Source organism: Prionailurus viverrinus, chromosome B4, assembly GCF_022837055.1.
Source record: "Prionailurus viverrinus isolate Anna chromosome B4, UM_Priviv_1.0, whole genome shotgun sequence".
Lineage (NCBI taxonomy): Eukaryota > Metazoa > Chordata > Mammalia > Carnivora > Felidae > Prionailurus > Prionailurus viverrinus.
The window spans coordinates 132,828,167-132,897,689 of record NC_062567.1 but is presented as its reverse complement, the minus strand read 5'-3'; the positions used below and the strand labels follow the sequence as shown (position 1 = coordinate 132,897,689).

Sequence of the window (69,523 nt, the reverse complement as noted above, 5' to 3'; positions counted from 1 at the left end):
TTGGGATTCCTTTCTAATCTGACTTCATCGTGGCCAACTCTCAGTTCTTTGTATGGGTTGGAAGTGGCTTAGTGACCTGCTACATGCGTGATTTTTTAAAAAGTCCCCTGTGCTCTTTGTAAGGTCTGTTGTCTAATTCCTGGACATAGGGGTCTATTATTGTCCATTCGTCTTTAGGAGAACATCTCTATTTTGGCCTGCTTGATCTATCAGTGACTGAGGGCCGTATGTTATGTAGAGTATGACATTCTACTGTGATGGTGTCTGTGGCAGCCATGGTCGAATGCCGCTCAGATTCAGAGGAACCCGCCACAGGGAGTGGGGTCCACGGAGAGCTTCCAACCACGACACCTTCACACCTACTCTAGCACCGAAGCCCAAACCACATTCCCACCTCCCACCTCCCCGGGCTGCTCCTGGCCAGTGGCTAATCACCAGGGGGTACGAGAGCCTGAGCGGGGACCACTCCCACCCCAGTCTTTGCGTGGGGACAACCCACCTGGCCTGGACAAAGCTTCCTCTCAGTCACCGCGGTCCGCGGCTCCCTCCTTCCCTCTCCCATGTCACACTTGAGTTAAGTGGGCTAAGCCTTGCAAGCCTGCTTCCGTACCTTCTCCCCTTGGTCCTTCACCGATGTTGCCCCCAACAAATCTCTTGCGCAACTGACTCCATCTGGGCATGTTTCTTGGGCGATCCGAACTAGCACAATGGACTTGTCAACCTCTCCGTGTAATTCTGACACTTCGTGACATGCTGTCGGGCGCATAGGGGTTCAGACTGCTTATGTCTTCTTGATGCTCGATTACCATACGCAGCAAGCCCGTTTATTTATAGTACATTTTGTTAGAAGTGTCCGTACCCCTGAACAATATGTAGTGTTGTTTTACACTTTTTAAACTTTAAGTAAAAGTTATCGTTCTGAAGGATCCCTCTGCCATTTACGTTTTTTGAGATGTATCCATGTAGATACATGTAACTGCGGTTTATTGTGACTGCTCTGTGTTGCTTGGTTATATGGAGAAAATGCAATCGATTTATCTTCTCTGCCACCGAAGGACATTTGACTTATTCGCATCTTTTCTCGATTACACATAGTGCTGCTGGGAACGTTCTTACACACAGCCTTGTGCTCCTACATAAGTTTCCTTAAGACACTTGCCTAGAAGTAAAACTTATGGGTCATAGCATGTTACTAGATAATGTCAAAAAAAATTTTTTAAGTAGGCTCCACACCTGCCATGGGGCTTGAACTCACGACCCTGTGATCAGGAGTGGGATTCTCTACTGACTGAGCCAGCCGGGCACCCCGATAATGTCAAATTGCTCTCTAACGTGGCGATCTCTCTTCTGTGTCTTTTAATCTCTCTTGAAGCTTTTCACATATTTACCTCTCTACATTCTGGATATATATTCTTTGAGTTCATTTATTTACTTTGAGAGAGGTGGGGAGGGGCAGAGAGAGGTAGAGAGAGAGAATCCCAAGCAGGCTCCACACTGTCAGTGCAGGGCCCGACATGGGGCTCGAACTCACCAACCATGAGATCATGACCTGAGCTGAAATCAACAGCTGGATGCTCAACCGACTGAGCCACCCAGGTGCCCCGCATTCTGGATAATTTTTTATATCTTCTGGTTCATAAAATCTCTCTCTCTTTTTTTAAGATGGAATACTGATCTTTTTTTAAAATTTTTTTTTAACGTTTATTTACTTTTGAGACAGAGAGAGACAGAGCATGAACGGGGGAGGGGCAGAGAGAGAGAGGGAGACACAGAATCGGAAACAGGCTCCAGGCTCCGAGCCGTCAGCCCAGAGCCCGACGCGGGGCTCGAACTCACGAACCACGAGATCATGACCTGAGCTGAAACCAAGAGTCGGACGCCTAACTGTCTGAGCCCCCCAGGTGCCCTGCAATTCTCTCTTTGTCTGTGTACACTCTGCCTTCCAGACCTGCCCTGAGTTTTACATGTCCTTACTTCTCTTGTTCATTTCTAGAAATTCTACCTGGAGGTTTGCATTTTGTTGTTTTTTTTTTTAATTTTCGTTGCGGACATCTTCAAGTGTATTTAAAATTAGAGACAGTGGAATAAAAAGCCCCTACGTACTTCTTACTATCCACCGTCAACAAGTATCAGCCCGTGGCCGTTCCTGTGGACCTACTCCTCCCCACGGCTCCCCACCAGGAGATTATCGGGGGGCAAATCTCAGACACCGTATCATTCCATCTGTAAATGTTGTTCAACTCTGTTTATTCTTGCCTTCATTTCGTTTCTTGGGAGTTTGACTCTTCCGTTTCGGCCTTCGGTCACTCTACACACGCTCTCGTTTGCCAGCTCTTCCTCTGTCTCCTCGTCTTAGGGCTCTAATCCTCACGTTTGTGGCCCCTGCTGACACGTTCGGGACGACCTCCCTTTCTGCCCACATCGTCCTGCGACTTGATGTTGCGAGCTCATCTTTGGCGGAGCTTGTTTCTTCCGTGGGACTTGGAGACTGCCACCTGAGGTGTAAGAGGGTCCCTCGAAAGCCACTCTACATCTGCTTACCAGGTGCTCTAGGATTATCACCCGCTTGGAATCATTTTTTTTTCTGTCGACCTGAGAATCCCAGACGACGCATGCAATCTAAATCTGGACCTCCAGCCCACTCAAGGCAGACAGGCAGTTTGCAGTTTGCAGAAGATCCTTTTGGAAGGCGCCCGCTGCTCTGTGGTAGACAAGCCTCCTGTTGTCCCCTGTGCCCTGTGATAGGGTTTGCCTAGCCCCCCTTTCACTGGGCGATCGGCCCCTAGAGGATCTCTAAGGAGCCTGATTTCACAAAAAGTCGCGGTTTCAACTCTCTACCTCCGGTCAGCTGGAGATCTTCCTTCCCGTCTCTACGTTCACCTAAACGTGGAGGCCAAAGCCGGGGTCCTGGGTTACTGGCTCTGATACCCTTCCACCCCTCTCTCACATCCCTCCCCGAGGGAGTCGTGGGTCAAATCTCAGGATTACCACTCTGGTAACTTATTCAATTGTCATAGCATTATGCTGGGATCAGACTCACTGTCCCCAAAGCCACTGCAGAGAAGTCCTCATTCTCTCTGGGCCTTGCCTTGCTAAGGACTTCGGGTTTGAATGGGCCACCGGTGCTACCCAGAGGCAGGCCCGTTCATCGCCCTGGTTCACAGTGACCGTGCATTGGTCACCCTACAGGGCCTCTGAGGACAGAGCCCCTGCCCTTTTGTTGGGACAGACTGGCTGTGGGTTTTGCTGCATAAACCATATGGCTCGTGCTCTGTGCTGTTCCCGTGTTGCAGAAACTTCAGAATTCTGGATTTTGCTGCGATATGGCCTCTCTGTCCATTTTTCTTTGTAAATGGGTAACATTTATCTCTAATACTACTGATTTATATCACTGCCACTAAATAGCCAGCCGGCAAAAACTGGCCCGCGTGTTCATAACCCAGTTCTCTTCCTGCCAAGGAATAAGAACCTAAGAGATAGACTGAATTTGCCCCCGTTGCTGTCACAAATCTTTAACCCTTGTACGCAGTTGCTACTGTGCCCATCACTTATGTCCTAGGCTCCACGAAGGGGCCAGGCTTGCCCCTCCAAACCCCTCTCCACTCTGCTGCCAGACTGATGGGTGGCATAATTTGGCCGGGCCAGGCCCCTATCAAAAAATCTGCTCAGGGGGCGCCTGGGTGGCACAGTCGGTTGGGCGTCCGACTTCAGCCAGGTCACGATCTCGCGGTCCGTGAGTTCGAGCCCCGCGTCAGGCTCTGGGCTGATGGCTCAGAGCCTGGAGCCTGTTTCCGATTCTGTGTCTCCCTCTCTCTCTGCCCCTCCCCCGTTCATGCTCTGTCTCTCTCTGTCCCAAAAATAAATAAACGTTGAAAAAAAAAATTAAAAAAAAAAACCTGCTCAGAAGGTTTTTCTTTGGGGGATGACGAAAATATTATAAAATTAGGTTATAGTGACTGGGGGGTGCCTGGGTGGCTCAGTCAGTTAAGCGTCCGACTTCGGCTCAGGTCATGATCTCACGGTTCATGAGTTCGAGCCCCACGTGGGGCTCTGTGTTGACAGCTCAGAGCCTGGAGCCTGCCTCGGATTCTGTGCCTCCTTCTCTCTCTCTCTCTGCCCTCCTCTGCTTGTACTCTGTCTCTCAAAAATACACAAACATTTAGAGACGGAGACAGAGCGTGAGCAGGGTAGGGACAGAGAGAGAGAGGGAGACACAGACTCTGAAGCAGGCTCCGGGCTCTGAGCTGTCAGCACAGAGCCCGACGCAGGGCTCGAACTCATGAGAAGGGCGATATACATATTTTTTTAAGTGCATGAAATTATATGGGGGGAAGACACCTGCTTGGGTACCCAAGCCCTGCTGTGACCTAGTCCTCCACATGACCTTAACCTTCTGCCAAACCAAGCTCCCCACCCCTCCTCCGGTGCACCACCCTACTCCGTGTGCCCGTGACTGCATAGACTGTCCCCTCCACCCGGGACACCCCTCCCGCTGAACGTTATTCTGTATGGTGGGTCTGTGGCCTGGCTTTCTCCAGGGAGTCTCTCTGACCCTCTGTGAGTCTCTGGTGTCCTGGCTCACCTCTGCCACCGCTCTGGTCACATCAAACCGTTGGCCCCAGTACATCAGTTGGTCTCCTGGAACCCCTTAGTCATGCTGGCTTTCTAGGACGTGTGTTGGTGCCTGGCACCTTCCACACGCTCGGCCGAGGCTTCGCCTAGACCCAGCAGGCTTCGCGGGTCTCCCCAGTAAGTCTGAGCCCTCTGTAGTACGAATAAGCTTAGCCTGGGAAGGGAAGAGCCCCTAAGAACTGAGTGCACGGGTAAAACTCCCCCTGTGCAGCCCCGTTTCGCTTCTTCTAAACCTCTGGTTGAGCAGTTTCCAAAGAACCACCTTCCTGGTCTTTCTGGAACGCTCCTCTGCTTGGGGTGGGGACCCGGGGATTGCACGTGCTGACTGAAGGAGAGAGGGGAAAGGCCAATTAACATTCAGCTAAGAGAGAAAATGATTTCTCCCATCAGCAATAAAAACTGACAGCTTTATCAGAAAATGAACCAGGGGAGCCACAGAGCCTGGCGAGGCAGGTGGGGAGGGGAGCCGGGGGCAGGCCTCGCCAGGCGCGGTAAAGAAGGCCGAGGGCTGCTGGGAGTCAGGGAAGGGCTCGGGCATCCAGGGGAGTCGCCTCGGGAGGTGAACCTCGTTCTCGCTCCCTGCCCCTCCTCTCTGATCCAGCCCCCAGGCGTGAGGACTAGCACTGTTCAGGTTTTAAACCGAAACTCAGAGCTCTGACTCTCCTAACGGCTTCTCCCTGTGCACTCGATTCCTCTGACCTTATCATAAAAGGAAGCCACGTGATGTCTATTTATGGTAGCGGTATGGTCCGGGGAGAGGAGGCTCACAGTACGTGAATTCCAAGGGCTGATGAAATTGCTCTGGCCCTCTGGATCTCTCCATGCCACGAATGAATAAACGGGGGTGGGGGCAGGGCGGGGAAATCAAAGTCCCGCGTTATCCGGCAGACAGGTTCCTTCTCGAGCGCACGCAGGTAATTTGTCCTACAAATCAGAGCTTACAAACCAGAGAGGAGTTAATAGAACTCAAATTGCATAGCTTTCGCATGAGAGGAAGTGCAGAGAGAAAAGACGGGGGAACCGCCCTCATTTGGCCTGGTAAGGAAGAGATTTCTCTTTTAAAAATACAACCCTTCCCTTCCTATTTTAAATACAATACACTTGGCTCAAAAAGAGGAGGCCAAGGAGACGGATACAGCAAGTGATACAAAAGAGATCTAAGACCCCAACAGGGTCGCTGTTGTTGTTAAGTTTATTTATTTATTTTGAGAGAGAGCACAAGTGGGGGAGGAGCAGAGAGAGAGAGGGAGAGAGAGAGAGAGAGAGAGAGAGAGAGAGAGAGGATCCCAAGCAGGTTCCACACTGTCAGCTCAGAGAGGGCTCGAACGTGCGAACCGTGAGATCAGGACCTGAGCGGAAGTCGGATGCTTAATCCCCGGAGCCCCCCAGGCGCCCCCAGAGCCGGTTGTTTTAATTGCAAACACACAGAGAGGCCGTTGGGGGGGGGGCGTGTTTTGTATGGGGTTCTGGACCCCGTCTTCTGTGATCTTCAAAAATAGAGCATAAAGACGCGAGAACAGGCTCAGTGCCTAGAAACATTAGCTCCTTCCCCAGGCGTCTCCATGCCCAGTGTGGCGACACGGGAAACAGAAACAATCTAGTGAGACACTTCAGGGATTCTCATTTCTCCAAATGTTTGTCTTTCGCAGACATTAGTGGGGCGGCTGGGGAAGGAGCGGTCCAGGCTGGTGATGTCAGAGATGATAGCTCCGGAGCTGTGCCTTTCCGAATCACTCCCAAATGGTTTTGAACTGGGAGTTCTGATGAGGCCTCGTGTCCAAAATGTTCTTTTTTTTTTTTTTTTTTTTTATGTTCTCAGTATAGTAGCTATAACAAGGCAATAAACTTAAGGCCTTTCATACCCAAGAATTGATTCTGGATAAAATCAGTAAGTTCAAGTACGTTCACAGATGCATGTCCTTAATGTGTTATTAGCAGGCATCTTTCAAGTTACGCTGCTGAATTTTGAGGTTAACGGCAAAGAAATACTAGCTGTCGTTAGCACATACATTCCAAACTACTGGTGGCTTAATTCAAAAGACATGTATCTCACTGACTCAAGAGACCCATATGAGTGTTCACGGTTAGCGGAAGGCTTTTCTCCACAGTAATTCAGGGACCTTCCGTCTTTGGGCTCCACTAACTCTGAAGGCTTTGTCATCATTGCTTGCCTCTGTTAGAGGAAAGGGAGAGGGTGGACAAAGAATATTTACTTCTTGGGGCGCCTGGGTGGCTCATTTGGTTAATTGTCAGACTTGATTTTGTCTCAGGTCGTGATCTCATGTTCAGGAGACTGGGCCCTGTGCAGGGCCTGCTTGGGATTCTCTCTTTCCCTCTCTCTTTCTGCCCTTCCCGGGCTTGTACACGTATGCTCTCTCTCCTTCAAAATAAATCAATAAACATAAAAAAAAAAAAAAAAAAAAAGAATATTGGGCACCTGGGTGGCTCAGTCGGTTAAGCGTCCCAACTTCGGCTCAGGTCACGATCTCGTAGTTCGTGAGTTCGAGCCCCGCGCTGGGCTCTGTGATGAAAGCTCAGAGTCTGAAGCCTGCTTTGGATTCTGTGTGTGTCCCTCTCTGCCCCTCCCCTGCTCGTGCTCTGTCTCTCAAAAAATGAATAAACATTAAAAAAATAATAATTTACTTCTTGTCTACATTGGCTTGGAAGTAACATACAGTACTTCTCAAACTCCATTGGCAAGAGCTGTTCATCTTTTCTCACCAAAGGCAAGGACAACTTGGAAGCATAATTGGACAGCCACTTCCTGGCAACACGTCTATGCCATCGAAGGTTGGAGCATGACTTTTGGTAGATAGCTGTCTTTGTCTCCTCCAAGCATCTCTTGATCACTTTCAAAAATAACCCTCTGCACAGTGCTGAAAATGAAAATATACAGCACCTGGGGGGATGTGGGTAAGGTAGAGCTGATAGGGAAATATCTCACACAAAGTGTTTACGTTTGAAAAGAGGAAAGTCTCAAATCAATAACCTTAAATTCCTACTGCAAGAAACTAGCAAAAAAAAAAAAAAAAGACTAAAATAAATCCAAAGCAAGCACTAGGAAAGAATGATAAAGAGTAGAAATCAATGCAATTGAAAACAGGAAAACAAGGGAGAAACATCAGTGAAACAAAAACTGGTTCTTTAGGAAAAAAAAGAATAACATGTTATAAACCTCCAGAATGACTGACAAGGTAAAAGGACAGAAAGCACAAATCACCAATATCAGGAACAAAACAAAGAGCATCACTACAGATCCTACAGCCGTTAAAAGGATAATAAAAGAATACCGTGAACAACTTTACACTTGTAACTTGATCATTTATTATATGTTTTTTTTTTAATTTTTTTTCTTAATGTTTTTTATTTATTTTTGAGACAGAGAGAGACAGAGCATGAGCGGGGAAGGGGCAGAGAGAGAGGGAGACACAGAGTCCGAAACAGGCTCCAGGCTCTGAGCCATCAGCCCAGAGCCTGACGCGGGGCTCGAACCCACGGACTGCGAGATCATGATCTGAGCCGAAGTCGGACGCTCAACCGAATGAGCCACCCAGGCACCCCTGTTTTTTTATTTTAGAGACAGAGAGAGTGCAAGCGGGGGAGGAGGGCAGAGAGAGAGAGAGAGAGAGAGAGAGAGAGAGAGAGAGAATCTTAAGCAGGCTCCATGCTCAGCACGGAGCCCAACTTGGGGCTTGATCCCAAGACCCTGGGAGCATCACCTGAGCTGAAATCAAGAGTCAGACGCTCAACCGACTGAGCCACCCAGGCGCCCCTGTAACTTGATCATTTAGATGAAATGGACCAATTCCTTATAACCACAGACTACCAAAACTCAACCAAGGAGAAATACATCATCTGAAAAGTCCTATAACCATAAAGGAAATTGAATTCATAATTGTAGATCTTCCTTAAAAAAATCTCTATGTCCAGGTGAGTTCAACAGAGAATTAGACCAAACATTTAATGAAAAATTAGCATGAATATTACACAATCTCTTCCTGAAAATAGGAGAAATAATACCTCTTGACTCATTTTGTGAGGCCAGTATTACCCTGATATCAAAATCAGACAAAGAGAGCATAAAGAAAACTACAGACTAATATTTCTCATGAACTTATGGAAATCCTCAACAAAACGTTAACAAATCAAATTCAGCAATATATAAAAAAAGAATTACATAACACGACCAAGTGGGTCACATTCTACGTGTGCAAGGCTGTCTCAATGATCAAAAATTAATTAAACTACCAGATCAACGGGCTGAAGAAGAAAAATCATATGATCATATTAATTAATACAGAGAAAGCATTCGATAAAATCTAACACCCATTCATAATTTAAGATACTTCCAAACTCTCAGCAAACTGGGAATAGGAGGGAAAATTTGATAAAGAGCATCTGCAAAAAATTGAGAGCTAATACTCCCACGAATTTTGGTATATCATGTTTTCCTTTTCAGTCAGTTCAAGACACTTTGAAATTTCCTTTTGACTCCTTTTTTGACCCATGAGTTATTTAGAAGTGTGCTATTTAGGGGTGCCTGGGTTAAGTGGCTGACTTCGGCTCAGGTCTTGATTTCACATTTTGTGGGTTCGACCCCCACATCGGGCTCTGTGCTGACAGCTCAGAGCCTGGAGCCTGCTTTGGATTCTGTGTCCCCCTCTCTCTCTGCGCCTCCCCTGCTCACGCTCTGTCTCTCAAAAATAAATAAATGTTAAAAAAAGAAAAAGAAGTATGCTATTTAATTTTCAGACATCTTTCCATTTTCAATTTCTAATTTAATTCCATTATGGTTAGAGAGCATACTCTGACTTGAATCCTTTAAAAAATTTTTTTTAACATTTATTCATTTTTGAGAGATAGAGATAGAGCACAAGTCTGACCGTCCCTCGTTCATGCTCTCTTTCTCTCTCTCTCTCTCTCTCTCAAAAAAAGAAATGTATATATATATATATATACACACACACACTGAAAAGTAAATAAATGAAATAAAAACTTGTTAAAAAAAAAAAAGTTGGACACTTAACTGACTGAGCTACCAAGGTGCCCAGGGTGGGGCACTGAGAGAGACACACACAGAATTCGAAGCAGGCTCCAGGCTCTGAGTTGTCAGCACAGAGCCTGACGTGGGGCTCAAACTCACAAACCGTGAGATCATGACCTGAGCCGAAGTCGGACGCTCAACCGACTGAGCCACCCAGGCACCCCTGACTTGAGTGCTTTGAACTGTACTGAGACTTTTTAATGGCCCAGAATAGTGTCTGTCTTGGTAAATGTTCTATGGGTACTTGAGAGGATGTACATGCTGCTGTTGTTGGGTAAAGTTTTTATAAATGTCAATTAGGTCAAGTTCGTTGATAATATCAAAGCTTCTAAATCTTCTAAGTGGTTTTCTGTCCACTTGTTTTATCAGTTATTTAAAAAAGGGTATTGAAATCTTCAACTGTAATTGTCAACTTGTGTATTTCCCTTTGCAGATCTCCCAGGTTTTGCTTTAAGCATTTTGAAGCTGTTATTAGGTGCGTAACCATTTGAAATTGTTATGTCCTCTTGATGGATTGACCCCTTTATCATAATTACATACCCTTTTTATCATTGGTAATATCGTTTGCTAAAAAATCTCCTTTGTCTGATATTAATATAGTCACTCCAGCTTTTTATTTTGATTAATGATAGCATGGTATATCTTTTTCCATTCTCTTACTTTTAACCTATATGTGTCTTTATATTTGAAATGTGTTTCTTATATATTTTTTAAAGTTTATTTATTTGAGAGAGAGAGCACATGCAAGTGAGGAAGGGGCAGAGAGAGAGGGGGCGGGGAGAGAGAGAATCCTAAGCAGACTCCATGCCATTAGCACGAAGCCCAACGCAGGGCCTAAACTCACAAACTGTGAGATCATGACCTGAGCTGAAATCAAGAGCTGGACACTTGAGGGTCACCTGGGTGGCTCAATCGGTTAAGCATCCAACTTCGGCTCAGGTTGTGATCTCGCCATCTGTGAGTTTGAGCCCCGCATTGGGCTCTGTGCTGGCAGCTCAGAGCCTGCTTTGGGTTCTGTGTCTCCCTCTCTCTCTGACCATCCCCCGTTCACGCCCTTTCTCTCTCTGTCTCTCAAAAAAAAAAAAAAAATCTATCTATATATATATATATATAGATAGATAGATAGAGACATAGATATATAGATATACATTGAAAAGTAAATAAATGAAATAAAAACTTGTTTTAAAAAAAAAGAGTTGGACACTTAACTGACTGAGCTACCCAGGTGCCCAGAAGTATGTTTCTTATAGACAGTATACAGCTGAATCTTGCTTTCTTAATCCAGTCTGACAATCTCTGGCTTTAAATTTGAATATTTAAACCATTTATATTTAATATGGCCATCATTATGGTTTGTTTGGGTTTTTTTAGTGTTTATTTATTTTGAAAGAGAGAGAGAGAGAGAGAGAGAGAGAGAGAGTTAGTGAGCAGAGGAGGGGCAGAGAAATGGGGGCACAGAGGATCTGAAGCAGGCTCCATGCTGACAGCAGAGAGCCTGATGGGGCTCAAACTCACAAACCATGAGATCATAACCTGAGCCAAAGTCAGACACTTCACCAACTGAGCCACCCAGGCACCCCTCGTTAGGTTTAAATCTAACATTTTGCTATTAATTTTTTATTTGTCCTATTGTTTTTTGTTTCCTTTTTTCGCTTTTTCTGTCTTCTTTTGGCATAATTGAACGTTTTAATGATTCTATAATATCTCATTTGTTGACTTATTATAACTTTTGTTATTGTCATGGTTGCTTCAAGGTTTATAATACAATTTCAATTAATCAGTCTACCCTGGGGCACCTGGCTGGCTCAGTCAGAGGAGTATGTGACTCTTGGTCTCGGGGTCATGAGTTCTAGCCCCACGATTGGTGTAGAGGTTACTAAAAAATAAATAAACAAAATCACAGTCTACCTTTAAGTGATAGCATACCACTTGGTGGAAAGTATAAGAACCTTGCAATAGTTCCTCCATTTCTCTCCTCCCCTCTGTTAAAAACACTTTTGGTCTCAGCATTACTACTGACAATCCCAGTTCAGGACTACTGAAGTTATTTTAGCTTTTCGTCTTCTCATGTTTGTATCTCCCTTCTCTGACAGATGGAAACTTGGCCCCAATTATTTCAACCCCTCCGTTTGACATTTATCTCCAGACCTTGTGGGCTGCCATTCACCTTGAGTGTGGGACTTCATACACACCCCCAACCTGATTTGGGTTGCCCCCCACAGCCTACCTTGTTCACATCTGCCTACTGGCTTTTTGGTGAAGAAAAAAAGGAAAAAGCCAATGAGTATTTTCTAAAGCAGGGAAGGAAAGAGGGACAGCTGCAGTAGTCTGGAAGAGCTTTCTTGCTTTCTAGAATGACCAGATATTCCAGGCTCAAGCTCTCTGTTTTGCCCAGACTTGGAATCAACCAAGAAGCTCTAACTTCTTTTAGTGGAAAATCGTGTTTAGAGACCACAGTCTGGGAGCTGAGTGCTTTGCTACTGGTAAGTTATTAGTTTCTAGGTGTTTTTAGTGGATAGAGCTGAGAAATACTTTTCATTTTAAAGGGAAAATGCACAATGAATTTATGCTTATGTTTCCAGCTTAAATTTAGGGTTATAGGTTTCTACTTATCTTCTTTGATTTTATATTTTTTTCTCATGAAAAATCTTGGTTCTTAAAAACATTAATCATGTTACTTATTTGTTGTATCCGCATGCATGACTACGTGTAATATACATTATATGATATGTGTTATAAATATAACGTATTTAATTTATACTATATATTTCAGAAAAATACCAAGATTATTGCTGACAATATAATTACTGAAAACACTTTATGATTTATTTGCTCTTTTAAAAATGTTTTATTTATTTTATTTTTAAGTTTATTATTTAGTTTTAGTAATCTCCACAACCAACATGGGCCTCGAACTCGTGACCCCAAGGTTAAGGGTCTCATACTCTACCAACTAGCCAGTCAGATGCCCGTACTGAGCATTTTATATGCTGTATCAGTTACCTACAGCCATATAACACACAACAGCCAACATCTTAGTTTAAAGCAACAGACATTTATTATCTCATGGTTTCTGTGGATGGCAGTCTGGGCATAGTTTAGTTGGTTGGGTCCCCTAGCTCTGGGTGTCCCGTGAGATTGCAATTGAGGAGTCGCCAGCCAAGGCTGTGGTCATCTTCAGGCTTCGCTGGAGAAGGACCCAGGCCAAGCCCACTCGTGTGGTTGTTGGCAGGATTCAGTTCCTGGCAGACTGGTGGCCGGAGGCTGTCCTCAGTTATTTGCTGTGTGGACCTCTCCGGAGAGCCGCTCGCAATATAGACTCAGAGTAACCAAGTGAGCAGGAGAAGGGGAGGGGGAAGGAAGGGAAGATGGAGAGGACCAGCAAGTCTTTTACAGCCTGATCTCGGAAGTAACAACCTATCAGTTCTGCGACGTTCTGTTGGTTAGAAGTAGGCAGTAAATCCAGGGCACCCACAAGGGGAGGAATCACACAAGGCTGTGAACGCAGGAGGAGGGGGGGTTCCGAGAGCCTTTTAGAAGGTGACTACTACCCATGCTTTACGTCTTCAACAATCACAGCAGCCTCATGAGGGAAGCATTACTATCCCCACTTGATGGATGAGAAAAGTGAGGCATGGAGAGCACAGGCAATTTATGCAGCGTCCCAGAGCCAGGAGAGGGCGGAGCGGGGTCTAAGCAGCAGCCTGGCCCCAGGAAAGTATCAGCAAGGATCACACAGACACTCTCAGTGCCGGGTCCGCCATGTGCACCGGCCACTTCAATAAAAGCGTCTTGGAATTTTGACCCAGACCACGTATCTCAGAGCATCTGACTCGGCAGAGCTCCCGCTCAAGTCTCCATTTTTCTGTGATTTACGTGCGGTTCTGGATTTCCATCAGGAATCATCGGTCCCCATCATCCCTGCCAAGGATGCAGAGAATCACAGCGGACGGTGTTTTCTGGTGCTCTCCTTTCTGAGTTAGTCCGAAAAGGCGAAACGCTGCCCTTCCCATGTGCCTGCAGAGATGCATGGCGTTTAAACTTTTTAATCATTTACATGAAATTCTCAAGTGCAATTGTAGTCATTTTTCTTCATCTAGCACATCTTTGCGGGGACTTATTATGTACTAAATACTGTTCTGGTAGTGAACAAAAGAGATTCTGGCACTTTCTAGTAGGGGGGAGACAGACAGACAATCAATCAATCAATCAGTCAATCAAATATATAGTGTAAAAGGTGATGACAGCTTCCATGGAGGAAAAACATCAAGGAGGGGGTGGGAGCAAGCTGTGCAGATACAGGCAGGGGTTGGGGGAGCATTCCAGAAATGGGGAACGGCCCGTGCAAAGGCCCCGAAGCAGCAATGTCTGGCTTGTTCCAACCCAGTGAGGAGGGGGGTGTGGCTGGAAAATGTGGAGGAAAGTGTTCGGCCTGGCCAGAAGGAAGGGCCTGGTCCTTTGTTGACATGGGGTGGTTGGGAGAGGACCATGTTGGTGACGGAGGGACACAGTGATGGGCTTGGAAGTGGAAAGTCTCAGGAGCCCACTGGACCCCAAGTGGAGGTTTTGAGTAGGACACTGGGCAGTCATGTCCGGACTCAGGGCAAGGTCCTGGCCAGAAGTCTGAGGCCGAGAGTCCAAGCCCTCCAGTGAGATTTATCACGGGAGTGAGTGTGGGCAGAGCGCTCTCGGACTTGCCCCCATTTGGAGGTTGGGGTGACCAGAAGGAGCGGCCACCGAGAGGGCAAACAAGGCGGGAGGGGACCCCTGTGCCATGTAGGGTGTGGCCTGGGACAGGGCTGCTGGATCACAGCCCCAAGATCACTGCACCTTGCCAAGGGCGTTTAGGAGAGAGGAGAGGGGGAAAGCCCCTCAGAGAGAGATCTGGAGAGAGAGGAAGGAGGCGGAGCAACACAGACAATGCAGACATTCTTTCAAGGAGTTTTCTAGATCAGAGGAATGGCGCACTTCTTGGAAAGCGATGCTGGGCCGAGAGAGGCTTCTGTGGGGTTTTGGGTTGGTTTTTGTTTTGTTTTTTTAGGCAGGGAGAAATGACAGGACGTCTGCGTGTTGGCATACTGACGGGAAGGAGCGGGTGGTGAGGGGGAAAAGGTGCAGGATCGGAGAGCTGCTGAAGCATCCGGCTGGAGTCAGCAGGAGGGGGTGGGATCTGGACCCAAGCGGAGGTGCGGGGTGGGCAGGGACACCGGAGGAGCACAGAGTCTTACTGGGTTCCCGGCACGTGCCAGACATTGTTGTAGACGGGGTGGGGGGTGGGGGAGCTGGAAACAAACTAATACATTTGTTCGTTAAGTCAATGAAAATAACGAAGTAAATGAATACATGAGTATGAATAAATGAAACGAAAACTGTGTGTTCTCATGGAGCTCGCATGACTGTATGGGGGGACGTTCACAAAGTAAATAAAGATTTAAAACAAGACAGCGCCCTAAATGCCAGGGGGATCCCACAGCGGGGAGGGAGATGCTGGGTTCAGGGAGGGACGCATTTTAGATGCAGCGGCCAGGAAAGGCCTCCCTAGGACGGTAATACTTTCTAAAAGCTGGGCAAACAGGGGCACCTGGGTTTGACGCCTGACGTCAGGTTAGACGCCTGACTTTGGCTCAGGTCATAATCTCTTGGTTCGTGAGTTTGAGGCTCACGTCAGGCTCTCTGCTGTCAGCACAGAGCACCCGCTTCAGATCCTCTGTCTTCCTCTCTCTCTGACCCTCCCCCACTCCCCCTGCCCCCACCTCCTGCCCATGCCATCTCTCTCTCTCTCTCAAAAATAAATTAACATTAAAAAAATTTTTTTTTAAAGCTGCACAAACAGCGACAGGAGGGACACTCTTGAGTTTGAGGTTGGGGCAGGGCTCCAGGCAAAGGAACAGCGAGGCTCAGATGGGAGCGTGTGGCTGGTGAACCAGTAAGCAGGCTGGCTGACCAGCAGGCGACTTGAGAGAGAAAGGGCAGGGGGGAACTGGGGACTGGGCAGAAGGTAATCTGCTCCCAGCATCGGCGGGTGGCCGAGGGAGGTTTGATCCCCAAAGAGAAGAGAAGCCACCGCTAGGGTTGGCAGAGGTGATGTGACCCGGCTTGTGTCTAACTCCATCCCTCTGGCCGCTGTGTTGAACAGGCTGGGGAAGGACACCGAAGCAGAGAGCCTCGCAGGCAGTGGGAGGCAGGGGTGCAGAGGGCCTGTATCCTGGTGACATTTTGCAGGCAGAGGCGGCTATGTGAGAGATGGTTCCGAGGCCCCTCTGGACAGACAGAGAAATGTGGTCAGGAGAGCCTGCGGGGGGCTCTTTGCTGGCGGACCCCTTTTCTTCAGTGCAATGGAAGCAGGCTGGGGCAGGAGAGAAGGGCAGACGGGAATATTCTCCGAGGAGCAGAGCAGGGACTGGGCCAGGAGGCAGTGGGTCCCAGGAAGGAAGGTGGCCTGGGGGTGGGGGGCACCCAGGTGAGCACTTTTGGTTGCGAGTGAGACCGGTCAGCGGGAACGTGTGCGTCTCCAGCCACTTTCAGGAGCACAGGGCGGAGGGTGGGGGGTCCCCCAGGTGGTGGGATGAGAGTAGAGAGAGGGGTCCAGGAGTGAGGACCAGGTGAGGGCACCTTAGGACTGTGGTTCGCAGCTGCTGAGGTGGTCCAGGATTGCTGGGAGGCAGGAATCTAGAAGCAAGAAATGGGTAGTCGGAGATAGTGGCCTGAAAGTGCCAGAAATTGGGGGTCTGAAGGATCTGGGTCCACTTGCCAGGCCTAGTGTGTGCTCAGGAACCAGTTACCGAGCTGTGAGGACGACCAAGCCATTGGAGGAGAGGAGGTGAAGGACGGAGGCCGAAAGACCCTCTGCGAGGATGCTGGCGTCACCAAGAAGTGAGTGGGGCCCAGCACTAAAATCTTCCAGGATTGAGGGGCACCTGGGTGGCTCAGCAGGTTGAGTGTCTGACTTTGGCTCAGGTCATGATCTCACGGTTCATGGGTTCGAGCCCGGCGTCAGGCTCTGTGCTGACAGCTCAGAGCCCGGAGCCTGCTTCGGATTCTGTGTCTCCCCCTCTCTCTGCCCCTCCCCCACTCGTGCTCTGTCTCTCTGTCTCTCAAAAATAGATAAAACATTAAACAAAATTTTTTTTTGTAAAAAATAAAATAAAATCTCCCAGGATTGAGAGTAGGTGGGCTGGAGGTCTGTAGGTGGCCGGGGTGAGGAGAGGTAGCAGGTTAAGAAGATCTGACAACAGGAGGTTCAGACGTCAGCCTTCATGAGGAGGGTGGAGGAGAATATTCCAGAAGCAGCATTGAGGAGCAAGGATGGCACAGACCGTATTTCCAGGCCCAGTAGCAGCACAGGACTAGGAGGAAGCAGGTCTCCTCAAGAAGGCTACAGCAGAACCCTGATGGAGTGACTCTGAAAAACTCGTGTTTATTCCCCGAAGGGACAGGGCTGGATGCAGGGTTTCTGCCGACAGGAGCCGGTCGCCGGCTGCCCACTACCCTTGGCCCCAGCTCGGCCTGCTGTCCAGCAGCAAGACCCAGGCACGGCGCCGGCAGCCAGGCCTGAGAAGGCGGCACCTGGTGGCGCACTGCCTGGGAGGGCTTCGGGCCTACCTAGCAGGTAGGGGGCCCCCGGTTCCTGCGATCGATCGTCCGTTTCACCCGTGACTTGATTGAGCCATGAGCCGGGGCGGGGGCTGGGGGCTCAGGTATTTGAATCAGTTGACTGAGTAAAGCGGATGTGGGCCTCCCTGATGTGGGTGGGCCTCCTCCAATCTATCAGAGGCCTGAATAGAGCAAAAAGGCAAAGGAAGGGGGAATTTGCTCTCTCCGCCTATCTGCAAGTGGGGACGTTGGTTTTTCTTCCGCCTTTGGACGAAGATTCAGGCTGGGACTTACACCATCGGCTCTCCTGGCCTCCAGCTTGCCGCCTGCGGGTCTTAGGGCTTCTCAGCCTCTGTAGTCATGTGGGCCAATTTTGTATTGTCTCTTACACACACACACACACACACACACACACACACACACACACCCTATCGGTTCTATTTCTCTGGAGACTCCAGACTAAGACAGTTTCCAAGACTCTTCTAGCAATAAGAACGGTTTGAAAAATGGCCAGAGCTGTGGAGACAGACAGGGAGGCCAGCTGCCCGCCCCCCCACCTCGAGCCGTGCCAGGGCACGTCTGGGCAGAATCGGGACTCGGGGGCAACGGGGCAGATGGCTGTGACTCCAAGCGGGAGATTTGGAGCGAGCCCAGCAGACCGAGTCTCCTCGTCCGGGAGCCCTGCGCAGGGTCACCCCGACCCAGCCTGCGGGTCCCCTGCTGTCATGACGCTGTGCCTTCATCTGACGTGGGGACACGGCCTCTTCACCACTAGAAAGTCCCTCTGCTGTCATGTTCAGGGCAGGATGGAAGTGCTTACTGTGTTGTGATGGAGAAAAAATCAGGATATAATGACGATTTTCTTTAAGATTTTGTTCCGTTTGTTTGTTTTGGGGTTTTTTTGGCTTTTAAGGTTGATGACCAGTTACTTGGGACTTGACCATCCTGTTCAGGGACTATGGAACCCAACCTCCCCAACCTAACCTTTTAGCCAGCCTGACTTGGAGGTCATTCGAAACCTGACGGGGACCCAGAACCTCACCACCAGGGGTCTACCCCAGAGAAACGAAAACTTAGGTTCACACGAAAACCCAGACATGAATGTTTCTAGCAGTTTTGTTCATAGTCACCAGAATCTGGGGACGTGGCCCACATCCTTCACCTGGTGAAGGGACGAACAGAGTGGGTGGGACGCATGGTTTACTCAGCAAGATGGTGGGATCATATGCGATACGAGGGGGTCCCCACAACAGCACGGAGGAGCCTCGGGAGCATTACGCTTGGCGAAAGAAGCATCCAGACCCCCGAGGCCACATGCCGAGTGATTCCGCCTCTGACACCGTGGAAAAGGCAGGAGGAGAACAGACCGGTGGTCGCCAGGCGCTGGGGGAGGAGCTGACCTTAGGGGACAGAGAAAGGACGTCGGGGGGGGGGGGGGTGACAGAGCGTTCTTTATATCGACCGTGGTAGTGGCTCTGCATTTGTCAAAACCCAGAAAGCTACACCAAAGGAGGTGCACTCCACTGCATGCCAATTCAAAAATAAAATTTCAAAAGTTAAAAAAGAAAAACCATCATTGCTTCCAAATAAAGGAAGAAGAGAGTTGTGATACATCCAAATTTAGGGACTTTAAAACGAACCAAACTTTGTCATTTTGGAGTTTTTTGTTTTTGTTTTGTTTTGTTTTTTAATCAGGGAGGGGAAGGAACTAGGAATCAGTGAGCATCTTAGTATGCTTTGGTGAGTAACCAGGTGCATGCTGGGAACTCGTGTGTGTTTTCTCATTGAATGCTAACAAATTTGGGACGGCAGCTAACTACCCCCATTTTATAGATGAGTAAACCAAGGCTCGGAGAAGTGACTTAGCCCCAAGCCAAAAGGAAGATGACAGAGGAGGGATTTGAACCTGGGTCTTGCAGGGTCCAGAGAGGGTGTTAGGGGATAACGGGTACCTGCTCTCTTCTATTTTCCAGACTTAGCACAAGGTTATGTGGTTTTACAGTGAAAAGTTACTTCTTTCCTTCCTCCAACTCATTGCTTGTAAGAGAGCTGGTCCTGTCGTGGCCTCAGAAGTATTAAAAGTGTTCACCTGCCTCCTGGTAAGGAGATTCGCCATTTTTTCTGCTGGTGGTTGCTTGGTTTCTTTATGCAGTGTATTCATTCCCTGAGGCCACGGTAACAAAGCACCACAGACTGGGTGGTTGAAAACAACAGAGGCGCCTGGGTGGCTCAGTCGGTTAAGCCTCTGACTTTGGCTCAGGTCATAATCTTACAGCTTCTGAGTTCTGAGTTTGAGCCCCGAGTCGGGCTCTGTGCTGACAGCTCGGAGCCTGGAGCCTGCCGTGGATTGTGTCTCCCTCTCTCTGCCCCTCTTCCGCTCGCGTTCTCTCTCTCTCTCTCTCTCTCTCTCTCTCTCTCTCTCTCTCTCCCCCTCTCCCTCTCCCTCAAAAATACATAAACATTAAAAAAAAATTAAAGCAACAGACATTCCTTCTCTCACAGTTCTGGAGGTTGGTTCTGGAGTCTGGGAGCCCAGGATCAAGGAGTCAGCAGGTTTGTGCTCCTGCTGAAGGTTCTAGGGAAGAATCCTGCCCCCAAGGGCTCCTTGGCCTGAGGCTGCATCCCTCCCGCATCTTCACGCGGGGTCTATCTTTCCTGCCTCTCTGTGTGTCCCCCTCTTCTTATAAGGACAGCAGCCATTGGGTTCAGGGCCCACCCTAAACCCAAGATGACTTCATCTCGAGATCTATCTGCACAGACCCTTTCTCCAAATAAGGACACATTCACAGGAACAGGGGTTAGTACTTGAACATATCTTTTGGGGAACTTAACCGTGTTCAATGAGACTTTCTCAATGAGGGCAGAGGCAAGCCGGAGCCCTGATGCTCACTGGGGGGCCTGCAGCCCTTCCTGTCCTCCGCTGTCACCCTGGAATGGGGAGAGGGGGGCTGGGGAGGTGAGCTAGAGTCTCCACTTAGCGGCAGAGAATCACAAATTCCCCTTTCCTAATAAACCCCATTGCTTCTCCCTCCTGCCAGCAATCTCCCCAGTGATGTCTGCGGTGAAACCAGCTGACCCGGAGAAAACGGAGGGAGATGATTATGGATTAGAAAAGTGCCTGACACAACATCCTTTTAGGAGTGGAGTGGTTCTGCCAGTTGTTGCCTGCCTGGCGTCCTCCCCCAACCCCCCAGGAACAGCCTAGATTTTCTGGTGGGGACTCTTGGCCTCCCAAGGTCATTTGGTTGGGCTGGGCCAGCCCCTACCCTCAGCAAATACCTCTGGCTTTTTTCAGCTCCCTGCCCTCTCCTTCCCCACTGCTGGGTTGCTCTCCCATAGCCTTACCTGGCCCTCCCCGCCTGACTAGCCGACCTGCCCAGCGCTGCCCCAAGCAGGATGCATTGAAGTGAATAGAAAAGATTGGCCCCCAACTGTGGCTTTATTTATTTGCAGAGTCAGGAGGGTGAGGAAGGCTGCAGCTGAGTTTGAGGGTGTAGATGCTTTTGGGGAGAGGGACTGGGAGTGGGAGAATGGGGGTGATGAGCTTTTCTTTATAGGTCTTTGTGTACTGCCCTCTCTGAGCTCTGATATCGCTCTGCCCCGCCAGCAACCCTGGCTGGGTCCTCGGTTTCCTTTTCGCTCTGTTCTGCCTCCTTCCTCACCCTTGGGAAATATTTCAGGGCTGTCGTCCTGAGCCCCGGTCCAGAGTCCTGCCGCCCACAGCCCTGCCTTCCAGGACCCCTGGCTCCCTGGCCCTGATGCCCGCAGGCCCCCACCAGGTGCCCCTGACCTTTCCCATCGCTTGACCGACTGACCAAGGCCCTCCTGGATAGTGACTCATGAACTTGGCAGTTTCTCACATCCCCGTTCCCTTCTCTGAAAACACAGGGAGCTGCCACCCCACAGGGTTCTGTGCGCAAGGGAGAAAATGGTTGAAGAAATGCTCCGTGAAACTGGGATTTGCTACCCAATGAGAAAGCTTATTATTAAAGACACAGGACGCACAACACTTAACCAGCACTCAGTCGGTGTCCTTGACTGTCAGGAAGGCTGAGTAGGGCAGCTCTGGGTCCAGGAGGTCAGGACAGGGAGGCCACCTTATCCTTCGTCACCCAACTCCCCCTCCTACCCCTTCCTGTCTGACCTCCAGGGGGGCACCAGATCTCCACCCAGTGAGGGCAGGTCCCCGCCTCTCTAACTCCCTCCTAAAGGCTCAGGCAAAGGTGGAGGGCGGGGAGCACTGGCTGGCACAGAGCAGGGAATCCACCCAATGTCCGATTTGGGGCCACACCGATATGTTCTCAGGGCGCAACATTTGTAGTCCTGCAAGATTCAGAATACCCCTAAATCCCACATTTTCAGAAAATGGATGAAAAGCTGATCAAACAGACTTTGATGCCAGGATGAAGGGCCGAGTCCCCGCGTGATTGAGCTGGAGGTAAAGTGTGGGCTGGAGTTCTCTTTGGCTGGAGGAGGAGTCTCCTGTCATGTGTCAAGCCTGAAAGAGAAAATGAAATGGGGCCTCCCCGTCTCTCCTTGGAGCCTGGCTTGCTAACGTGGCCTAAGCTGGCTGGGTCGAGCACCGCCAGGTTGTGCCAGGGCAGACTCAAGGCCAGCGCGATGGGGATTCTGGGGGCCTAGCTTGCTGGTAAACCACAGTCCAGTTTGGGATTTGGCTCCGAATCCTGCTTCAGAAACACCGTCCCTTCTCCGTACCTGGGGAGGTGGATGAGCTCCGCCCAGCAGAGCCCTACAAGGCCTTATTCCCCCTACAAGGCCTTATTCCCCCTACAAGGCCTTATTCCCCAGAACCGAGCTGGCTGCCTCTCTAGGGAGCATAGCCCCAAACATATCCACGGTCTCTTACTTGTCTGCTCCCTATAGCCTTTCCTCCTCTCATTAGCCTGGCCCGGCAGGGGAATACGAACTGCTCTCAGGAAGTGCCTGGGGAGGAAGAAGGTGAGCCTCAGAGGCCCTCATGACTGGCCCGAGCCCCCTCAGGTAGGAAGTGGCAGGCCCGGGCCTTGACCTCAGATCTCCCGCCTCCAAGTCCAGGCTCGGGTTCCCCTAAGGTGGAGGCCACACCTACCCGCAAGCGTTGAGTCGAAGGCTGGGCCTTAATGAGTGAGACCAAAAACTAGCTGGAGTTTGGCTGCTTGGATCCTCTTTTGGGACTTTCTCTCTGGACCAGCCAGGGAGTGGCTTGGTTCCACCTGCCTGGATGTACCTGCTTAATCAGCACCATTCGATTAAAACAAATCGCCCCCATCTTTTTTTCTTTGCCACCGCATCGCAATGTGTAATTGCAATGTGTTCACGCGGTCATACGTGTCTATCAAGTTTGCAAATGTTGAGCCATTTTAACCTCAGGTAGGTTTCCTCTTTCCATCTGACTCCCTCCCTTCCCAAACCCCTCCTCCAGGTGGGTGGCGTGGGACCGGCCGTGGGCATTCAGTTGGGAATGCGTTCGGCTTGGGCTCGTGGGATATTTTATGTGGTTCACTTCCACCCACAGTTCAGTTACGGGGCAGCCGAGGGTATGGAGGGCCTCCACAAATACTCACTGACACTGATGAATACAAGAAAAAGGGATCCAGTGAACACCGTAGACAAAGAGTTACATTTCTTGCTGATGTGACACGAAACAGCCACATCAAACAAGGATAACACAAAAGTCACTATAGGTCCCTGCAAAGAGGGCGTCAGAGGCACGCTGCATGCCCGGTGCCGTCCATCCAAGGGGCCTTTAAAGTTAGTCCCAGCATGAGAAAATGTGGCGTGCCCTGAATTCTTACAGCTCATGTATGGAGGAAACTCGGCCGAGGTTTATATTCTCTCCGCAGGATTGGGCATCCTAGAATCCTTGTCGGAAAAGGAAGTGATCAGAGTGGGCAAAATCAGCGGTGGTAGGGGGTCAATACGAAATATCCTGTTATCCTGAGTCGCTTGATTGTTTATGGTATTTGTCAGCCTTTTAGAGTCTGTAACTTGTGAGTTCTAGCTCGTTAGAAGGGACGCTAATATTCACTGTCATACCTAATGTAGGCTTTGTAATTATGGGTCTTTTTTTTTTTTTGCAATGAGACCCCCCCTCAAAACTGCGCAAGCCTCAGACCATGACTTTCTCTCTGCTGAAAACAGGTGGTTTATAGAGAAGACAGGTGCTTGATCCTGCCACTTCCTCCCTTCGGGACGCTGGCTGACTTACTTTTCTCAGCCTGAGTTCCTTCCCTATCAGTGAGTCAGGCCCCCTCAAGGGGGCCGTGAGATCACATGTATAAAGTGCTCATGGTCGTCCTGGATCCTTAACAGATGCCAGTTCTGGGTCCCCTTCCCTCAGTCTTTTCCTGATGTCCACAAAGACGCTTTCAGTTCCTCCCATGGGTCGGGCTAAGTGTGGGAGTGCTGTCCTTGCCTACACTCGGAGCTTTCCCACAGAGAGTGGGTGCCAGAGCCTGAGAGAGCCTTTTTCCCAAATCAGAATCACCAGTAGACCATCTCAGCCACTGATGCAAGGCACTGGGCTGAGAGAGGGGCAGAGGGGGTGGGGAGGTGGGTCTTCTGAAACAGTCCCGCCCCAACAGGCCATCCTGATGGGCCTCTTCCAGAAAGGGCAGGGCTTTGCCATGCGGGAAGCAACTGTTAGTCACGTCATGGGTTCCTGGGAAAGAGGACCCATGTCCTGGTGGCTTCCACATTCCTGGTGGAAGGAAAGGCTTCCCTTCAGGGGATGCAACAGAGGGTCAACCAGCAACTTGGAGGAAATGGGGGACCCAAAAGGAGCTAAGCGCTTTTAGGAGGCATCTCCAGAATGAAGGGAAGGTCATGGTCCTACTGACCTGGGCACCAGGGCCATGCCGGCTGGAGGAGCCTTCTGAGGGGAAGGTTCTGGAAGCCAGCTTGGGGGGAATGGACAAGACAAAGGATGTCTTGGCCTGCACGAGGGGAGGCTGGGGCCACACATCCCTGTCCTTAGCTGTGGGAAGGAAAGGGCCATAACCCCAAGGGAAGACCTTTCATCCGGGGGAGAGCTGCTCTGTGAGGTTCGAGCCTCCAGTCACTGGGGACATGAGCAGAGAGGAGTGGTGGGGGGAGGGCCAAGAGAGGGACGGGATAGAGAGGGGAAGTGGCAGGAACCCCAGGTCAGGACCCCAGGAAGCGCACTGAGCCCATCCCCGCCCTCCTCCTTCCAGCATGTTCCCCAAACAGCCAAAGCCTCCTGCTCCTGCCCCTTCCCACCTGTCCCCTTGGCTGCCCCTGTGCCCAGACTGTTCGTTAGAGCCCACCCTCCCCCTTAGCTTCCACACTGTGTCCCTGAGAGTGGCCTCTGTGACAGGAGGGAAGGGTTGGGAGGGATCTTATTTTTCCTGTATTCTCACCACTAGGCTCAACTCCCCCCACAGCCCCCCCACCTCTGCCCCTGCAACATTTCAAACACATGCAGGACTGGATTGAAGGAAGGACTTCATTCTGAGGCCGACTTTCCTCTTAACTTCATATCTCTACATGTTAGCCAGTTCTTTCCTAAGTTGGCCCAAATTGTTTTCACTCTCTGACATGCACTTCCTGCAAGTTCAAAACCAAGGTCATTTATTGACTATTAATGTGATGAGAATTCCCTGTGGAGCCCGTTTCACCTATGTTAGAGAAAGGGCCTCACACAGGGACTCTTCCCAATTCCTTCCTTCCTTCCTTCCTCGCTCCCTCCCTCCCTCCCTCCCATTTTTTAAATTTATTTTTGAGAGACAGAGTGCAAGCCGGGGAGGGGCAGAGAGAGAGAGAGAGAGGGAGACAGAGGATCTGAAGCGGGCTCTGCACTGACAGCAGAGAGCCTGATGCGGGGCTCCAACCCACAAACCGTGAGATCATGACCTGAGCCACAGCCGGACGCTTAACTGACTGAGCCACCCGGCCGCCCCACCCCCCAGTTTCTGATTCATTCATTCATTCATTCAAGAGGTACATGTGCTTGGCCTGAGCACCTGCTAAATGGAGGTGTCCTCACCTGGGAAGGGAGGGCGGCTGCAGGTAGAACAGGTTGGGGAGGCTGCAGGGGGCTGACAATCTAGCCAGGGATTGCACACCCCCAAGGTTGTCGCAAGGCAGGACCAGCTGGCAAACTGGATTCAAACCCCAGCTCTGCCCTCACTGGCTGTGTGGCCTTAGAAAAGTGACTTCCTGGGGCACCTGGGAATCTCAGTCGGTTAAGCATCCGGCTCTCGATATCAGCTCAGGTCACGATCTCCGGGTTGTGAGACAGAGCCCCGCGTCTGGCTCGGTGCTGTGGAGCCTGCTTGGGATTCTGTCGCTCCTTCTCTCTGCCCCCCCCACTTGTTCTCTTTCTCTCTCTCTCTCTCTCTCAAAATAAATAAATAAACATTTTAAAATGTATTTTTAAAAAAAGAAAAGAAAAGCAACCTCCTGTCTCTGAGTCTCAGTTTCCTCATCTGCAAGATGTGGGTGCCATAGAGCTGAGCCGGCAGGGTAGCTGAGAGGGTGGCACTGCCCAGCATCTGGGCAAAGATGACTTTCCACTTCCTCCTTGGGCTACTCCCCCCCCTACACCCCCTGCCCTGCCCGCCTCCAGACACCGGCCGGGCCCAGCTGCTGACGGCTGGACGCCCCATGAGTGGTGGTGTCACACGAAGCTGGGGGTGAGGAGTGAGGGGACCCCTGTGTGGGTCCAGGCGACAAAGGGCCTCCTGCTGCACACCCAGCAGGGAGCCCAGCCCCGTCCCATGGGCAGCTCAGGGATGGCCATGTCCTCTGCGCGTCCCCAGATGGTGCTGACACAAAGATCAGGAGACAGATACAGGAGGAAGGCAAGCAGGGGGACAGCTTAGGAAGACTTTCTCCCAAGTCAGAGGCAAAAAGCCTGAAAATACTTTCCTTTGGCCCTGGGTGGGGTGGGAGGATTCCCCTGGGGAGGAGGCTTCTGGGTGAGAGAAATCTCTGCTACATCTGCAGTGACCTACCGGGAATATCACGGTCCAGTGAGCCCAAGATCTCCACTCAGCTGATGTTTTCCCTTCCTCCTCCTTTCCGGACGAAGAACAGACCATGGTTATTGTTGATCAGCTTGTCCTCTGGAGCCTTCTGGTCCTAAAAAGACTGCCTCGTCCTTTTGGGGTCACAGGGTGTTTTGTCCAGAATGGGATTTTCACCCCAGTGAATGCCGGGAGTGTCTCAACTTCCAGACAAGCTGTCTTGTGGAGGAGGTCTTTCTACTCCGAAAGCCTATCGTAAATGATGCCAGGCTACCAGGAATGGCCAGAAAGCTGCTCGACTCAGATGTGGCCGAAAATCTGTACACGTGAAATGAAAACAGTAGAAATCGATACCGGTCGCAATACCGGTAATCTTTTAATAGAAAAATAAATGGTTTTTATTCATCTGACCGTTGTCATTGGAGAGCGAAGGTTCTTTCAGCAAAGGGTGGAGACGACCGAGGCCTTCCCCGGCCCGGCTCCCCTGGGTCCTGCTCAGGACGTGACACCCCAGTCCCTCTGGCCAGCTCATGCTGAGAAGCTTCTCACTGAGTCCTTGTGAATGCTGTGGCCTTGGCTTCAGTGGCAGGCTCAGCCTGCTCTTGACCTATGACCCAGGTCTCCCCAGGCATGGAGTATTTGAGGGAAATGGCCCAGCACAGTGCACTGAAGAGAAGTGGGAAGAAGAGAACCTATTGGGCAGAGGAGAGAGACAGCTTTCCCGAGGAATCAGGCCAAGCCGGTGGGACAGTCCCCGGAGAATCCTTTGCCCCTGCCCAGCCCCCTGCCCCCATCTCTGGAGCCCTAACACGTTACAGCCAGCTGTAAGTCCAGACTCGGTGCAGGGAGGGGGGGGGAACCTCCTCTCCTGCCCCTCCTCCTGTTCCCACCTGCCTTCCCGAATGTCTCCCTGCTGCCCCTCCCAGACCTGCCACCCTCCACCGATTCCTCGTCCATGACCACACACCCTCGAGGTCTGTGCGTGCCCCGTCACCCCTTGCTGGACCCTTGTGGCTCTCTGCCAGTTCCCCATCCCCACCTAGAGACCTACGCAGCTCCTTTCAACCAACATCTTATTCTTTGCAAAGCGATTTCCCCTCTGTCGCTCCCAACTGTTTGTCATCAGGTCCGTTCAAGGCAGCTAGTTCACCCCCATATGGTAGATGAAGACACGACTCCCGTTGGCTTAGAAGATGGGGGGGGGGAGAGGCACTCGGAGGGGGCCGGGGCTTGCTCTACATTCCCAGGGCACCTGCTGGCCTTCCAGGGGAGGGGGAAGGAGGAGAGGGGAGGAGGGGGGGATCAGATCTCTTTGAGGGGCTCTCTCTGGTCCCTTCAGAACGGGCCTCCTGGAAGGCTGCCCACGGCCCTGCCCACAGCCCCTTGGGAAACTGCCTTGAAAGTGCTTCAGGCAGTTTCTCCAGTGTGAGAACCACAGGATGTCAAAATACTGATCCCCTGGCCTCTCTGGGGTGGGGCCAGAAATGCACATAATTACTGGTTGCCACACACCCCCTCTGCCCATAAGACACTGAGGCCCTCTGGCTCCTAAAACCAGACAACTGTGAGGGGTGACAATGCATGAATTAGCCTCAGGGGAGGCTAATTGTTTCCTTAATTGGCTGATCTCACTGTGGGAGCCCAGTTGTCCCTGCAAAGCCGGGGGACTGGTTTGCCTGGTGGCCAATAGCTGGCTCCAGTCAAGTTTCCCCAAGTGGATTTTACAAAGTGTTCCCAGCAAAGCAGCAGCCTGTTAGATCACAGAGGCAGGTTGGGGGGTCTACAACCAGCGTGCCCTGCACTCCGTTCCCACAGACCACCCCCAGCACACTTCCGGTCCTGGCGGCCCCTGACGACCCCCCTTCTCCGTCCTGCTCCCTCCGCTCTATCCCGTTGCCTCTAGCTCCAACCTGAGCTTGCTGGGAAGTGGCCTCTGGCAGCCCAAGACCCTAGGAAGGGGAAGAAGGGGCATGGAGCATTCCCCCATGTGCCACCAGGTGGCGCCATTGACACAGGACAACCCGGGGCCGTCCCCGGTGGCGGGTCGGGACAGGGGTGGTGCCATTAGCACAAGACCTTCAAGGCTGCGGTGCCTGCCACCTGAGGACCTGCAATGATTAACCTCCTAGTCGGTGCTTGTGTCTCCCAGGGACGCAGTTGTTCCAAGGGTCTGAGCCTAACAAGGCCTTGGCACATGGTGAACGTGGAACAAGTGAAAAATGATGCCATCTTGGTTTTTCATTCCCCCCCCCCCCCAGATCTTCAGGACTGTTTTCAGCATGGCAGGGGCTGAAGAGGGGCCATTACCTCCTTGCCGCCTTCCCCCAACAGAATTAGCAGGGAGGGTCTTGTCTAACTGTGGGCATGTGTCCATCAGGAAAACCCCGGCCTCTGGTCCCAGGTACGCCTCTGAGCCCCTCGGTGACCTTGAGCAGGCCATTTACATGATTTTTCTCCGTCACTAAGTCTGTAAGATGAGAGTTATAATACCAGCCCTGCTGGGAGAATCAAAGCGAATTGCAGGAGAACATAATGATTGAAAGCACAATCATGGGAGCTCATCTCCCGGGTCCCCGCTGCCTCCTCGCTGTGTGGCCTTGGGCAAGTGGCTTACACTCTCTGATCTTCAGTTTCTTCACCTGTAAAATAGGGGCCCTAATGATACCCACCCACATGAGGTTTCTGTGAGGACTGAAGTCAATACGTGAAAAACCTTTAGAACCACGTCTGGCGTGAAACAAATACTTAATAAACAGGCGGAAATACTGGCTTGAACCGAGAAGGCACTTTGGAAATGGGCCCTGTGAACCCTCCATCCAGGGCGGGAATCTCTTAGCAGCGTGCAGGGACAATGACCTCCAGGTGGGTGTGCACGCGACCAGTAACAGCTCATTTTCTCCCGAGAAAGGAGGCTGGTCTCCTGTGGGCCAGCCCAGCTCGTGATTAGATGGGTCCCCCTCAACTGATTCCGGGCTGGATCATGTCCCTGGCTTAGTGGTCAGGTCTACTCCTAGGACGTGGCAGGAGGTTGGCACCCAGGCTGCTACATGATACAGAAGGGGGGACCCCGAAGGCACAGCTGGGTGGTGTTAGGCGGGGGGGGGGGACGGAGAGGACCCGGAGAGTGGACGCTCTCCATCTTGGCCACCAGGCCAGCGCAGAGGGTGGTCTTGAGGGGGCTCCTCCACGGGTGGGCCTCCTGGTGCTGGAGTCTGTGGGGAGGAAGGAAATGACTTCCTGCAGCTGGGGGAGGGGGGAGAGCGGCCCTGTTTCCCCAGCACTATTGCTCGCTATGCACGCAGCCGGCGGAGGGAACACAGAGAAGTTGGGCAGCTCCTGAGCAGGAATCGACCGAAGCAGCCTGCCCAGGGGCCTCACTGTCACTCGCTCACTCCCCTTTGCTCGCTCAGGGAGGCTGGAAATCCTGCCTGGGGGTTCTGTTCTCTTCTCTAGAGGGGAATCAACTGGAGGGCAAAACGGTGGCTTATGTTCTGTGCTTGCATGGCCTGGCACACACTAAGCACTTGATAAGTGCGTGGGAACTACACAGAAAAGAAAAGAGCCACCATTGTGGTCCAGTTCGGAAAGCTGTAGTCTTCGGGGGGTCAAGGCACCTCCGGGCTGCAGGGGACTTCTGCGCTCTCCCATTTCCTCCTTCTTCAGGCCTGCCACTTCCTCCACGAAGCCCTCCTTGGTACGCCTTCGTTCCCACGCCCTGAGTAAATAACCTCTTCCCCTCTACCCCGCCACCTCCCTCTTCGCTCTGTACACACTTGTGACATTAAGGCAGGCTGGAAGAGGGGTTAGGGCCCCAGACCCTGGGGCTATCTTCAGAGTCACTCCCCCTGGATACCTTTCTCAGCTGTGTGACCTCAGGCAGATTTCATTTGAACCTCCCGGTGCCTCGCTGTTCTCATCTGTAAAATAGAATTGATCATAGTACCTACCTATGGGGCTGTGGTGAGGATTAAGTTGAATCGTAGATTAAAAGTGTCTTGAAAAGTGCTGTTTAGTGACCTGCTCTGAACCGCTATGTTATCGCTCAGTTATGCTGGGATGATTACTCCTCACCCAAACGTGGGCTTCTCGAAGCCTGGGTCTCTCACTTCTGCATCCTCCTGCTGAGGTCAGTGCCCCGTGCGGAACAGGCGCTCAGCAAAATGTGAAGGGACGGAGGGACGGACGGAGGGACGGACACAGGGACATATGTCTGGATGAGCACAAGTGCTCCAGGGACCTCGCCCGCAAACTCAGCCGCGGAGGCCTGGCCCACGGATACCCACCGGGGATGCCACCCGGGCTCGTATCCCCTACCCTCCTGTCCCTGCTTACCCAAAGCTTCCACCGAGTGTGAGGAGCGGGGACTGAGAGGGGAGGGAATGCCATCAGATTCAAGTGCAGCAGGTTCACTGCGCGGCGACCACGTGGGTGAGAGCAGGTGGAAAGTATTGGTGAAAATGAGGTTTCTGGATGAGCTGTGGTTTCATTTCCATCCCCCGGTTCCTGAGGGCCTGACGACAGCACAGCCTGGGCCCGCCGGTTCCCTGCCCAGGGCCCCTCCCTGCCTCTTGCCGGGAGCCCCACTGAGGCCTGTTGGGAGCCTGCTCTGTGTCGGGGTTGAGGTTGGGCACCCACCCTCACGGCAAGCCTGGGAAGAAGGCACTGTACCCCGTCTTAAAATTTAAAAAAGTGTTATTGTTTATTTTTGAGAGAGAGAGAGAGACAAAGTTCGGTTGGGGGAGGGGCAGAGAGAGGAGGAGACACAGAATCCGTAGCAGGCTCCAGGCTCTGAGCTGTCGTCACAGAGCCCGACGCGGGGCTCGAACCCACGAACCGCGAGATCACGACCTGAGCCGAAGTCGGACGCTTAACCGACTGAGCCACCCCGGTGCCTCAAGTGCTGTATCCCATCCTAAGCTCATTCATCCGTCCATCGTACACCAATATTTACTGAGCACGTACTAGGCGCCTGCGCTGTGCCGAGCACAGAAGAGTCAGAGGTGAAGAGGTGAAGATCAAGGCCTGCACCGTCTGGGGGCCCAGGCTGCAGAGCAGCACCTGCCAGGACAGACAGGCGCGGGGGCAGAGCCCGCGTCCGCGTTCCCAGGCGGCTTGGCGCTCGGCCGCCTCCCAGTGCCAAGTCGTAAAGAGACTCCTAGAGGCGCAGACCGATGCCTTTATAATGCTCCCTCCGTGCACAGAGGCATTAACATGACGTCTATCACCATGGCATCGAGGTGCTTAGACAACCTGCTCCCCCCGGAGGTCGGAAACAGCGTGAAGCAGATTATGTGTCTCCCTGTGACATATGCGATCATGTATCACCGTGATGGATCAACAGTCAATACCGCCGGGGTCCCCGCCGCCCCCCAGCCGGTAGGAAGTGGCTTGCCTTTATATGTCTTCCTCACCTGGTGGGCAGTCCCTGCTCCTGGGGGCCACCCTCCCGGTGCCGCCGGAGTCGGTGGGAAACCTCTGCCGGTTTTCATTGTTCATGTGCAAAGCCGCCGAGGGGAGAGCGTTTGGAAGAAGGACGGAAACCGGACCCCTTGTGTGCCGTCACTGGGGGCTGCATGGGGCCGGGCGGGGGTGGGGGGCAGGCTCAGCTTTCACACCGCTGGCCATTGAATGCTGGCCCCGCGTACCTGCCCTGATCTTGAGCAAGCTGCGTTGCCTCTTGGGGGGCGTAGTTTTCTCTTTTGTAAAACTGGGAGCATCACATTTATCTTGAGGGTTCATGGACACTGGTGGAGAAAGGAGGTGAATGAAGGGCTAGCAGGTGCCGAAACTCGGCCGCATTTACCCCAGGCTCCTCTGCCAGCGGGCATGCTGGGATCCTCCCCACGGCCCCCCCAGCCCCTTTCCCTCTGCCTCTCCGGATATGCAGGCAGACGTCTAGCCCCCTACCTCATCCAGCTTGGCCCAGTGCCGGGCTCCTGAACGCCAAGGGTAGAGGCTCCAGCCTGCTGGGGAGAGGGGTGCAGGCAACAAACGTTACTGTCCCCGGAGGCAGTGCCTGCTGGAGGTGAGGAAAGGGGCTGTGGCTCCGGGCCAGATGGGGAAGCAATTCATTTGTCTCCTGGTGGGGGAGGGGATGAGCCCAAGCCGAGGGCCGCTTCAGCAGGGGTGTGGGAGGGGAGGGAAAGACATCTCAGGTGAGTCAGGGAGGAGGCCTCCGCGCTGCTCCCACGGTGGCCCTAGCTGTGCCGGTGACGGGCAGCTGGCCTTCGGGCACCATTCAGGGCTGGGACCGTGTAGTTCCTGCCCTCACCCTCGCTGCCGGCCCCTCCTCCATCATGCGCCCGCCCCACCCCGCCCCTCCCAGCCCTTTCCACCCGGAACCCGGAACCTGGCCCTTGGATGAGCACATCCATCAGGGGGCCCCTGGACCATCTCTGAGGGGAAGTCTGTGTGAACACAGTCATTTTAAGCGTCAGACGTGAGTGAGCAGCTAAACCAAACCCTGGAGTCACTGGCGGGAGGGAATCCTGTGTCACCAGTGTCTTCGGGTTGGGCCACCGGCTAGAAGGGGGCCGAGGAGGGGAGAAGCACACCACATGGGGTGGATTCGGAGGCCCTGTCGGTGGGGCGGAGTGTGAGCCCCAGACTCCTCACCTAGAGGCCACGCTGCCTGGGGCTGTTCCCGCGACTTGCTCAGAGAGTCCAGGGTTATTGTTTAAAATGTTTACTCATTTCTTTTGAGACAGACAGAGAGCAAGTGAGGGAGGGGCAGAGGCAGAGGGAGAGAGAATCCCAAGCAGGCTCCGTGCTGGCAGCACAGAGCCTGACTCCGAAACCAAGAGTCAGATGTTTGACTGAGCCACCCAGGCGCCCCAGGTTATTGAGAGGAGCAGGCCCAGTGAGGCCCCGAGGAAGCAGAAGGGTGGCCAGGGTGGAGCTTTGTGGGGACACAAAGGGGAACTGACGGCCAGCAGGCCGTCCCCTCCCGTGAACCAGAGAGGAAGGAGGAACGCTGACCAGGAGGCCCGGATGGAGAGGCGGCCTCCGTGGTGTCGGGCCCCGCCAGACCCGCTCTCGGGCCCCCAGCTCCTGGGTTTGCTCCTGTTTCCCTGGACCCTGCAGCTCACAGGTACGGCCGCCTTCCTTCTTCCCACGCGCTCCCTGGCTCGCACATCAGAGTGACTTTCATCTGCCCGAGCAGCTAATTCCTGGGGACCTGTCTCGGGAGATTTGCTGGTTGCGTTTGAACATTGCAGACTTCACAGGGGAAGCCTTCAGGGACCCAGGAGATGTTTAGCTAATGCCTTGCCAAGGTGGCTTTTGAAGGGGTGGGGACGGCGCTCCCTCCCCCCCCCCCGCCCCCACTGCTATGCTCACAGCCTTCTTCCGACAGCCTGAACTTTGGGCCTTAAGGTGGGGGTCAGGCATGCTGAGGCCAGGGGGCGTCAGAATAGGCGTGGGGTCAGTGGGGAGGGACAGCTCACCCCTAAGGAATCTTACGGTGGAGCCACAGAGTTGACCCTGCAAAGCCGCAGAGCCACCCTCAGCCTTGTTCCCCGTGTTAGCCAGGGAGACGAGGGGCAGCCAGGGGCTGGCCACCAGGAACACTGTGCCCCGGGCCACAAAATTGTCACTGTTGCCAGAAAGGGTGGCACTCTCCACTTCCTCAAGTCCAACCAGAGGCCACAACGGGAGCTTATGCCGTTCCCAGGACCAGCGCTGTGCCCCCTTTCCTGGCCCCAGATCCCCTCAGAAGCTGGGTGGCCTGGATCCAAGCCACCCCCAGGAGTGTGCCTCACCGGGCTGTCCACACCGGGGTCCCTCTTGGATTCCCAGGCTCCCCCCGCCCCACCGTGCAGCCGAGGAATGTTTCTTCCTCTTCGTCTAGACTTTTATGCCCCCCTTTCTGCTTCGTCCTCTACCTTTTTCTTTATACCGTAAACAACGGCAGCTATCCTTATTGTCGTGAATTAGCCTCTTCGAACACTTAATCTGGGCTTTACTCTCCCACTCAGCCCCGCTCCGGCCAGCCTTGGGGGACTGTCCCTGCCAGCCACTCAAAAACAGGGAAACTGAGGCCCAGGGAGGCCAGGTAGCTTTCCTGAGGCCTAGGAGGTGAGGACAGGTCAAGGTTAGACCTGAGTCAGCCTGAAGCCCAAGCCTGGACCCTTGGCAGCGGGCTCGTGGGGCTCCTCTCCGCTTTCTTTGCAAAGAACATTCCTCATAGAAAAAATTCTCTCCCCTCTCCCCAAAAAGGCAAGAGCCGACTGTGGTACCTACTGTAGGTTTCCTGGGCTGGGCCCCTTGCGACATCATCCCCTTTAACCTTGTGGCCTTTCACCTCTCCCGTCCCCCAGAGATGGCCGGCTCGGAGATGGCCCGAGGAAACGCAGCCTGCTGGTGGGACCCACGCTTAGTCATTTCTAACTTAATTGCCTTCCAATTCCCGTCATTTCTTTTTGTGCGGCCCCTCCTCCCCCGAAGGGACCCTGCACGCCTGGGTAACAGTGGATGACACCCTGCGGGATGCTGCTGTGAGGAGCGCTTTTGTAACTGTCTTCACCGTCAACACGCAGCACCTTTCCCCCCAGCGTTGCAGCGAAGTTTGTGCAAAAGAGAAACTCTGCTCTTTCGCAAGAGGTGGAAAAGCCTGGGGGTCCTCCAGCACCTCCTGCAGCAGCGGACGGCACCCCATTTCTCTTGGTCCTGCCCCTGCGGGTGCCTGGCTCTCTCTGTCACTGACGCCCAGGGTCACCGTGCCATTTTCCTGAACTGCAGAAAGACGCAGGGTTGAGTGCGTGCGAGGGCATTCAGCCTGAGTTTCGATCTGAGCTCTGTAATTCGCCCCGGGACCCTGGGCAGGTTCCTAATGTCGCTCTGCCTCCGCTGCCTCATCTGTTAAATGGGTGCGATGGTAGTACCTGCACCTGGTTGGGGCTCAGAGGATGTCCTAGCTGAGCCTAGCAGAGCCCATCGAAACTCAAGATTCAGTTGGCCAGCTGGATATCTTGGCGAGCCCTCTGGCTCCTTGGGGTCTTTCTGACTTTTCCAGTGGCCTCTAGCACAGCATCCCAATAGAATGGTGTCTCAGAACCGCTATTGTTCCCAACCCTCCTCCCATCGTGAGGCGGGACTCAAGCTCGCTCTCGTCTGGTCTTCTGAGCTCCCTGCCAATTCTGCTTTTCTCAAAGGGTCTGGCGGCCACTGTGGTCTCATGGGCAACTGCTCTCCCCCAGGGGTGGCTCGTCAGTCAGCTGCCGGGGCTTTGGGGCCAGACAGGCCAGGTTCAAGTCCTACCTTCTTCTATTGACTGCTGTGTGACCTTAGGCAAGGGACTTAACCTTTCTGAGCCTCTGTGTCCTCAACAAATGTCAGTCCCCTTTCTCTTCCCGGCCTTCCCAAAACTCTGGGCTATAGTGATTTCCCAAATGTCCTTGGAGGAGGACCGCTTCTAGGCACTGGCAGGGGGGGGTCCCGAAGGTGAAGAACCCGTACCCCGCAGCCTGGCAGAAACGCTGAGATCTGCCCAGAGGACGTGACAGGACATGACCCAAGGAGGGAGTTACCGATGCCGGCTCGCCCCTCTCCCCCTTGGCTCTCGACTCAGGTGTCCCCGCTCGCTTTGTTGTCCTAAAGAGGTTCAGGAGCCTCCTGCCTTCTTGCTCGCAGCTCCGAGCCTCTGTCAGGATTGGCCTCTGCTTTTCATCTTTGTCTAATCCCAATAAAGAGCTTGCGAGGCAGGCGGAGAGAACCGCCAGAGGTGGGGCAGGGGGAGGGCTGGAGGGGGCAAGGGAGCCGAGATGGGGAGGAGGCCGAGCTGGTGGGCGGGTGGCAGGCACAGCGTGAGAGGCCAGAAGGCAGAGGCAGGGGGAGGGAACGGGGAGAGGTTCAGTTTGACTGGAGAGGAGGGGCTCTCGGCGGAGCAGTGGGTTACGAATCCCACTGGGCTACATTCGGGTGGATTTTAAATGCCTGTCAGGTAGGGGTTCCGGTTGGCCCTGTCGTCATCGCTTTCTCTTTTTAACTCGTGAGCTATAATACGTACACGGAAAAGTACAATCAGTGTTCTAAAACAAAGACCTGTGCGGCTCCCACTCAGAGAACGCTGCAGGCCCCCGCAGCCCCTGGTCCCCCTCCAAGACACCCCCCCCACCAAGACACCCCTCTCTCCCACCCAGACTTTTAGGGCAATCGTGTCCCGGCATCTCTTTCTAGTTTTGCCCTTCGGTATGTGTTCCTGAATGGTATCGACTGGACTTGCCTGGTGTTGAACTTTGTATGATCAGAACGATGCCGTCTGTTCTTCTGTGACCTGCTCCTTTCGCTCCAAGTTACGCTTTTTAAGCTATATCCAGTTGACGGCGTGGCTGTGGTTTGTTTATTTTCATTGCCACAGAGCAGGGATCACAAGCAAAGGCCCCAGGGCTAAACCCAGCCCGCTGCCTTTTGGCCTGCGAGTCGTGAGTGGCCTTTCTGGTTTTTAATGGCTGGAAGAAAATCAAAAGAAGACCATGTCGTGACGCGTGAAGATTATACACACGCCAGTGTCCATAAGTAGAGTTTTATTGGAACAAACCACACTCATTCATTCGTAGATCGCCTGTGACCGCTGTCACCCTACGTCGGCAGCGTTGAGTAGTTGCGAGAGGGACCATCTGGCCCACGAGGTGTAAGATGTTTACTCTCTGGCCCTTTACGGAGCACGTCCGCCAGCCCCCGCTGTGGAGCGTCCCATTGGATGAACTCACTGCAAGTCAGTTAGGATCCACACTTCACGCGCTTCCTGTCTGTGGCTGTGAACACTCACGTGTGGTCTCCGGCCCTTGTGTGTTCAGTGCGTCCAGGGGACACGTTCCCGTTAAGGCTGCTTCTTTCCAAGCGGACTGTGAGCTTCGGGGGGGCTGGAAAACGTGCGGACTTTCGTGGTTCGAATCCTCGACCCCCAGCACGGTGCCTGGTCCTCGGGGGAGGTGCCGGAGATACCACAGCAGGAAGGGCTCAAGTCCTCAGCCACAGACAACCCCGGGAGGCGGTCCCAGAAGGAGACGTGATGCCTCCAGGAGAGGGAGCTGGGTCCAGGGGCGGGAGGTGGGCCCCGGGCTCCTCAGCGCAGGTAGAGGGACGAGACCCTGATGTCTTGGGAATAAGAGTGTGGATACTGGAGTTCCGGGTAAACGTGGGCCCCGAAACAGGATCTCACGCTTGTTGTGGATCTAGGGACCCTGGTGGGAGTGCGGGCCTGAGGCGCTGGGGTAGGGGGCCGAAAGCAGAGGAAGGGAAGGGGGTGACCTGAGCCTGGAGAGGGAGTAGGTGTGAAATTGGCAGGCAGAGCTCCTGACCCCCTGGTGAGGACAGTCTGGCCGGCCTGGGGTCCAGTCATGGAAGATGTGGCCAAGTCACCTGACCACGCTGAGCCCCCCACTTCCCCGGCAGGGCGCTCGGCACCCTCCCGTGCAGACCTCTTGCTGGGGTGACAGGAAGACACCTCCAGGACCATCGGTGGCCCTGGGACCTCCACCTGGGACCCCTCAGGAAGGGTCCGTGGGGCGGGGTGCCTGTAAGAGGGGTGTGGTGAACCCGATGTGTGTCTGCTCCCCTCAGGGCCGCACGGGCCGTGCGGAAGAAGGTGAGGTCAGAACCAGGTCTGTGCTTGCTGTCGGTGGCTCAGGGGAAGGGGACGCCAAGCCAGGCCAACCCACAGGCTGGTATCCCACAGCCGGCAGACGCCTCGCCTGCAGCTCTGCTCATAGGGCCCAAGGCCTATTTCTGAAGGCCCCTCGGCAACTCAAAGCAAAACTTAAAAGTTTAAAAGGGTACCTGCCCTTTGAATCAGCAACTCCCCTTCTTGGACCAGAAAACCTTTATATACGAGGATGGTCGCTCACGGGTCCGTGGACCACGGCCGGAGACTAACTCACTGACATCGGCTGGCCCCTTGCTGCGGGGGGTTTGGATAAGACCCTCTCCCCCCCCTGCCCCTGAGCTGTCCTTTCCTCCGGCTCCTGCCTCCCACACCCACAACCCACTTTGGAGCCATGCTGGAGGACTGCCTGCCGCTAACCCTTTGCTCCTGCGCCCTTTTCCTGGGAGGGGTCCTCTCACTCCCCCACCTGGTGACTCCAACCTGTCAGCCAAGGTCGAACTGTGCTACCCTCTCTGTGGTGCCCATTGTGGCCCACTCAGCCAGGCCCCGACAAACCCAATGGCCGGCTTGCCCCACCAGTTCACCTGTGGTTCTGAGCCTCAGGAGCTCCGAGGTCTGAAGGGCACGACCGGGCTCACCGGGGCAGGCGAGGGTGCCGAGGGCACCAGGGAACACATGCCCAACCTTAAGAGGTGAACTGTGTACAAAAAGCCGGAGAGAGGCCTGGGAGAGAAGGTGCAGGCTGGGGAGCTCTGGGGGGAGGAGGAAAGGTCAAAGAGGGAGGCCCCGGCAGGTTAGGGTCAAGGCCAGAAGCTGCAGGAGCCACAGCTTAGCCTCCAAGGTCTTTGCTGAGCTCCGCTGGTGGTGGGAGGGGAGGAGGCCTACGGGAGGCAGGGACAGGGCTGGCCGATTGGAAGGAGAGGGTGGGGAGGACAGAGGGCAGTGAGTGATTTTGTGCCTGGAGGGTACCGGGTCTTTGGGGAGATAGAGATTTAAGAGAAGTCAGGATAAAAGTGATCTGGGGAAGGCGTCTACAGGAAGGAGTTAGTGCGTTGACAGCCAGAAGCATTTATATTTTAAAAGGAGGCTGGAAGAGGAGGGGGTCCCAAGCCCTCAGACCGAATCACTAATGCAAGGGGCTTAGGCAGCCGAGGAAGACTGGAACTCTGTAGTATTTCTCTTGTCTTTCTTTTCTTTAAAATTTTTTTTTAACGTTTATTTATTTTTGAGACAGAGAGAGACAGAGCATGAACGGGGGAGGGGCAGAGAGAGAGGGAGACACAGAATCGGAAACAGGCTCCAGGCTCTGAGCTGTCAGCACAGAGCCCGACGCGGGGCTCGAACTCACAGACCGCGAGATCATGACCTGAGCCGAAGTCGGCCGCTTAACCGACTGAGCCACCCAGGCGCCCCTCTCTTGTTGTCTTTCTAACACAAAATGTGACTGCGTCAATTCCCAATCCAGAAGCCCACAGAGGCTCCCCCGGGGTTTCCAGGATGACTTTTGCCACTTTCCACCTCCCGCCTCCCTGAGCCCCCAACCCTTACGACTCCACTGCGCCTTGTTGAGCCCCCCAACTACCAACAGGACGTGTGTCTGGTTTCCAGATTTCTCGAAGCTTCATCCGAGAGGTTTTTGCGCTGAAAACCCCCTCTCCGCCCCCCTCCCCCACCCGGCTGCCTCCGATTCCTCCTTCAAAGCCCAGCTCGTAAAGGGATGTGGACGAATCGTCACGAGGTCCACAGCCGTGATGTCATGGCGGCAGAACCGCAGGCCGGTTCAGTGTTCTTGATCTTTCGCTGCAGTGTCTAGAATTTCTACAGTGAGCATGTCTCGCTTTTATAATGGGGGGAAGAGGGCCTAAAGAATCATAGTTTGAAAAACCATGGACCCCATCCAAGGGTCATGCCTCCAGGAAGTCTCTGCCGCCTCCGGCTGGGTTGGGTCCCCTCCTCTGGGTTTGTGCAGGCTCTGAAACGTCTCTTTATATCCCCACTCTCCAGCTTCACCCGTCAGCTCTGCCCAGGCGCAGGGCCCGGTCCTCCCTGGCAGGACTTGGAGAGAGCATACTGCGGTGGGTGCTGTGGCGGGGTCTACCCTCTCACCCTTCCTCTTTGGTCCACTCCATCCTGATGCCCTTCTTTGTTGGCAGAGGAGGGTACCAAGGGAGAAATGGAGTCCAAACGAGCTCCAAAGTTTGAACAACTTGCCTCTTCACAAAGCCGAAGGAGAGGTGATGCCGTAAAAATGCCAATTAAGACCCACGAAGCTTCTACATTTCTGGGACCAAACATTTGACATCCTGCACTTGGTCTGTGTCCCCTCCTGGCCGCGGTGCACCCCGGGGTCCAAAGATTGGAGGCTTTAGAACAGAACGCAGGCGGGCTGTGGAAATGGCCCCCGAGGCAAGCCACATCCGTATGTAGCTTTGTAATTCGGAGGTGTTGAAAGATGTGACAGCCAGTCTGATGGCAGTGTTGGAGGGCACCAGCACTAAAAGCTTCATAACACACGCTCTCTGTTCAAAGGTTGCCTTCCAACGCCTGCTATACGCTTCTCCCTAATCAGCCACTTGGCCACGCGCCGTTGTGTTTGATGCCCGTGTCCTGAAGGACTCACCCGTTTTTCTGCGGCATCCTGGGATGCGTGCTCAGGCAAATGGCCGGAGCCCTGTGATAAGACCAGCAGCCCCACTTCTGTGTCTTCCCGGGAGCCCTTCAGATGGGCCTTGAAAAAAAAAAAAGGCATGGTCTGAGAGATGCCAGAATTAAATTGGAGGGCAAAACTGCATGCCTAAAATAAAGACCGTGGGAACGGCTTTCTTCTGTAGCTGGGGAATCAAAGTATTTTCCTTTAAAATCGACCCGAGTCGGGATGGATACCTTTGATCGGCACGTCTGGGCTCTCACACCCCTGGTTGACGACGCTGATGCTCGGGGGCTGTGGAAGGGATTGAGTTCCGGGCAGAGCGGGGAGCTGGGGCCAAGGCCTGGCCTAGGAGTGGGTGGGTCAGAGGGGCCTCGAGGCCCGGGCAGATGGAAAGAGTGGGGAAGGAGGGAGCACCAGATTTTGGGGGTGGAGGGATGTCATTGCTGGAGTGAAGGAGGGACACCGGCTGCCTCTGCCACCGGACCAGTCTGTGGAGGGCTCCTGGGGCCCCTTGCTTTCTGCTCTGGGAGCCGTAAGCTCTCCTTGAGCTGGACAGCAGTCGCTGTCCCCCGTAAGCTGCAGGGTCATTTCTGATGAGTACCTTCGTCCCCAGATCCCATAGGCTGCCAGACATGTCTGCCTATTAGATGACCCAAATCTAGGGAAATGGCCTCCGAATTTTTAGCTCCCTTTAAAGGGGTGCAACTCTTGGGGCACCTGGGCGGCTCAGTGGGTTGAGCATCCGACGTCAGCTCGGGTCATGATCTCACAGTTCAAGAGGTCGAGCCCTAAAGCGGGGCTCACTGCTGTCAGTGTGGACCCCCCTTCGGATCCTCTGTCCGCCCCCCTGCCTTCTCTGTACCTCTCCCACTCGCACTCTCTCTCAAAAAAAATAAATAAACTTAAAAAAAGTAGGGGCGCCTGGGTGGCGCAGTCGGTTAAGCGTCCGACTTCAGCCAGGTCACGATCTCGCGGTCCGTGAGTTCGAGCCCCGCGTCGGGCTCTGGGCTGATGGCTCAGAGCCTGGAGCCTGTTTCCGATTCTGTGTCTCCCTCTCTCTCTGCCCCTCCCCCGTTCATGCTCTGTCTCTCTCTGTCCCAAAAATAAATTTAAAAAAACGTGGAAAAAAAAATTAAAAAAAAAAGAGTGTGGGGTTAAGGGACACCTGGGTGGCTCAGTCAGTTGAGAGTCCAACTTCGGCTCAGGTCGTGATCTCGTGGGTTTGTTGAGTTCGAGCCCCACATCGGGCTCACTGCTGTCAGCCTGTCAGCCTGTCAGCGCAGAACCCACTTCGGATCCTCTGTCCTCCCCTCTCTGCCCCTCCCCCACTTGCACTCTCCCACCAAATAGGTAAATATTAACAAGAAAAAAGAAAAAAGAAAAAAAAAGGGTGTGGGGTTAAGGACCAGCTTAAAATCACATCCCCACTCCTGACCAGCTGTGATGCTGGGCAAACCTCTTCCTTTCTCAGAGCCTCAGTTTTCTCATCTGCAAAAGGGGAGGGTGCCCCCGGGGACATTAACGTCGTGTCTCATCACGGGGCTTACCAGCAATGCCTGAGAAACTGTGCCAAGCAGGGGGAGTCGGGCACCCAGGAGTGGCTCAGGAAGGAAGGAAGTCCTGCAGATTGAGAGGGTGATGGCACAGTCCTGGGAGAGGAAGGGGACAGGAGGGCATTCTGAGCAGTGAGACTAGCGTGGGCAAAGACTCAAGAGCCTGGCAGGCCTGGTTTTTGGGGGCTAGTGAGCAGAGGGCAGCTGAGCTGGGCCGCGCAGGGCCTGGAGGCACGGCTTGGATCCTCCAATCAAGGGACTTGCAATTTTCATTTTTTAAAGGTGGCCCAAAGCTAAGGGACGCGTGTTATAGCATGACCCCGTCTGAACCCAGTTATGTGAATTTAACTGAAACCAGGAGGTCACAGAAAGTGCCCTTGTTATGCACAAAATGCTTCGTGTTCTATTTTCTTTTTAGCTGCTGGTGTTCACCATGTAAATTGGTTTCAGTCTCCTTCCTCGGTCTCCCCTGGTGGGGCAGCCCAGCAGCGTGAGCAAGATGGTTTGTGGCTCCCTCGGGAGCAGTGCAGGGCAGGTCTCTGGTTGCAGGGGAGAGGAGCCCAGGGGAGGGGAGCTGTCGGGTGAACGGGGGCGTGCGATGTGTGGGGTGTGGGGAGGGCCGATGGAGCGGGTACCCTTCCTGCATCGAGTCAAGTTCTTTGACCGCGAGCCCCTCCCCCAAGGGACTCAGCACAGGGTCGCGGGGCCAACGTGGCAGTGAGACGCCTTCAGCTGGCTCTCCAGCCCGCGGCTCAAGCGGCCACAGACTCAAAAGAAGAACCAGAGAAGGAAGGATCTGGTGACAGCGGGTAGCAGACAGACTCTTTCCCAACAGGGGCAACAGATCCTCAGGATGGGGGGAGGACAGAGGGACACTGCCGGAGGGAGGGCTCTCCGGGCTCTGAGCCCCTGCACTTGAACACGACACACCTGGCGGGGGAGCCTGGGGACGAGGCCCAGGGTCTGCATCCCGGGTTGTCACCCACTCCCTTGTGTCCAGGCCAGGCCGGGGCCCAGGGAGCTAGACAGGCTGTCGTGCTGGCAGGCTGCCCCGCTGTGGGCCTGTCGCTTACACAGGCAGAGGGTCGGGCTGCATTTGGCCTTCCAGACTCGGCGAGGACTCCTCTGACCTCCTCGCCTCTTTCTGGTGCCCGGGGAAGAAAGGCAGCTCGGCCTGGTGGCCCCTCTGATGTTCCTGGCCCTACTTAATCCCATGCCAACCCTCTGCTGCTCTCCCCGATTCTCAGGGGCAACACCAAGCTTCGGAGAAAGAAAGCCACCCGCCGGAGGTGGCACAGACTTCGGGCGGCAAAGCCAGGATCCAAACCCAGGCCTGATACCTCAAGAAACTGGGCTTTTCCCAGGCGCCCCCACCCACATTTCTGGCCAGGCCCCAGACTTCCTAGCAGTCCTGGGAGCTACAGAGAAGTGAGGGGTGGAGGGTGTGCCATCCCTGAGGACACCTGTCCTGCCAAGGGCTGGTGGCGGGGCGGGGGGGGGGGGGTGACGGAGGGGTTAGCTGTAGAGCCTACGCTGCCCAGCAAACCGGCTGTGCTTGTGATGGTGTGGGGGAGGGGAGGGGAGATCTTGGAGATGCCTTGGAAGTAAGCAAGCTCCGGGGCAGGGCTGGGCTGGGCTGGGGGCCCTAGGGAGCGGGGTCCTCTCAGGCTGGGGTGGTGGCCTTTCGGAGTGGGGTCCTCTCAGGCATCACGCTATCCGACTATTTCCCAATCCCATCTCTGGCCGTCCTCTCCTCACCACCGCCCCACCTCTGCCCCGGCTCCACGCGAGCGTCGTCCCCAGGCCCTTCTCCCTACCAGGCAGGGAGCTCTGTGACTTGGACAAACCCATCTCCCTACAGAAAACAAGCCAGGCTTCTCCCTCCTCCCTGCTGAGCCCTGGCCTGGGCTGCACCAAGAACCCACCAGCCTCCCGGAGGGTTATCCAAAGAGCGACTTGGCGGGGCTCCCGCGGCCCCGTAGACCTTTCATCGCAGGGAGACGTTGCGGGGGAAGCCAAGCCAGCCTGGCCGCTCCAGCCGCTCTGCCCAGCGGTCACTCGCAGGCAGACTCGAAGCCCCGGTTCTTCGTCTCTCCAACCAGGGTAACAGCCAAAAGGCTGAACTCGGTGCATGCTGAAGCAGGGGCCTGTGTGAGAGTGAGGGGTGAGGGTCCCCTTCTCTTCTCCCCCCTGGAGCCCCCTCGGCGTCCTTCCCCACGTGTCAGCTGGGTTGAGACGGGGGACAGGGAAGGGGCAGGGAGAGGGCAGAGGAGCCCTGCTGGTGGGTGCTGTGACAGCTGGCCCTGTGCTCTGGGTACCCACAGGGCTGGCAGTGGGCCCCCTCGGGCACTTTTGTGCGCCGGCTGTGCTCCTGCGGCTCTGCCTCCCTCCTCAGCCCCAGGAATTTAAGTCCTGCCTTCAAGTCCTCCTCCCTGGGCCGCGTGACCCTCTGGGTGGCCCATGAAATGCAAGAGGGTCCCCAGGGAGCTCGCTCTGCCCCAACCCACCTCGTTCAGTGGGGGACACACTCCAAGCTTTGGGAGGGTCCCACTGAAGCCCCTCTGGGTCTGGGGTGAGGGCTAGGTGCCCAAAGGGCAGGCGGGCGCCCTCTCCAAGCCTCTCGGCACCCATGCTCTCTGTCACGCAGCCCCCTGGCCTCCAACTCTGGGAAGCTGGGACTTGGGCCAGGGATCTGCATGTGGCGTCGATGCCACCGTGAACCAGCCCCAGGCCAGGCCACACAGGACTGTGTCCCTGACTCAACTACCCACCTTGTCCGGGGGCTGGTTTCACATCCTCGGCACGGACAAAGCCTGGGCTCAAATCCCGCTTGGCCACTTAGGGACTCCGTGGCTCCGGGCCTCTAGGACCCTCTGGGGTCTTTGTCTGCAAAACGGGGCTGCGGTGGTGGCCTCAAAGGGTTGTCGTGGTGTTTAGCTGTGCCCAGCCGGGGCAGGGGCTGGCACGGCCTAGGTGGCAGCCGGGCTGCTGTGGTCCGGGCTCCGGGGTTGCTAATAAGGCGGTGGGTTGCACCATCCGGCCAGGACCCAGGCTCCTTCTCGGCAGTGACAGGCCTGCCCCCCTCCTCCTCGATTTTTACCCGCTGTTCCCCGGTTGTCCGTCCTTCCTGGTCAACAGACACTTGCCTCCTTCTTCGCTGCTGGAGAGTGTGGTTTCTCTGAAGTCTGGGGCTCTCCTGTCCGAGGCAGACCTGACCCGGGGCCACACGCTGTCGCGATCCTAACCTTCTGACCACAAAATAAGGAACCCTGGCAAAATGCAGAACAAAGGCCATCTCTTTCTATGGATGTCCCCCGAATTGTAAAGATTGGCCTAATCACACTAGCACGTTAGATCATTTTCTAGAAGGATACCTCAAACGGGGAAATAATTTTGAAGACAATTGGATGAACGTCTTCCTGCTTGGACAAACAGGAAGGTGGCCCTGGAGTAGTGACAGCGTGTCTGGCCTCCCCAGGCCTCTTAGACACACAGAGAAGAGACGCGGAGGCCCCGGGGTGGGCGGGGCGGGGGGGGGGGGGAAGGCGGAGAGGCCTCCTCAATGGCCCTGGCGAGACCACTTTCCTGGTGGTTTTGGTTGGCTTCCAACCTCCCGGCCCCCAGGAGGAAGCACTGGCCTGGTGCCGTTGCCTGGAGGGCCAAACGGGACAATGTGGCTAAAAGGGTGGATCCCGCGCTGAGTCTGGGGACTGGGTGGGAGGAGGCCAGATGAAGAGGTGGGAGTCCCAGGCCCAGGGGCCTCAGGAGTGGATGCAGAGCGGGAAGTGGCCCGTGGTGGGAGGGGGGGAAGGACTCCAGCGTGACCTTGCTAGGCAGGGCAAAGAATGTCCCGACAGAATCTGGGTGCGACAGATGACACCTCCCTCACAGAGTGACGGTGGGACACAGATGAGAGCAAATGCTTCTTCCTTCCTTCCTTCCTTCTGGGGAGCTGGGGATCCAGAAAACCCAGGACAGGGGCTCCTGATCTGGGGAGCTAGAAATGTTGGCATGTGGGCTTGAGGGTTCCACCGGATAACCAGAAGGGCCCATGACCTGGAAAAGGCTGAAGAGCCCTGGTTTGGAGCAACGAGATCGAAAGGCAAGGCAGGGGTCCCTAGTGCAAGAGGCCAAGGCCCACTGGGACACCGCGCCCCTGAAGCCGCAGGGAACGGGATGGGGAAACAGCGCCGCTGGGTGCGACAGATTCAGGGCAAGGTTTGTCCCTCCTGATGCCTGGCGTGCCTCCTCCTTCAGGCCGGGGAGAGCCATGGCTCCCCTCTGTGTGTCTTCTGCCAGGAAGTTCTTCCTGCCAGGAAGGGTTTCTTGATTTTGTCTCCTGCCTCCTTCCTCTTTTACTCCTTGTCCTTCGGCAGCTTTGGGTCTTTTCCAACCGGTGCTCTTATCCAACGTGGCTTCCCGGCCTTTGAGTAGGGATGCGGTTAGGAACGTGGGGTCTGGAGTCTGCCTGCCTTGGGCAGGGCTACAGCTCCACTCCCTACCCGCTGAGAGATTGAAAGCTAGCAGGGTGACCTCCCTGACCCTCGGACTCTTCCCCTCTGTGAACTGGAGCTCTTACACACTTTGCCTTGGGTGTGCTGAGGGATGCAGGGTTGTACGTACAAAGCACTTGGCTTTACCGCACGCCGTGGCTGCGTTGCAAGGTAGGAGTGTGGGCCGAGGCCTTCAGGAGGGAGAAGGGACTGAAGCGGCCCGGAGGGTAAGCTCCCGCTCTCTCCTTTTCCGTCCCCTGCAGGAGGACAGTTGGTGACCCACATCGGCGCCCCCATCATGGTCTCTCTGGCCAACGAGGCCATCTCCTTTGGCTGCAAAATCTCCTACCCGCACAGCCCCGAACTGAAGGACTTCACAGCCTGGTACTTTCACGTGGACCTTCAGAGTCAGAGGAGCTCCGAGAAGCAGATCAACTGCTCAGCCCACCCGGTCCGAGAGAACCAGACGCACAGCCTGAAATGCTGGGTCACGCCCCAGCTGCCCAATGCGTCGGCCACCGGTACCTACTACTGCTCCGTGCACTGGCCAAACTTGATAAGAATCAGCAAAGGAATCTTCATCCTGGTCCGAGGTGAGGCTCCCTCCCGGGCTCTCCCCAGGGCGAAGGGCCCAGAGGGTTCACACTGCAGGGTTTGGGGACCCGGACCTAAAGCGGGGAACACCTCATCTATCAGCTTTGGCAAAACAGAACAGGGTGTCCTCGGGGAGCCCCTGGCCGCACAGGCGTGCCGACACCCACCTCGGTTTGGGAAGGACAGAGGCCTGGGATGGAGCTATGCCTCTGGCCACCCCACGGGTACCCGAGAGAAACCACTGGGCCCTGGGTCTTGGTGTCCCTCCGGCACAACGTGGCGAGGGGGGGGGGGCTGGGCACAAGTTGGGCTGCTGCACGTGTGTGTCTGTGGCAGCCCGTGACTGAGCGCTGGGCTCATGTGCGTATTTCTGGGAAAGCTTCCTAGTTTCATCACATCCTCAAAGGAGCGATGACTATAGACAGTTACGAACAGCCTATCAGCAAAGCCATGACTCTCTGACCTGCCCCGGGGCCTCCCACCAGCGGGGGCTGGGGGCTGGGAACGCCACGGAGCTGGGCTGGCCAAGGTGCGGCTGTGGGCCCGGCCTTCATGGCAAAACCCTGCCCGTCAAGGGCTCTTACGGGGAAGAATGAGATGCCGTGTGCAAGGGCTGGTGTCTGGTAATAGGAAGTGTTTGATAAATAACAGACACTGATGCGCCTGGCACGGAGTTGGCACTCTGCAGTTTTCTGCCAGCCAGATGGAGGGAGGGAGGGTGGGAGGGAAAGATAAAGGGATGGACTGTGCCCTTCACCCACCCCTGGTGCAGGCCAGCCACCGGCTAGGCCCAGGACAAACCCGGCCCCTCACCTTCACCGCACCTGCCCGCGTGAGCCCCGTCTCACCTGCGGCAAACAGGAGGCCCTGGGAGATGGCACGACTCGCCTAGGGTCCCACAAGCGGCCGTCGGTGGCACCAGTTCACCCCGAGACAGGGGCACTTGAGAAGCAAAGACGTGGTCCTTGCCCTTAACCAGAATCAAGGCGGCAAACACAGAGAGGGGCTTAGCCAAACGCGAGGACCTTGGTAGAGGTGGGGGCTTGGTGGGGGGGGGGGGTCCCTCGGCAGGGAGCGTTGTGAGTGGAGTCCTGGGTAAAGGAGAACATGGGAATTGGGGGCCTGGGGGTTGGCCGGGTGGGGTGTGCCCCAGCCTTTCTCGGGGAACTAACCCTCTGCTTCCCTGCCCTCCTCCTAGACACAGGGTACCGAGAGCCCCCACAGGGCGCCCAGGAGCTTCTGCTCTTTTGCTTCACGGGCCTCCTGACCCTGCTGAGCATCTTGGTCACGGCTCTGCTCCTCTGGAAGAAGGTAGGGGACGCACGCACCCAGTGGCGCTGTTTCTCCATCCCGTTCCCTGCGGCTTCAGGGGCGCGGTGTCCCAGTGGGCCTTGGCCTCTTGCACTAGGGACCCCTGCCTTGCCTTTCGATCTCGTTGCTCCAAACCAGGGCTCTTCAGCCTTTTCCAGGTCATGGGCCCTTCTGGGTATCTGGTGGAAGCCTCAAGCCCACATGCCAACATTTCTAGCTCCCCAGATCAGGAGCCCCTGTCCTGGGTTTTCTGGATCCCCAGCTCCCCAGAAGGAAGGAAGAAGCATTTGCTCTCATCTGTGTCCCACCGTCACTCTGTGAGGGAGGTGTCTCCCCACCGTGCAGCCCTGGGAAGTGAGACCCAGAGAGGGGGGTGACTTTCCCCTGGTCGTGCAGAAAGCACGTGGCCGTCAGGGCTGGAGGGCAGGTGGATTGGGTGGTTTGGTCCAGCTCCATGCCTGGCCGACTCCTGCTCGGGGTGCCTCCCCACAGGGGTCTTGTCGCGGTCCTTGTCACCCAGCCCTGCGGTTTCTCGTTCTACGCCTGCCCGCCCTCCCTGCCAGGCGGCAAGTGCCATGAAGACAGACACCAGGGCAAGCTTGTTTCCGTGGCTCCGCGCGTGCCCAGACGTGGTGGGTGCTCGGTAAATGCTGGGTGAAAGAATAATGCGTTACCCAGTGGGTGCCAGGTTCTGTGCAGCTCTGGGGTGCAAAGATGGCCATCAGGGCCCCGGGCTGTGGTTTGGACCCTCTGTCCTGGCTCCTTGAAGGCTTTAATCAGAGCAGCTCAGGCCACTGCTCCCCTCTCTAGGGACCAAGAGCTTCTCTGCTCCTCGCCTTGGGGGCCGAGCCTGGGGAACAGCTCAGTCAGCTAAGGCCCTGAGTGTGGGGCGAGGGCTCTCTGCTTGGGTCAAGAAAGTTTCAGCGGCTGCACCCAAAGTGCCCGTCGCTATCTACACCCAGGGAAGCACCCCCCACTGAACCCTGAGATGGGAATTCATGTGTTCATTCGTTCAACGCTTATTTATTGAGCACCTACTAAATTCCGGGTCCTGTTTAGGCCCCGGGGCTACAGCAATGACTAAAATTCATCCCCAGGAAATCCCTGCCTTCATCGAATTTGTATTCCAGCTGAGGGGAGACAGACTATAAACAAATACACAAATAAGTAGCATAACGGATGCGATCAGTGTTGGGGGAAAATATAGCAAAGCGAAGAGAGTGGTGAGTGTGGAGCGAGGGAGCTTGCTATTTTAAGCAATAGCCAGGGAGGACCTCCCCACAGCACACCCGGAAGGATGGGGGACAGGCAGACATCAGGAAGAGTGTGTCCCACAGGGGAACAGCAGGCGTGGCTGCTCTGAGGCAGGAGCTGCAGGGAGACCCACGTGGGTCGTGTGGCCTGAGTGCAGGGAGGTGGGGGTAGAGATGGCAGGCCTGGGACTTGAACCCAGGCCTCAGTTTCCCACCTCGTTTCAAGGCTGGAGACACAACCGCTCTTCCAGAAAAGGCTCCAAGGTCTCAAAAAAGGTGGACGCGGCCACTTTATCTGCCACTAACTTCCAGAGGCTGCCTCTCCCGCCAGCTGTGGGCCAGAGCCTGGTGACAACCTCAGCTGCCCCTCCAGTTCCTCTCCTGTCCTGTGATCTGCTTTGGGACGCCACAGATGGGGGCTGTGGCCTTGGCATGACCCGTTCCTAATGTGGCTCATCCTGCCGACAAGCTGCAGAAGGGGTCCGCTCTGCTCTGGCCAGGTGTGGACTCTGCCATGAGGTCCGAGAGGGCCATGCCGGCTCCGTGGGCCCTTGCCCTCCACCCCCCACCCCCTGCCCCTGGCCTGGCCACAGGGACAGCTGAGCAGTGAAGGCAGAAGATGGCAGGAAACGCTTCTCTGGGCCTCCCGGGAATCCCAGGATTAGGACAGGGACCCACCCGCCACTGGGCCCACTCTCCCTCCCTCAACCAACACGTGCTGAGCACCTACTGTGTGTCCAGCTTGGCTCTCATCCTGCACCACTTCTGCTCTTCCCATGACGGCAACGGGCAGGGCGGCTCTTGATTGGCTTGCCCCTCAGCGAACATCTACTGGAACTGGGGTGTGGACCCAGAAACCGTGCTTCAGGCGGGGGTGGTGAGGGACCCACACTCCATCTGCGGACCCCCACGCCAGGCTTATGTGAGTGACCGCACAAGCGGCTTCTGTGGGCGCAAAGCACAGCAGGTGGAGGGCAGAGCCGGGTCAGGGCGAGACCTTGACCCTGAGCCTCCGCTTCAGCCGCTGTTCTGCAAAACAGGATTGTGATGAGTGGGTCTAGGGTCCTGCGAGGCCAAGGAGGCACCAGGCACAGAGTAGGTGCTCAGGGAAGTCTTGGGAGGTGGGGTCAAACTCAGCCGATCCCAGTTTGACTTCCAATCCCGGCCCCTCACCCTGCTGCCTGGCTTCAATGACTCCTACCTTCCCTGCCTCCTTCCAGGAATAGCTCTCGAATATCTAGTATATGCCAGGCACTGGGCTGAGTGCCAGACACAGTGGAAAGCAAGACAGATGCAGTCCCTGCCCTCGCTTCGAGCCATAGCCCTCTCTGAGCCTTGGTTTCCTCCTCCAGAAATCGGGAGAAGGAGAGATTTTCCCCCTCACCTGGCCAGGGTGGAAAAGACAGCGCCTGCGAGGCACCAGCTGGGTGCCTGAGCCCCAGGGGAACGAAGTGCTTAGACACGTCCTGTCTTCCCTCCGCGCACGTATGGAAGGAAGGGCTGGTGCAAGACCTGGCCTTGAAGGAGAGAGAACTCGGAAGGCCACAAGTTACTGCTGCCTTCGTGTTGTGTCCCCAGAGCTCCCCGGAACTGGATCCAAATTTGGGGTGCAGACCCCGTGGATGCCGCTCCAGAGTTGGATGGCCGCCAGTGGCCCGTCCCCTCGCAGGCCAGCATGGTTTGAACCGAGTGCAGGAACCGAGCACGCAGGGGGCCCTCCCAGCCCGTGACCAGGCCAGGCAGTCGGCCATGGGGGCCAAGAGGCAAGAGGAGAAGGGAGGGGGAGGCACAGAGGACCCCAGGAGCACAGGCAGCTGTGGAGAAATGAATCGAAGCCGGGAGCCACTGGCCCAGAAAAGGCCGATGATTTCCTGCCACGAGAGCAGGCTGGAGGGCTCCCACCCGGCTTGGGGATGAAGGTTGGCTTCCGGGAGCAGGCTGATCGGTCCTCAGCCCTTGAGGGCATGTGACACAGCAGGTCTCCCTCCTCCGCCACAGGCTTCTTCCCCGGGTTCCAGGACCCCCGGGCAGCCCTGGGCTGGTCACACATATCTAAACATTGCACATCTCAGGCCCCTTCTTCCGTGCTCTCCCTGCTCGGTCTACACTCCCTGGTGATGGCTTTGCTCCTGAAGTGATGTTCCTCACCCTTGACGCTGCCCAGACTCCTCCCCGGGCTCCAGACCAGGCCTGCTGTGTGAGGCCCACAGGCGTCCGCACCCCCCTGCCCCTGACATCACTCTTTAGCATCCAGATCTGCCCTGTCTCTGCAAATGGCACCATATCCCCAGATGCTCAGCCCAAAGCCTTAGAGCTGTGAAGGGCTCCTCCCCCTCCCCCACAGCAAGCCCTGCCCACAATCTGTCTGCGATCCAGCCCCTTCTCCCCTGCCCCGCCCCTCAGCCTGGGGCTGCCGGCACCCCTCACCGGTCTCCCTGCTTCCACTCCTGTCCCCTCGGCCCTGCTACCCGCACCTGTGCTTTGTGTTTGCCACTGTTTCCGCCACCATAACTTAAGCCCTAGAGGGCAGGGACTTCGTCTCCCCCTTGCCAGGGGGAGCCTGACACATGCTCAGTGCTCGTGGGAGGAGCGGCTTAGTAAGTGAGCTCTGAGACCTGGAAGGTGAGTCGAAGATGGCCAGGCTGTGAGGTAGGCAAGGCGACGGGATTGTTCCCATTTCACAGAGGGGGAAGCTGGGGCTCTCCAGGTTTCCCGAGCTGCTGGCGGCCACGCGGATTGGTGTATTCATTTGAAAAGCCCAACTGGAAGGGCACGTGTTGATGGCAGGGAACAAGGCACCTGGGTAGGGCAAGGCTGGCTCCAAAGGGCGGAGCATCCCCAGCCCCGAAACAAAATGCGCTCATCTGATTTTTCGAGGGGGGCACCCCCTCTGCACCACACCCCAGGACTCTCCCCCCCCCACTCCTGGAGATCTCTTGCCTCTTCCCCTTACCGCCCCTTGCCACTTGCAGCCCACCCAAACCGGCGGGAGTGGAGAAGCCTTAGAAAATGCAAATGTCACCAAATCTGGTGGCTTGTGGACCCCGCCTCGTGTGGCAACGCCCTCGCCAGCCTCCTGCTCATGTGCTGCCTTCACCTTTCACTTCCATCAGCTATTTTCCTTCGGACAGTCCGTCCTCGAGCGTGTCCCCGACACCCGATATTCCTGCCCTCATGCTATTCCGTGCGTTGTCCCCGTGGCCTGTGACACTTTCTCAGACTCTTCTCCCATCCTCGGGAGACACGGCAAGCCCTCCGAAGTCTGCCCCGGCCCCCTGGCAGTCTCGGGGCTCCCTCCCACACCCCCACAATGGTACTTACCTGCCTGGTGGCCCCACGGGTCTCAGGAGAAGCACCACGAGGACAGGTTTGGGTCTTGCCCCTCCCCCCCACCCCCAGGGCCCAGAAGAGCCCCTGCCCATGAGCTCACACCCACCAGCCTTGGCAGGGTCAGCGAGGGGAGAGGCACCAGGCCCCGGCTGTCTTGAGGTGAGCCATGGCCTCTGTGACAGATGGTGCAGGGGAAGGACACTAGATTTGGAACAGGACGTCTAGGTTCCGTGCAAAGGCGGTCAGTGACTAGCTAGACATGCCTCAGTTTCCCCCTCTGTAGGGTCTACTTCCGCAGGCAGTAAAGAGAATCAAACGAGGGCAAGTCGCAGGGCTGTGTTGTAAGCTGTGAAGTGCCACGCGGGTGCCAATGCCTATCTAACCGCCTACGAGACCCGCACGTTCGGACAAAACAGAGAGGCGAAAACTGATACTCTCAGGTCGGCCATCTTGGTGAATCACACGGACCTGGGTTCAAATCCTACCTCTGCCCCTTCCGGCTCCGGGGGGGTCGCTCAGGCGGGTCGCCTGCCCTTTCTGAGCCTCCCCGTCCTCACGTGGGGAACGGAGGTGACGTGAAAACCTGTCTTGCCGGTGTGTTGAGAAGCACATGAGGTAGGGCGGGGGATGCGCGCAGAGAGGGCCCCACCTGGCATCCGGTGAGCCTTCCTCTCCTGGGCAATGATTAGGCTGCGACCGGGGTGGCGCCGGCTCCTGCCTGACAGTTGAGGAGCTCTGGAGAGCTAATCCGAGTAAACGGGCTGGGGACGGGCAGGCGGCCAGGATTTTTAATCAGCCCCTGCCCCGAGACGAGGCCGCCGTGGCTCCATTGGTGGCGGTGTGGTGCCTGCCAGGAGGAGGGCCGTTCTCCCGCTGGAAGCGCTCAGATGTTTTCCACTGAGACCACACTGTTAGCTCAGCCCTGCTCGTTGCGGCAGGTTCGCCTCTCTCTGGCCACGTTGACTCTCTTGAAGTTCCTGGAGACCTCAGGGCCTTGGCACATGCCGTTCCCTCTGCCTGCCTCCCCTCCCTCTCTTGCCTGACGTAGTTCCTCAGCATTCAGGGTTAAAACCCCCTTTCTGCCAGGTGAGGGGCGTGTCCCCCCCTCAGAGTGCGCCGGAGGCTCTCTGTCCTGTCGGTCAGCGCATGAACCCTGCTTTGGCAAAACTGGGAGTTCATCGTCCGTCTCCCCACGGGGTCCTCGGTTCCAGGAACGCGGGGACGGCGTCCACCTCTTTGGACCACCCGGCCAACAGGAGGTGGCTGACGGGCGTGTGTTGGTTGGCCGAGGACTGAGTGCCAAGTACTCATGCCCTGGTCACCTCCCCGCCTCTCTGCAACAATCTCGCACAGGAGGGCTCTTGCTGGAGAAAGTGAGGCCCGGAGGGGGGAAGTGGCATGAATGAGGCCACAGGGCCACTGAGGGGCAGAGTGGCACTGGACACCGGACCACCCACAGCAGTCAGCTCCGTAGCCAGGGGCCCTGTCACCGTGTCCTGCACTGCTGTCTCCCCTGAGCCGGGCACTGGCTGACCCCGTGGGGGTCTTGACCGCTCCGTAAGCGCAGGCAGATGGGTGGCTCGACGTGGGTCTTGGAGGCATTTGCCCCGTTTCCTCGGGGAAGGTGGGTGGGAGGAGGTGCTGAGTGATCAATTTCTGAGCCGCCTGGTGACAATCTGCTATTTTTTCCCCCGGTGGGGGGGGGGGGTCTGCGCGGTGGGAGCTGCCCATCCCCCGCCCTGACGCCCGACTCCTTTCCTCGCAGGGACAGATGCGGGCTCCCCTGAAGCACCTGGACCCTGGCACCGCCCACGGCCAGGAACAGCCTGTGGCCGAATCCATCTACACAGTGAGTCTTGGGGCCTGGGCTCCCTCTGCCTCTCTCAGGCCTGGCACAGGGGCCGGGGCCGGCTCAGCCATGTACCGGCTGCATGACCTCTGAGCCTCCAGTTCCCAGCCCGCAAACTGGGGACAAGAATTCTACCCTGGCGGGATTTCTGTGAAGATGAGCAAGCGTGTGGCCCCTGGCCCCTGGCGGGCAGGGAGCTGTGAGGTGGCACCGGGCCCCGCTCCCTGGCACGCCCCTCCGCTTCTGGGACAAGGGCCAGCCGGGGCACGAGGTGGGGAGGAATGAGTGACGTTGACCGGCTCAGCAGCTCTTTCCTGTTTTTATTGCACGAACAGCATCACAGCAAACAGCAGAAAGAGGGAAAGGTCAGGCGCCATCGCGAGCCCTTAACACATCAACGCTTTTCAGTTTTTCACACCTCCCTTCCCCCACACGCAGGCATTGCTTCTTCTCCTTAAAATCAAGCAGAGACACGAGCTGGGATGAGCTGGGATGTCGTGTCATAAGCATTTCCTGTCGCTGTACCTGTCTTCGTATCTACCTGGGGGAGGCTCAGCCTGGCGCTCCCGCGGGGTGTGAATGAGCCCGCCCACCGGTCCCCACGGTCCCCACGCAGCCCCTCTCTGCCCAGCGGCCGGGAAGGTGACTTTTCAGCTACGTCTAGTTTAGTTCCACAAGCAGCGTATGCTCACTGTAGAGGAAGTGAATAAATGCCACCCAGTGTCAGCTGGGCTCTCGGCACCATGAGACCGACAGCTGCCAGGTCAGGATCTCGGCTCCACACCTGGAGGTACCAAGCCCTGCCGGGGACCTGCGGGCTCCCCAGGGGGGTGTTCGAGGGCTGCCCCTGCACGTTTCTGCCGGGGACCTGCTGTCGCTGGTCTGTTCCCACCACCCGGACACGCAGGAGACTCGGGGCCACACAGAGGGCATTCAGAGTATGGCCCTACTTCCTGAGGATGGGGACAGATGTCCTATGTCCTGAGGGGACAGATGGGGATGGGGCAAAGGCAATGTCCCTCCAGCACCAAAGGCTCCAAATGGAACAGAACACGGCCAGCCCTCCACTCCGGGGAATTTCCACCAGCCACTTTCCCACGTGGTCTCAGACTTCCCCATGTCCCCTCTGCTCTCTCGACGACTCAGGGTATTTTCCCTGTGAGGGATTCTGGTGTCAGCTTTTGAATAAAAACATTTCTCTCTCTCTCCACACACACACACACACACACACACACACACACACACACGATCTTTCTGTCTCTCTCTCTCTCTCTCTCTCTCTCTCTTATATATGTACGTATGTCTATGAAGAAAATAACCATCATCCTAAGCCTATTTTCTTCCAGGATAAATACTAGTAACATCGACTTCTATACCTTCCAGTCTTTTTTCTATAAATACATACAAAGAGACCCATATACACACTCACACGTACTTTTTTTTTTTATTGGAGTAGTACAGCTATTTTTGTTCGTGTTGCAATATCTCATGAACATCTTTCCACATGAATAAATATGCTTCTACCAGTGTGGTTTTAATGGAAGAGACTCACTTCTGCACGGAACATCTTTTTCCTGCCCGTGTTTAGATTACTCAGAGGCTCAGGCAGACTTCTCCAGGGTGTGTGGAAGAAGCCCAACGGCCCCGCGGGGCTAAGGGGTGGTTTCAAGAGATTTCGGGACAAGAAAGGAGAGGTGAAGGGAGGCCACAGACTTTGGGAGCCCTTGAGGCTGGTCCCTACCGGCTGGGCAGGTAGGCATGACATTAACGACAGGGGTGATGACTTCAGGAGCGTTTGTTGAGTGCCTACTACGTGCCAGGCACTGTGGTGGGATTCTACACCTGTTATGTCATTGAGTCTCACGTTAGGGATTTCACATACAGGTGTTAGCCCCATTTCAATTTTATTTCCTAATTGTCTATCGTAAGTATGTAGAAATATGATTGGCTTTTGCATATTGACTTTATATAGAGTGACCTTGTTGAATTCGTTAATTCTGTTTTTTTTAACGTTTATTTTTGAAAGAGAGAGAGAGAGAGAGAGAGAGTGAGCAGGGGAGGGGCAGAGAGGTGGTGGGGGGGGGGGTGGGGACAGAGGATCCAAAGCAGGCTCTGTGATGCAGGGCTCGAACTCACGAACCGTGAGATCATGACATGAGTGGAAGTCGGACACTCAACCGACTGGGCCACCCAGGTGTCCCAATCTTTCTTCGTTTCTCATCTATGCACTAAAAGCTATGAACTTCCCTTTAATTATGGCTTTAGCTGTATCCCACAAATTTTGATATGTCATATTTTTATTATCTTTCAGTTTAAATTTTCTGTTGGGATTTCTTCCTTACCCCATGGGTTGTTTAAAAGTATTTTGCTTCATTTTCAAATGTTTAATTACTTTCTAGTCATTGTTCCATTTTTTATTTCTCGCCAATTCCACTGTGATCAGGGAATATAGTCTGTATGATTTTAATCCTTTGAAGTCTCTCGAAACTTACTTTATGGCTCAGCCTGTATTGTGTGCACTTGCAAAGAACTTGCATTGTGCGCGGCTGACTAGGTGTTCTACGTGTGTTAATTGGGTCAAGTCTGTTGATCGTGCTGTATAAAATATTCCATTTCCTTATCAGTTTTTGGTTTTGGTCTATCAGATGTTAAGAGAAGTGAGTTAAATCTGTCCATCTCTTTGTATATTTGTATATTTCTCCTTTTAATTATGTCAAGTCTTCCTTTTTATTCATGTGGGAAAATACTCATGACATATTGTGGCATGAGGAAAAAAAAAAAAGCTGTACCACTCCAATTTGTTTTTTTAACAGTAATCTATTCAGGGGCATGGATTTGGAGTGGGTCAGGCAGACTGGGGTTCGAAGCCTACTTCTTTTGCTCGTAGGTTCTGTTAAACTTTCTGAGTCTTGGTTCCCTAATCTGTAAAGTAGGGTTTAACAGTAGAATATTGCATTTACAGCTTGCAAACGTGCTATGGTTTCTTCCATCCTGGATTTCTTACATCGAGCGCACGTCCCTCTCCAGTGACCCTGCCCTTTCTCCACGACTCATAACAGAAATGTCAAAACTCTCTGTCTTCAGTTCCTCTCTCTCCTTTTCCGACCCCCCTCAGGAGGGCTTCCTGCCCAGGTATTCATCAAAATCTTCCTCCTCAAGGTCACCATCAGCCTCCACTTTGTTTCATCCAAATGTCATTGGATTAAATCCTGGTCCTCATCTTCCTTAATGAATCAGCAGCATCTGACACTACCAAACTCTCTTCCCTCCTTGACACGCTTTCTTTACTTGCTTCCAGAACATTCTACACCCTCGTGATGCCCCCTCCTCAGACTCACTGCCGGGGCCTCCTTAGCTTCTTTCACTGGTTCCTCGTGGAACCCTGACTTCTCAACATCAGAGTCCAGTCCTGGGACCCTTTCTCTTTGATCTTCTTCCCCACCTTCAACCCCTGGGTGATCTCACTCAGCCTTGAGGTCTGACACCATCTATATTCTGACAACTCTCACGTTTCTACGTCCAGCCCAGACACCCCCTTTGAACACCAGAGTCCCTCCATCTGAGTCACCGGCTTCTCTCTCAGACCAGCCTCCAAGTCTTTACCCACTGAGGTGCCTCGACTCCTGGTCCTCGTTGTAGGGACGGACTGCTCCAGCCTTCCAGTTGTCCAGGCTGAGCCCTGGAAGTCGTCCTTCCCTTGTTTCTGTCACGGCTCGTATCTGATCTGTCAGCGCGTCGCGTTTCATAGCATGTCCGGAATCCCCGCCCCCCTCCCGGTGCTAACGCTGGTGGGAGCCACCACCGTTTCTTGTCTGCTGCCTTGCAGTTGGCTTCTGATCAGCTGGCCTATTGTTATCCTTGTCCTTGGGCAGCAGCCAGAGGGATCTTGCTCGAGCACAGATCACGTTCGCTCTGCTCGGGGCCCTTGGGGAGTCAGAGAAGCAGCCACAGAGCTGGGGCGAACCTGAAATGGTCTTAGTAAGGAAACCACCTGTGAGAGAAAATGGGGAAGGCCGGGCGAGCCATCAGACCAATGCAGAGCTGGTCCTGAGTGAGGAAAGTGGGAAGGACGGCAGAGAGGAAGTCCCGAGGCCGCACGGTCTAGGGAAGGCTCGGCAAGGCCGGTGGGGGTGCGCACGCATGCGAGAGGAGGTCCTTTGCCAGGGTAGGAGGCTGTGCGGGCACCCCCACTGTGCTTGGCCACCGGCTGGGAGGAGCCCCCAGGGCCTCCGTGGCTTCCGTGTACCCATGATGATGGCTTCCAGAGCCCCGCAGCTGGGGACCCTGGTCAGTACTGGTCCCTGGGCCTGGAGGTCTGGGGAGCACGTTCTCACAACTGCCACCGACCTCCCAAGGTTCCTGCCTCACTCAGAGTTGACGTCAGAGCCCCCGACAGAGCCTCCACGAGCTCTGCCCTCATGGTCTCCCCCTCTCTCCAGTCACACTGGCTTCCTTGCTGTTCCCAAACACCAGGCATTCCCTCACCACGGGGCCTTGCTGTCGGCCGTGCCCTCTGTTCCGGAGTGTCCTTTCTGCAGCTGTCCATGGGGGCTGCTCCCTCCCTCCCCGGCACCCTGCTCAGATGGCACGTTGGCCATGAGGTCTTTCCCGACCTCCCTTTCAGAATACAAGCTCCCCACCCCCTCCACGACCCCAACCTCCCTATCCTCCTTCTCCGTGTCCCTCTGTGGTCCTTATGGCCACCTCTTACTTTTGTGACCGTGGTTTGTCTCACACAGTGGGTGCCTAGCAGTCAAGTGCCATATGGACAAGCGGAGGGCTGTTCTTACCCTCCAGATGCCTGGGTTTCCACGGGGCTCGGTGCTGGGCACCCCGGGGCACATGTGGGGCATCTGCTCTGCGGAACACCACCCTCAGCTCTGCTACATCCTCAGCCTGGCCTGCTGCCCTCCTTCCTGCCCACTGCAGCGGGGGGACCTCACTAACACACCATCGATGTGGTCGCTTCCCACTCAGAAGCCTCCAGGGACTCCCCACTGCCAGCTCGTCAGCCTGGCAGCCTTCGTTGGAGGGCTCTTCCAGCCCTGCCTCCCGGGACTCCTGTCCCCTCAGTGGGCCATTCATTTCAGACATGCCAGGACCTTGACCTACAGCAGAGGTACTTCTTCTCCGAGGAGCACTGCCCCTTTTGGCACAACACCCCCAAATTGCCCCCAGCTGCCCCCAGAGTGCGTTGTGCAAGTCCCTAAGTGCAGGTGCCCGCGAGAGTGCAGCTCCTGCGTTTTCCTGGTCACAGGGAGGGGTAGGTCTTACAGGGGGACCAATGTCTAGAACCCTCGTTCTAGGTCCTGGCCCCGGGGCAGCTGACTTCAGCTTTGGCTTCAGCGGACCTGGAGGAAGGCTTTGCCACTGACTCCACACTTCAGCACTGACAGCCATTTGGGTCAGCACTGTGGCCCACAGAGCAGCAGGAAGCAAAGGACTTGGGGGGCCCGGGTCCCAGACAAACAGCCCTGGCCCAGCGCAGCACAGGCCAGCACGGCCTGAGCACAGTACGTTCCCGTGCCGCCCCAGCTCAGGCCAGCCTAGCTCAGCCCAGCCCTGCTCTAGCCCAGCCCAGCGCAGCCCAGCCCAGCCCAGTGCAGCCCTTTGAGAGGCCAGGGCAGTCCTCTCCCAGCAGGCACACCCCGAGGGAGGCAGTTCCCATCACCACAAAGGAAGGCCAGGAGGTGCGGAGCCCCCAGGCCCGCCAGGCATTTCACAGCCCAGCGAAGCGGGTCACACCCTGAATGCAAATGCAGCCCAGCAGGTCAGGGCTTGTCAAAGGCTTCACTCAGCAGCTGCTAACTGGCAGCGACCCCTGCAGCCTGCCCTGCCCTCAGCCCCCCTGCCTCTCCTGCCCTCAGCAGGGTCAGAGGCCGGTGGGGTCCCGTGACAGGGTGTTCTTCTGTGTCTCAGAAGTCCCCCAGCCGCTGGCTGGCCCAGGGGGAGTGCGTGGAGCTGGGGCAGGAGGCCTGAGTTTCAATCCTGGCTCTGCCACCCAAGGGGGCTGTGTGACCCGAGACATCTTTGAGCCTCTCTGGGCTCATGTGTGACAGGCAGCCCGCGTGGGCTGGACGTGAGGGAGAAGGGAGCCACGTGTGGGACCCCAGACCGGCTCCCCTGCTGAGATGTCAGCAGGGAGGCCCTTTTTCCCCTTTACTCTGTGACCGGAAATGTCCAGCTTGGAAAGCCTGCCAGCTCGGAGGAGATCCAGGTCTGGCGGACAGAGGCTGGGGGCACAGGGCTGCTGAGTAGCAGATGCCTATTCTGTGTGCCAGGCAGGCCTGAAGACCAGAGAGGCCTGAGCAGGGGCCCTAGAGGTCGCCTTCCACTGGAGATGGGGCTTCTCCTTGGGGCAGTCTGGCCCCCTTCCCTCCCCGGAGGAGGGTCAGAAGCCCCTCTCCTCAAGACCCCTGACTCAGGGCCCCTTGAACTGATCCCCAGGGCTGCCTAGCTATCTCTGTGTGTGATGCCCTTGAAGTGAGGGTCTCCGGAGCGCCAATGGTTTATTACTCGGGTTTTCATGCACTGCTACCTCTCAGCGCCTCCCTCCCTCCTCTCCTCCCCACCTCCCCCCTCCCTTGCCTCAGAGCACCACCTGTCTCTCCAGCCTGCCTCGGCAACCCCTGCTTGCCTGTTGCCAGGGAAACCACCTCCTTGGCAACCAGCCGGCTTCCATATGACATGTACGCGCGCGGGAAGGGAAGGTTCCTGCCTCTCGCCGAGGCTCTGGTGGCTCTGATGTGCCAACCCCGAAGAACAACGTTTGCTCCTCGCATGGGACCCGGGTGCCCCGCAGAGTCTGGAGGAGGGTCCAGGCTCTGACCGCAGAGAGGGGAGGGAGGCACCAAGCCTCCCCGGACAATTGTTCAACTCATAGTCATTCAGTAGGTGTTCAGCACCTACTATTTGCCAAACCCTGTGCCAAACATACAATATCTCATTTAATCGTGCTTTGAGCCTGCAAGGTAAAATATGATTATTCCCATCTCACAGGTGAGGAAACTCAGACACAGAGAGTTCCAGGGGCTGTCCAGGGCTGGCACATGGTCAGAGCTGAGAGCGATGCTTACTCTTGTCTGATTTCAAGGCCTAGCTCTTTCTACCGTCCTGACACCTCTGGCCAGGCTGTTCATAGCTAGGCCAAGAGTAACTGTGGCCTCAAGGCACACGCCCTGGTGAGCAAGGAGCCCCCTCATCATAGCTCCTGTGGTGCCAGTCTCCAAGTATGCCCAGCAAGCTGTAGGTTCAGTGACCCAGACACGCACCAGGTACAGCTTAATGGGAGAGGTGTATGACCCGGCAGGTGCCTAAGTCATCTGTGAGCAGGGGCCGCGGGGGGGGGGGGGGGTGTCAAAGGAATCCTATAGGGGTGGATGGGTGGCCAGGACCCTCATGGGTGCAGTGGCTTTGGACCCAGGGAGTGAGGACAGGTGCCGGGAGGGCATCCTATTGGAACCACGGCCATGGGTGTCATGGCCGGGACTGCTGGCAACCAGGCTCTGGAGGGCCTAAGGACCGGCAAGGACTGTGGGAGTGGATCTGGGCCCCTGGCAGAAGCCTGTAGAGGGCCCACCCAGGCTGAGCAGAAGACCTTGAGATGGTATGAGGCAGATAACAGGGGGCACAGAGAGGAGAGTCTCCGTGAATAAGTGGGAAAGGGCAAAGCGGTTCCGCGAGAGAGAGGAGGGCAGGTGCAAAGGTACAGTGGTATGGCCGTGCATGACGTAGCTGGGCGAGGTAACTGTCCCCTCACAGGCTGTGGCCCAAAGGGCCCTGTTTCCTGGGTGCCCGCAGGCAGAGGTGATCATAACGGGGAGGCCTGGCTGCTGGGACCCAGTCCCTGCCCCCCAGGTCACCTTCCTCTGACCCTTGCCCTTTCCCACAGTCTCTACAGGGCAGAGACACTGAAATCTACTCCTGCATCCAGACCGTGCCCAGCAGGCTGCCCCCCAACCCACGGCCTTGTCTCCCAGGTATGCAGGGGGGTGGGGCAGCGTGCCAGGCTCCCCTTTTTACTCCATGGGACCTTCTCTCCTCATCTGTGAAATGGGGGTAAATAGGACCACAGGAGTGAACCTCTTACAGTCGAATCAGAGCCCTCTCCCCTAGGCAGGCGGCCTAGTGGTAAAGAGGACTAGTGGGTTTGAACCCCTGCTCTGTCCCCAGGCAGCTGCGCAGCCCTGGCGGAGGGGCTTACCTCTGAGCCCGAGTCCCCTCCTCTGTAAGCTGAGTCACAGACTTGCCATGAGGGTCAAACGTGGTACTGGGGCCCCGTAGGGTTTTGCGGTGTGAGCAATGTCTACACTGGTCGATCGGGCAGGGGTTATTAGGTTTCCAGCTGTCCCCAGGCTGACACTGGCTAAAGTTGGAAGCTGGTGTCGGGGCTGGTGCCAGCCTGAGCTGGCCCGGTCAGGGGTCCGTGTTCATCATGATGGAGGCCAAGGCATATCACTTGATCATTATGCTTTCTCTCCCTCTCTCTCTTTTTTTTTTAATGTTTATTTTTGAGAGAGACAGAGCACAAGCGGGGGAGGGGCAGAGAGAGATAGAGAGACAGAAACCGAAGCAGGCTCCAGGCTCTGAGCTGTCAGCACAGAGCCCGACGCGGGGCTTGAACCCACGAACGGGGACATCATGACCTGAGCCGAAGTCAGACGCTCAACCGACTGAGCAACCCAGGCGCCACCGGTCATGGTTTCTCTGAAACCTGTTTGCTCATCTGTAAACTGGATGAGTGACCCTTTCCTACAAAACCAACTGCCCTGAATTCAAATGAGTTCCAGGTTAAGTAATGTCTACACCCGAGCTTTGGGCATCATAAGGTGCAGGGGGCTCATCGAGCCAGTACAGGAGCCCTGGGGTAGTGGGTGGGCCCACGGGCATCTTGGAAGAGCCGTCAGAAGTGAGGGAGCTGGAACTTGACCTCCCCCCAGCCCAGGAGGCCCAGGCTGGCATTGTTGACTCCTCTTCTCCAAGCCCGTGCTCTACTCAGCCCCGAACTAGGCCCTGACTGGAAGCAGGGCCGAGACCCCCAAGGATGTCTGGGCCATCCTAGGCAGTGCCCGCCCTGTGCCAGGCTCTGAGGTGTCGCCAGGACGGCTGGCCCCTTCGGGAGCCTCGGGTCTGCAGGAACACTCACTGACAAACAGAGGCATTTGCAGCCCCCTGTGAGGGGTGTGCTGGGGGGAGGCATCAGACTACGGCCAGGGGAGGGGGTTTTCGGGGGTGCTGAACCAAACCCTGCAGGGGGAGTAGGTGGTGGTCGGGGAGTTGGTGGGGTGGGGGAACACCCAAGGCAGAGGGAAGAGCATGTGGGGAGGCGGAAGGGCTGGAGGGCAGAGAGCAAGGGTGGGTGGAGTGGAGGAAGAGACTGGTGAGGTGGCCTTGGGGACAAGGACAGGCCTCCCAGTCAGAGCTGCGCCTCTGACTAAAACTGCATTAGTACAACTTTGTTCTCTTCCTACCTATTCTTTCTCTTCCTTTCTCCACTTCTTCTCTCCTTGTGTCCTACCCTTCCTTCCTTCCTTCCTTTTCTTCTTCCTTCCTTTCTCTTTTTCTCTTTCTCTTTCTCTTTCTCTTTCTCTTTCTCTTTCTCTTTCTCTTTCTTTCCCCTTCCTTCCTTCCTTCCTTCCTTCCTTCCTTCCCTCCTTCCTTTTTTTCCCCAGGAGAAAATGCACAGATTTACGAATGACAGCGAATTTAACCCGGTCTATGAAAATCTCTAGGATGAGCTCCACGGTCCCTTCGGTCTCGCCCTGGATCAGATGCCCCACAGCAGCTCCGCCTTCCACAGGACCTGTCCTATCCCAGGAGTGAGGCCCCAGGGGCATCCCAGCACCTCGCCCCCACATTCAAGGCACTTCCGGCCTTGGCCTGCCCCCTACCCCCTCCTTCTGTGTCCCAGCCAGACCCATCGGTCACTGCGTTTCACATCTGGCCTTTGCCCAGACTGTCCCTTCTGCCCGGGAGCCCTTCCTCAGTCCTCACAGGCTCTCCTCGACACAGCCCCTCCCCAAGCCCTCCGCACCCTTTCATGGGCTCTCTGGGCGCCAGCCTGCACCACGGCCTGAGCCGGCGAGGCCAACCGTGAGCTCCTCGCGGAGGTTCCCAGCAAAGGACCCTTGTCGGTGCCGTGAGTGCGAGCATCCGCGGGGATGAATAAAGGAACGACTACACAAATACCCCACCTCCGTGCCCCTGCCCGGCTAGGTCAAAGGCACAAGGAGGCGGCCGCGCAAAGTAGAGGAGGGGGCTGGTGCAGGAGGAATGGGGTGTGGGCCCGAAGGAGCTGTGCAGAGGCGGGGCTGGGCTCTGGGACAGAGCCAGAGGCCAAGGAGGTGGCTGAGTGCCGGTCATCAGGCTGGGGGCCTGGAGCAGGGCAGCTGAGGAAGCAAGCAGATCGGCACGTTTGGGGCAGATGCTGGCCAAACGGGCTGAACCTCCCGAAGCTCTCCATCCCCCAACGGGGACCCCAAAGCCGTCTCCCATCGGCCTGGCCCTCTACACGCTCTGCCAACACCTGCAGCCCTCCTCCACCCTCAGGGCCTGAGCGACTTCTCCTTCCCCCAGAGCCCTCACCGTCTGATCTACGCGGACCCCACCCACCTCCTCCCTCTGTCTGCCTTGTGCACCTGCCCCAGTGCTTCGGGGCACCTCCTCACACGCTCTAGCCTAGCCGAGTGGTTTGGTGCCTGGGGCTCCTCTGGGCTGCAGGAGGGCCCCCTCGATGTGGCCGCAGTTCAGGCCCCGTGCAGACAGTGGCCCTCGGTGCTTGCACAGAGCCGTTTCTGGGGCTCCAAGTGCTCGGCAGCCCTGCTGGAACCCATTACACAGGCAGGAGGGAGCTAAGGGTGGGGATCACCCGGGCTGTTGGGCTCTGCTCCTTCCCTCCCCTGCTCTCCTCCACCCCTGCTGCTCTCCACGATCTCATTTGTAAAATCCTCCCTCCCATCCCCACGCTCTTCCCAGAGGTCCTTGAGGGAGGGGCCCTTGCGCACAAACCCCAAACGTGTCTAGGGACGCTGGGGGGGCCCAAGGCATGAGCCCCGGCCCTGGTCCCTGAGCCGTACTGGGCAGCTTGAAGGCAGCACTGGGTCTGCAGGTCAGGCCCTTCCCTCAGGGTAGATGGGCTGGGGGGTCTTGGGGGAGGGGAAGCAGTAGACTGACATTCGAAAGAAATCCCGGCCCCTCTGCTAGGCTGGCCCGCAGCCTCCTTGGGCCCACAGGACAGGGCAGCCCACAGCCTCCAAGCTTGGTTCTGAGCCTGGTCTGTGAGCACAGCGCAAGGAAGGCTCTAGTGGGATTATAAGGCTGAGTGGAGAGGGCCCTGCTCACCAGGAGGTTGGAGTTGAATGAATTCCTTGCCTGTTCAGGGGGTGAAGCTGCCTGCAGAAGTGTCTTCCAGGCTCCGGACTCCAACAGGCAGACTCCAACAGCCCGAGGCAGAGGCCAGGGTTGGGAGTTGGGGGGAGGGGAGGCATACTGGGGGGGAGGGGAGGCACGCTGCTCAGGGGACAGCAAGCCTCCCCAGAGACACCAAAGCCAGCAAGACCAGGAGGAGGCTACCTGCTGGGCCTGGGCCTCTCTCTCCTGGCCCCAGGACCCCAGCCCCTCAGGCTGGGAGTCAGACTTTTCCAGCCAGCCCCGGGGGTACCGGAGAAGCCTGAAGGGGCTACACCTGCTTGCCCTGGTCCAGGCTGCCCTGCCCCGCACCCTGTCTCTTCTCCACAAAGGGATAAAACCTACATAGGATCTCGTCCCTCCTGGGCTCAACAGTTCCCACCTGAGCCCGAAGGGCTGGTGTAGGTGGAGGGGTGGCAGATTACTTTAGGGGGGTGCAGGTGGCAGTAAGGGAGGAGGAGGGGACAGAGAGGGCTTCGAATGGCGCTCCTTGAGGGCAGGCAGGCTTGTGTGGCCTCTGGACTCTGAATGGGCACAGGGGGGAAGAACCAACCACACTTGAGCCCTTTGAGGCCGGGTGGCTGCTGGCCTCTCTCGAACCCCAACTCCACCTCCCAGCAGCCATGTCCTCCTGAGCCTTGCTTGCAGTGACAATCAAGACCGCTGGGCGTGGCTCAGAGGGGACAGAGGGGAACTCTGCTCCTCCAGAGGCTCAGCGGGTGTGCATTTTCTTCCGCACTCAGCCTCCAGGAAAAACAGGCTATCACGGAGCAGTGTGGAGGGGGTCTGCTAAAAGAGGGGTTAGGACTCCCTGGGGGAGATGGGGACCCAGGCTCTGTAGCCCCCACAGGGAGCACCCGGGTTGGGGGCAAGGCAAACAGAGAGGGATGGCATGGGGAGGGCTGTTCCTGGCCCAGGCGGGACAGGAGTGGCCGGAGGAAGAAGGGTCAGCTGGGAGCACCCCGAGGGAGTCAGATCGGAGGGGAACAGGTGAGACCCTGGTGAGTGGAGCCCTAGGGGGCCCTAGACCCAAAGGGTGGATGGCCACATCCTGAGGGCGGATTCCTGGCCTAGCGCTGTGGACCCCCCTCCCCCGCCCCCACCCCACGGCCCCTGAGGGCCAGGCCCTGGGCACAGCCTCTTCCCACCCAGACCCTGCCCCAATTCAGGGGGACAGTCTCCGTCTAGCCTGCCTGGCTCCGACGGGGCTTTCCTTCCAGCTCTCAGGGGAGCCCCCCCTGCCCTCCTAGGTCGGGCCTTGACACCCTCTTCTGAGCCTCAGGCGTCCGAAACAGTTCAGCTTACTTCTGGCACCCTCCACCTCCTCTGGGGCAGCCACTCAGAAATGGCCCCCGCTGCCCGTTCCCTCCGGGTTTCAGCCTCCAACCCCTTTTCTGCTCCTGCTCCTCTCAGGTGCTTGCCGGAGAGAATCATCCCTGGAAACCAAACCCAGGAACACAAAAATGGGTGTGGGAAGCGGCTGCCCCTCCTCAGCGACAATTTCCAGAGGATTCTGCAAAGCAGAGTTTCCATGGGAACATGTGCGGTTCCACACAGAACCTCGGTGGGGCCGGGGTTCCCCTCACACCCAACGCTGCAGGACCGTGTGGCCTGGGGGCCTTGGCCAAGCAGAGCCACTGCGCTTTGGCCATCAGCCCTCGCCAACCTGAAATCAAGTTACTGGCAAATCTGCCTTTTTTTTTTTTTTTTTTTTTTCCCCTTCTAATTTAAAGGCGCCCTCCATGCTAAGGATGCCTCTGGGATTTCCAGGATGGATTTTTATGTAGCTCAATAGGTTCCTTGGCAGACTGCTCAGCCGGGAGAGGTGGGCCATGGCCCCAGCCCCGCCAGGCTGCCACAGCGGCGTCTCTCTGTCCCTCCTTCGTGCCAACGGACGTCATTTACCCGCCTGAGGGGCTTCCTCAGACCTGGATTCAGACTCCAAGAGTTGGGGACATCAGCAGCACAGGGCTCTGGGACACTTCCCTTACTAGGCTCCTCCCTTGACCTGCGGTCATAATCACGGCCTGCGAGCATTGGTGGGGCTGACCCTCCTCTCTGCACTCTGCGTTTAGGATGTGTTTATCCAAGCAGGTGATGCAGGCGTAACAGGCATAAACGCAGGCTTTAAATTCCCCCCGATGCTCCCGCCAGTTACAGCCTCCATCCCGGTGCCCCCGCCCTGAGGTGACCACTGGGTCATTTGGGTGTGTGTGTGTGTGTGTGTGTGTGTGTGCGTTTTCTTCCAGGCTGTTTTTATTGCATCCACGTACATATATGCATGTACACGAACATATAAAATGTATGGTGCTTGCGGGGGGCTCTGAAGAGCTTACATGGAATGATTCTGTAGGTGCTTGCTTTGTTCATACAGCCCCACGTGGTGGAGATCCGCCCGTGACAGCCACGCAGAAGCTCCCAGACTCTTTAATTACAGCAAAGGATTCCACAGGACCGATGGATCCTAATTTAGCCAAGCCCCTAGAAACGGCCTTTTCCGTTGTTTACAATTTCCAACCTCACAGAAGGGGCCGCAGGAAACATCCTTGGGCGTCATTTGCAAAAACTTTCTCCTTGGGGAAATGACGAGAAGGAATCCCCGGGGCCCAGAGTGTGGACATTCACTGGTTTTTTTTTGTTTGTTTTTTTTTTAATTTTTTTTCAACGTTTTTATTTATTTTTGGGACAGAGAGAGACAGAGCATGAACGGGGGAGGGGCAGAGAGAGAGGGAGACACAGAATCGGAAGCAGGCTCCAGGCTCCAAGCCATCAGCCCAGAGCCCGACAGGGGCTCGAACTCACGGACCGCGAGATCGTGACCTGGCTGAAGTCGGACGCCCAACCGACTGCGCCACCCAGGCGCCCCACGACATTCACTGTTTTAACAGAGGCTGCCAGAGGGGTCACGCGTGGAGTTTGTACCGGTTTCCGTTCCTCAAGCCTACCTACAAGAGCTCATTGAATCCTGAAAACACCCTGCCAAGTGAGGGGGGGGGGGGCGTCTTCCCGTTTACCAAAGCAGAAACCACAATTCAGAGAGAGGCTGACTGGCTAGAGGTTATAAGCACAGAAGGGGCAGCGCTGGGCTGCCTCCAACTGTGTGTGGCCCTCCTGACTCCATGGGTCAGGTGAGGGGGGGGTTGCATAAAGTGTCTTAGATGGACTCATGGCCCCCAGGGCTGGGGAAGTCCTTGAAGGGACAAATTTCTGCCAGAGATAAACG

At 55.6% G+C, this 69,523-nt stretch overlaps 1 protein-coding gene across 5 annotated transcripts; it reads left to right on the top strand.

Annotated features, from left to right (window-relative positions):
• The first annotated feature begins 32,578 nt into the window (after positions 1-32,578).
• Positions 32,579-65,086, top strand: NFAM1 (NFAT activating protein with ITAM motif 1). Of its 5 annotated transcripts, none has more exons than XM_047868075.1 (7): positions 32,592-32,695; positions 33,214-33,346; positions 46,821-47,150; positions 48,350-48,462; positions 54,811-54,894; positions 62,786-62,873; positions 64,566-65,086. In XM_047868075.1, exons 2-7 carry the CDS (start codon positions 33,247-33,249, stop codon positions 64,589-64,591), a joined length of 741 nt encoding a protein of 246 aa, XP_047724031.1. In that variant the 5' UTR covers positions 32,592-32,695; positions 33,214-33,246; the 3' UTR covers positions 64,592-65,086. The 5 variants fall into 5 exon arrangements, with proteins under 5 accessions (XP_047724032.1, XP_047724031.1, XP_047724030.1 ...); XM_047868074.1 differs by having other exon boundaries at positions 32,605-32,695; positions 33,192-33,346; XM_047868076.1 differs by lacking the exon at positions 33,214-33,346 and having other exon boundaries at positions 32,579-32,695.
• The last annotated feature ends 4,437 nt before the right edge of the window (positions 65,087-69,523 follow it).

What these genes read in the sequence shown, in the direction of transcription:
- NFAM1 (XM_047868075.1), top strand. Translation starts at nt 33,247, where the DNA reads ATGGAGAGGCGGCCTCCGTGGTGTCGGGCCCCGCCAGACCCGCTCTCG. An exon ending in CTCTGCTCCTCTGGAAGAAG is followed by an intron (nt 48,463 to 54,810) that starts GTAGGGGACGCA and finishes CTTTCCTCGCAG; the next exon opens with GGACAGATGCGGGCTCCCCT. An exon ending in TGGCCGAATCCATCTACACA is followed by an intron (nt 54,895 to 62,785) that starts GTGAGTCTTGGG and finishes CCTTTCCCACAG; the next exon opens with TCTCTACAGGGCAGAGACAC.